General features: G+C 35.5%; 1 protein-coding gene across 2 annotated transcripts; it reads left to right on the plus strand.

Moving 5' to 3' along the window:
- The first annotated feature begins 24,721 nt into the window (after positions 1-24,721).
- LOC104886907 (ribosomal lysine N-methyltransferase 4) lies at positions 24,722-55,980 on the plus strand. Of its 2 annotated transcripts, XM_010671446.4 has the most exons (15): positions 24,722-24,959; positions 25,084-25,193; positions 28,286-28,349; positions 28,446-28,556; positions 28,788-28,847; positions 34,288-34,395; positions 42,578-42,647; positions 42,972-43,012; positions 43,122-43,202; positions 44,297-44,332; positions 45,713-45,796; positions 53,651-53,781; positions 54,215-54,303; positions 54,418-54,566; positions 55,526-55,980. In XM_010671446.4, the coding sequence occupies exons 1-15, from the start codon at positions 24,843-24,845 to the stop codon at positions 55,682-55,684; spliced, it is 1,410 nt and encodes a 469-aa protein (XP_010669748.1). In that variant the 5' UTR covers positions 24,722-24,842; the 3' UTR covers positions 55,685-55,980. The 2 variants fall into 2 exon arrangements, with proteins under 2 accessions (XP_010669748.1, XP_010669749.1); XM_010671447.4 differs by lacking the exon at positions 45,713-45,796.
- The last annotated feature ends 6,352 nt before the right edge of the window (positions 55,981-62,332 follow it).

The raw sequence follows: 62,332 nt of genomic DNA on the forward strand, positions 1-62,332 counted from the left end.
CCTAAACTTTCTCGCATCAAGCAAAGGAAAATTAAGCACTTTCATTTTTGAACCTCTTTGACTAGCTTAGTGCTTTTCTAACCGGTTTCACCACCTCATCAACCACCTTCTTCCCTTTCTTCTTAGTTCTTCTTTTTCTTTTTCATTTTTCTTTTCATTTTTCTTTTTTCTTTTTCTTTTTTTTCTCCTTCTAACTTCTTTTTCTTCTTCTTCCTCCATTCATCATCACATCATCATCCTCATCATCATCAAGTTAGCCTCCCTTAATACTTCTCCATTCACAACACAAACATTCAAGTTATTCAAGGCACGCACATTCAACATATTTCCCGTGATACACCAATGCTTTGAGTTCCCGAAATTTTCACATTAAACTTAAGAATGATTTCGGTTACTAAGAGCTCCATACCAACAACAAATCCATTTTCAATGCAATGACTCAATGTTGAATCATTAAGAGGGAAAGTTTATGTGTTTGTGAGGCTAAACAATGAATATAAATTAATCCAACATGCTAACTTGAGCACGTTTGGAAAGACGAGGCAATAAGTTCTTCTGAATGTGAAAAAAATTTTGTGATAAGGGAGAAAGAAGATTTGATCAAGAAATGTTTTTCCCTTTTGACCACCATATTAACAATCAATTGATAAAAGAAATTCCGAAAATGGATAGGAACCACGTTGTTTCTTGAAATAAACATCGTTCCTCTAACACCAAGCAATTTACCCAAATTTTAGCATTAAAATCAATTTGAGTTCCTTTACCAAGTGGAACAATTTCCTTCTTCATCCATGGAAAAGTTTTCACAAAATTCATCCATAATTTAGGAATAAACTATTTCCATAACATTTCACAAAAAGATTTCCCAACCTTGAAACTTAATCATATTGAAATTGACGAAATTTACTCTTTTCACCAAGAAACATCAATAAAAAGTCCATGCACATACCTAGATTGCCGTGGAATTTTTTCGAGCAACCGTTGTTCCTCTCTCGGGAACATCTGATTCCCCCTCACTTGTTGCATGATTCTTCAACCTCCATTTCAACCGTTCTCTCATTGTTCTTCCTTTTCCTTAGAATTCTTGATGAGAATTGGAGAAATATCCATGGGTGTGGTGATTCAATTTTAAGGAGGAAGGAGAGGGTTTTTCGGCTTTGTGGGAGGAGAGAGAGTGAGAAGTTTTTTGGATTCATGTTTTGTGGAGAGTTTTTCGGTTTTATGAAGAAGAAAAAAAATTATTTTTGTTTTGATAGGAAAAGAATAAATAAAAACCGTGTATTTACACGTTTTTAAAAAAAAATCTTACTAATTAAAAAAATATCTTCAACTAACTTGAGAGATATAAGGAAAAATCAGATTTTTAGGAAAAAAATCTGAACAGAATATTTTTGGTTTTTCGAATTTTGAAGAAAAAAAAATCTAACTAATACGCTGGGAACAAGCGTTTGGGAACAATGAATGGAAACAATGAAATTTTGCTACTTTGGAACCATTAATTCTTTTAATCCTTTGTTATCACTTAAGGCATAGAATTGTCTATGAACAATAAGGGGAATATTATTGGACATTGGAGAGCAGTTTTCAGACATTTTTACTCATATACATGAAATAATCATATAGGGATTGTGATGCATTTAAGCAAATAAAGCATCGAATATGCACATCCAAACTTAATGCCAAAGAATTAACACAAAGGGGAATATGTAGCAATCATTTCAATTGATTAAGCCAAGTTCAAGTCTCAATTTCTCAAACCTATCTCTATTTAAGGGTTTGTCAAATGTCTGCAATTTGACGTTCAGTCTCACAGAATTCCATTTTAATAAGACCCTTTTCAACATTATCTTTCAGAAAGTGATGCCTAATATGGATGTGTTTGACTCTTGAATGATGACGGGATCTTTAGAAATACTAATAGCACTAGTATTATCACAATAGATGGGAACACATTCAAAGTAGATTCCATAGTCACGTAGTTGTTGTTTTATCCATAGCATTTGGGAACAACATGCTGCTGCAACATATTCAGCCTCTGCTGTAGATAAAGCAACTGTGTTTTGCTTCTTGGTGCTCCAAGAAACTAAACTATGACTAAGGAACTGAACCATACCTGATGTACTCTTCTATTGACCAGATCTCCTGCATAGTCAGCATCCGCAAATCCTTTAATTCAAAGGTATCACTCTCTCGAATAGAATAGGCTTAAATCATCTGTTCCCTTGAGGTATCTTAGGATTCTCTTCACAGCTGTGAGATGAGATTCCTTTGGATTGGCTTGAAACCTTGCACATAATCCTACACTGAAAGCAATATCAGGACGACTTGCAGTTAGATATAGTAATGAGCCAATCATACCTCGATACTTGGTTTGATCCACACTTGTTCCTATAGAATCTTCATCCAATCTGGTTGAAGTTCCCATAGGTGTATGATTACTTTGGATGCTTCCAAACCATACTTTTTCAATAGTTCCTTTATGTACTTTTGTTGATGGATGTAGATTCCTTCTTCTGTTTGCTTGATTTGCAACCCCAAGAAGAAGTTGAGCTCACCCATCATACTCATTTCAAATTCTTTACTCATGAGATTAGCAAAGTCCTTGCACAAAGATTCATTAGTGGCACCAAATATAATATCATCAACATATATTTGAACAACTAATAAATGTTTTCCTTTTGATTTTAAAAACAAGGTTCGATCCAATTTTCCTCTTTTAAACTCATTTTCAAGAAGGAACTTAGAAAGTCTTTCATACCATGCTCTTGGAGCTTGCTTTAACCCATAAAGAGCTTTGTCAAGCTTAAAGACATGATTAGGAAATTCTTTATTTTCAAAACCTGGAGGTTGTTCTACAAATACCTCCTCATTAAGATAACCATTTAGAAAAGCACATTTTACATCCATTTGATACAATTTAAAACCCATGAAGGCAGCAAAAGCTATGAAGATTCTAATTGCTTCCAATCTTGCAACTGGAGCAAAAGTTTCTTCATAATCAATGCCTTCCTGTTGATTGTATCCTTTCACAACTAACCTGGCCTTGTTTCTTATATGTTCCGAACTCATCTAATTTGTTTCAAACACCCATTTTAAACCAATAACCTTGTTATTTTTAGGCTTAGGTTCAAGGTGCCAAACTTTGTTTCTTTCAAATTGATGAAGTTCATCCTGCATTGCTACGATCCAATCAGCATCAGTGAGAGCTTCTTCATGATTCCTAGGTTCCAACATAGAAAGAAAAGCATGAAAAGCACAAAATTTTTCAATTGAGATCTCGTTTGAGTTCCCTTTTTATGTCACTGATTATTAGTTCCACAGGATGGGAACGATGAGTTTTCCAAGGCTTTGGTTGGAAATCCTGGATGGAAACTTGGTTTCCTTGATCATCTTCATTTCCTGTACTTGGGAACCAGGTTCAACAATAGTGGATTCATTCACTAGTGATCATCACTTAGTTCTTCTTCTTCCTCATTGGGAACAGGAACAGGATGTTGTTCCCTTGGCTTTGTTCCCATGACTTCGTCTTCCAAAGTCTCATCAATAAGACTTGATCTTTTGCAATCCTATTTCGAAGTCATCTTCAACCTGTGTGCTTGCATCAAATTTATCTGTTTCATCAAAAATAACATGCACACTTTCTTCTACACACATAGACCTTTTATTATACACTCTATAAGCCTTGCTACTAGAAGAATATCCTAAGAATACAGCTTCTTCACTTCTAGCATCAAATTTTCCAAATTTTGTTTCCCATTATTATGAACAAAACATTTACATCCAAATGTTCTGAAATATGTAATATTGGGCTTTTTACCAAAATACAGCTCATAGGGTTTTATTTAATAAAGGTCTTACCATGGCTCGATTTATAATTGACAAGCAGTATTCACAGCTTCTGCCCAAAAGTTTTTAGGAAGACCACTAGCTATCAACATAGTCCTAGCCATTCTTCTAGTTTCTATTCTTCCTTTCAACAACACCATTTTGTTGAGGTGTTCTAGGGGCTGAGAAATTGTGATCTAATCCATTTCTCTCTGCAAAGTCATCGAACTTAAATTTTCAAATCTTTACCATGGTCGGATCTAAGGTGTAGTAATTTTGACCACTCAAATTTTGACTTTCTTTGCAAAGACAAGGAACTCATCATAAGTCTCGTCCTTGCTAGAAAGAAAAATAACCCAAGTAAATCTAGAGAAGTCATCTACAATTACAACACATATTTCTTTCCACTCCTACTTTGTATCCTCATAGGTCCACATAAATCCATATGTTAACTCTAAAGGTCTTGTGGTACTACCACATTTTGGACTTGAAAGAGGACCTAACATGCTTCCTTTTGCGCATGCATCACAACATGATCTAAATGAAACTTAGAGAGGGTAAACCTAAAACTAGTTCTTTAGAAGCAGTTTGTCAAGCAAGGAAAAGCTAGCATGACCTAGACGCTTGTGCCATAAAATGAATCATCATCAATAACACTAAGGCATGTGAATTTGTTTTTGGGAACAAGGTTGAGATCCACAACATATGTGTTCCCTTTCCTTGTTCCTTCCAAAATGATATCCTTTGTGCTATTGTTGACAATTAAACATTTTTCACTATTAAACTTCACACAGTTCCCTCTATCACAGAATTGGGAAATACTTAACAAGTTATGCTTTAATCCATCAACTAGAAACACATTTCTATGGAATGTGACGATGACTTACCAACTTTGCCCATGGCAACTATGTTACCTTTCTTGTTGTCACCAAAAGTCACACTTCCACCATTATAGGCTGAGAGTGAGAGAAATCTTGATTTATCTCCAGTCATATGCTTAGAACAACCACTGTCTAGGTACCATGTGTTGTTCCCCCTCACTCCAACCTGCAAGAAAACTAATTGTTAGAGTTAGGAACCCAATCTTTCTTGGGTTCCTTTCCTTCAGGAACAATAGATTTCTTTTTCCAAATTACTCTACTTGTTTCCAAGTTCTCATTATGCGACCAAGTCTTTTAGGACAAGAGTTCCTAAAATGACCAGTGTTCCCACAAAACATACAAACTTTATCACTTGGTAAATCAACTCTCTTTTTAGGTTTTTCAAATTTCTTTTTGTGATTAAAACCAAGACCTTCAGTTCGTTTTGTTTGAGGGTTCTTAATCCAGTTTGGAATAGGTAGCATTTTCTTTTCATTTCTCATTTGGTGCAGTTCCCCTACAAGTTCATTTTTTCAATTTCCAAGAATGAAACATGATTTTTCAATTCGTTTATTTCAGATTTGAAACTTTGCAAGGGAACTGACTTAATGTTAAATGAACTTACTTCAGGAACAAACTCTTTTATTGTGATAACTCAAGCTTAACAAGTAGTTCTCATTTTTAAGATTTTCGAAATCCTCTTTAATTTAAGATTTTTGTCAAACAATTCGAAAAATCTTTTCTCAATATCAATTCGAACACTTTTAAGCCAAGAGGTATGTTCCTTTGCACATTAAAGCATGTTGACATTGTTTTAGTTTAATGGTTTCATCTTTGCAATCATTTACAGCGTCAACAATAAACTCAAATAATTTTTCTTTACTTAAAGAATTAAGACGAGTTTTGATGGTGTCTAGACTTGCCTCAAGAGATTCAATCTCTTCATCAGATTCGGAATTGTCAAGAGCCATAAGACAGAAGTTTGCAGTCTCCTCATTTGGTTGAGGATCATCTTCTTCCTCGAGTCAGAGTCTCCCCATGCAGCAACCATAGCTTTCTTCATGTCAGATCGAGTATAGGATTTTTGTATTCTTGTTCCTATCTCTGCTTCGTTCCCTTCCTTTGCCTTTTTCTTGTTCCCATTGGGGACAATCCTTGATGAAGTGCTCAGAACTGCCACACTTATGACAAACAAGTTTGTTAGAATATTTCTTATTCTTACCTTTGTAATCTCCATTCTTCATGTTCCTAAACATTCTTTTGAATTTTCGGACCATGAGAGCGATTCTTCTTCATCTTTTCTGAGTCTTCACTTTCATCAGCTTTTAAGGCAATCGATTTTGCTTGGACATGTCTCCATTCTCATTGTCCAATTGCAACTCATGAGTCATAGGGAACCAGCAAGTTGTTCCAAATTGAACTTAGTAAAGTCCTTAGTTTCCTGTAAGGCAGTTACCTTAGCCATCCAACGATCCCTAGGAAGGCTCCTTAGGACCTTTCGTACCTGTTCCTCAGATGTAATCACTTTACCAAGAGATGTTAGCTCATTAATATATTAGTAAAGCGTGTAAACATGTCTTGGATAGACTCTTTTGATTTCATTTGAAAAAGTTCATATTGGTTCATCAAAAGATCTATTTTTGATCTCTTAACTTCACTCGTACCTTCATGAGTGACTTCAAGAAGATCCCAAATTTGTTTTGCGGTTTTACATCCCATGACACGATTGTGTTCATGAGGTCCAAGACCACAATGAAGCATTTTATAGCAAGAGCATTAATTTCCATCTTTTCGAAATCAGCTTTATCAAAATCAGATATAGATTTAGGAATTACCTCATTCTTGTCATTAGTGGTAGTGACTTCAAAATCACCTACCTCTATGACTCTCCATACCTGGTAATTGTCGGCTTTGATAAAGATCTCCATTCTGTTCTTCCAGTAAGTGTAAAACTTACCATTGAACATTGGTGGCCTCTGCGTAGAGTACCCTTCTTCCAGTTTCTCTCTAGTATTCATATTTTTCAAGATCTTGAACTCAACAGGGTTTCCTGAATATTAGAGTTCCCGCTCTGATACCAATTGTTGTATAATATGAGCACTATAAGAGGGGGGTGAATTATAGTGAGAGAATAAGCTATACTTTTTGCGGAATTAAAAGTAAACTTGGGAACAAACAATGGGAACACGAGAGATTTTACGAGGAAAAACTTCCTAGGCCTAGTAGGAAGAAACAACCTCGACCACAAGGGATTTTAAACAACTTTCCACTATAATAGGCCAAAACAACTCTGATTACAACCTATTACTTTTCTCTCGATTCTCAACTTAAGTCACTCAACTCAAGTTCCCAACGACAGTTCCCAACAACTGACGTTTTCTCTCAAACTTCACTCGAAGTTCCTTTCTCTTTCTCTTTCTTTTGCTTCACTCAAAGCTTTCTCACACTTACAAGAGTTCACTCAAACCCTTTTTCTCAAAAATACACTTTGTAAAACAATGGAAGAAGTAATAAACTCGATTAATGTAAGTATGAATTCTCTTAAGGAAAAGGCACTGACACTTTAGATAACTTAAGACAAATTAACTAAGTCAGACACTTTTGCTCAAATGAATTAGGCGCCTATTTATAGACAATTAAGACAAGACATGTTCTCCACTAATTAGACCATTATCACATGTCTCCATGATTTTAATTAATTAATTAAATTAAATTAATTATTCATGTCATGTAAACATCCACTAATCCACTACTTCACTTCATAGAAGCAGTAACATATTACGTGGTTTTAAAACTTGGAGAATAATTAAATCATTTTAATTTAATTAAATACTTGGAGGATAATTAACTAAGCCACTAAATCCACTAACTAAAAAGCTGTAGCAGTAACTTTAGGCTGTAATCAGTTTTAGGAAATAAATAAATAAATCTTTAGCTAGTTTTTAGGAAAAATATCTTTTTCAAAATCTTTTATAAAACCGGAAAAACAATTTTATATTTAAAAATCCGAAACATTTTAAAAACCGGAAATATTATTTTTCGAAAACAAAATCTTTTAAATAAAATATAAAAGATAAAAATATTAAAAAGATAAGATTTGAAAATCAGTTAATTAAAATCAGAAAATCTTTTAAAATCTTTTCCTAACAAACTTAAACTAATTCCTAAAATATGGATCTTAGTAAAATACCCTAAAAACTCTAACAACTATATTGGGCCAATATTATTAGGCGCACAATATTAGAGTCTTAGGTTCCTAAATTAGTTTTAAGTTCTTGTTCCTAACCTTGTTCCTATAGTGCCAGGTCTGTTCCTTTCATGGGAACAGAACCAAGTTCCTTTGAGAATTCACCACGAACTTAATTAAGCTTTACTCAACCTTAACAGAAGATTAATAAATACCCTAATGTATTCTAATCTTCATTCCATGCTTGATTCTTCACTCTCGAACATCTTTACTTCGATCTTGATTAATTCTCCGTTTAATCTTCAATCAAGTATTCTCTTAGCTCGAGCATGAATTACCTTGCAACAACATAAATAAAATATACTATGTCTTTTGTGGTTAGGTCATCTTCAAAACTCAAGGGTCAACAGTATGGGTACAAATGGGTTATGTGTGCATGTATGAAAGTACTCATGAAAGGTACTTATTAATTGTTTATGATATTTGATTAGATGGCCAAGACACGTTTGACCTCCAAGATATGCACCAAAACCCCTCGTCAAGGAGTTACCTTCTAAGAATGAGCATATGAGATCTATTTCAGCTTACATCTACAGGTTACGATTAACAATGAAGTGTTGTCAATTAAATGAAGGTCGCGGGTGTTCTGTAAGGCCCCGATAATTCTCTCTTTTCAAAAATACCTTTATAATATAAAACTTAGAGAATTACCCAAGTATTATCGCCCGTGTGATAACTTATCGGCTTATTCAAAATTTTGCAGCGGAAAACATATAACTAAACTTTAACTTTATTATCATAAATAAATAAGTACTTTAAAATCAAACACTCTAAATATGTCTATTCAAATAACTGATTAAAGTACATTCTTACTAATGTAGAAAATAAGATATACTAGGTTATACATTCTCTCCATTCCCAGATTCCCAATGATGCATCATCTGCGAACCTGTAAATGTCAATGCTATAAAGAATTTGCTCACCTCAATGGGTCATCACAGGATCAATAAGGCAAAACCATGATCACAAACACAAACAAAGCACGTAATCAGCAAAGTTGAGTACTACATACTAATACATAAGCATTTCTAACATGATATTAAATAAATGGCATGCAGGGATAAATAATAATATAATCATATAACATTCCGCAGACAACTTTTACTGAACTAAACTCTAAAAATCTTTTTAGTACTCAAATGGAATAGTTATTGGACATGAGTTGTCTTATCTACTAATGTTTTCACTAAAAAGACGAAATAAGGGAGCTACCACGCATTTCAGAATGACCTGCGATATCGACGAACCTTTGCTAACTGTAATAGGGATGGTGATCAACCTATCTCCCGTAAAAAGCCATACACTAGTACAGAAACGGCGATTTGCGTCGGATCTGAGGCGCCCATTTGCGTCGGACACGGGTGCGACGCCAAAGGCCTCGACGCAGATAGCCCAGACATGATCTGCGTCGTATGGTGAACGACGCAGATATATTAGTTATTTGCGTCGCACCGTATACACGGTGCGACGCAAATGCCATTATGTGAAAAATAAAAAAACGCAGTACCAAAGCATGAATGCTTTAGTACTGCGTAGGAGGAAAATGAAACAGATCTCATATCAAAAACCAGATCTAACATACAGCAAATGATGATAATTAAACAAGACAAATCTCATATCAAGAAACCAAATCTAACATACAACAAATGATAATAATCGCAAAAAATTAAACGACAAAATCTAAACGAAATTACGTTCTAATCGGCAAAAATTAAACGAAAAAATCTAAACAAATATAAAAAATTAAAAAATCAGATTTAACATACAACAAAACACGAAATTAAAAAACTAAACCTACAAAAAAAACAGATCTAACATAGAGAAATTTCACTAAATATATTTTATAAAAAATACAAATCGCCACCCCTCAAAAAAAAAAAATACAAATCGCCGATTCTCGTTCTTCTTCAAATTTCGTACTTCAAATCTCGTTCTTCAATCTCTTTCTTCAAATCTTGTTCTTCAATCTCTTTCTTCAAATCTCGTTCTTCAAATCGCAAAAATAAACATAAATATGGCAAAACAAAGAAATTCAGAATAAATGAGAACTAAAAATACCTGATAATTGAGAAATCTAAGCATGAACATCGTGTATATTTCGAGTAGCGATCGTCGAGTATCGAGAGAGAGAGAGGAAAGAGATCCCAAAGCCTGAGCATGAACGCAAGTTTGCCGCAAAACAGATGCGAAAGAGATGGATGACAGATGAAAGTGAGAAAATGATTCGAAGTAGAGATGCGCGAAGTAGAGATTCGAAGTAGAGATGCGCGAAGTAGAGATTCGAAGTAGAGATGCGAAGGAGAGATGGATGGAGGTTTGAATGATAGTGAGAGAGATGAAGGAGAGAGAAGGAAAGAGAAGGCGATAGAAGGAAAACGGCTGAAATGGTTGTAAGCTAAACCCTAACGTGCGCTTCTTTTAAATATGGGTAACCTGTGTCTGCGTCGTGTGATATGGCCCATACGACGCAAATCAAAGCCCAGACTTATTTAATTTTGATATGCGTCGCACACACACGATAGTCCGACGTACATTATACCCATGTTGTGCGTCGCACACACCTCTCATGCGACGCAAATTAGCAATGTGCGTCGCATGAGAGGAGGGTGCGACGCACATAACAGTGATTTGCGTCGCACAGCTTCCCAAATTCAACGCAAATTCGAACTGTGCGTCGTTTTCGTGTCTGTGCGTCGTTTTCGTGTCTGTGCGATGCAAATGGGGGGACGCAAATCGTCCTTTTTCTACTAGTGATAGCTCGCTCACCATGTACCCCAACTCCTAATGTCCAACTCTAGACGTGCACCAGTCTAAAGTCTATAACTATCCTCGTTATACTTTACGTTATTTATATTTTATTACTTGTTATGACACACATACAAGCAACACAGAAATACAAATCAAACATTCACTACTGAACTTCTTTTATCTTAGGATTCAATAAGCGATGACAACTTACAACCCAAGACTTATTTTCTTTTAATCTAAAACTTTCTTATTTGTTGAACCTAGCCAACAATCAAATTTACCTTTAAAAGGCATAACTTATCAACTTACCAAATAAGGCCCACAGTCCTCATAAAGTAGTGAAAATAAGACTTGTAAGGAAACACATGAATAACATGAATCAATCTTAATAACATATTACTTCCCCCATGTGAATTAATAGCTAAAGTTTTCATCCACATGCTTGCATCAATAAATCCATGAAAACATGACAATCTTTAACTCATAATTAACATGCTTGCACACAGGCATAAAACATGTAGAAATCAATCATACTAGAAATCACATATGAACTTATAAAGTTCCTATACATGATACCACAACTTTTTCTCCTTAAATCATGATACTAATCACATAGCACATATGTATGTACGCACCTTGTGTAAACTAGTTGACAGACCACTTTTAATTCCTTAAAAGTCCCCTACTGCGTATTCTCTGCCTAAAATAATCAATATAAACTAAATCAATATTCTTAAATAAAAATACAACAACTTTAAAATATTTAAATTCCCCTTTAAACATATTCAAAAGTTGATTTTTCTATCAAAACTTCAATTACTTTTAATTCCTAGCATAGTACTACCATACTAGTAATTAAAATTCTTAAAACTCCATTAGTAAATTCTTTTCTAAAATTCCAGCAACTTATAAAATCATAAAATCCTCTTTAAACATATGTAAACATGCTTAAATTCATAATCTAAAACAATCTCATAGTGTACAACATACTTCTATGGTTTTCTAATAATTAACACTCTAAAAATCCATGCTTTAATGATCAAAACTTCAATCTAACAATAATAAACAAATCTGAATTTTTATTCTTATGATATATAATATATATGAATCAAGATTATTTATCAACAGTAAAGTAAAATCAATAATCATGATTAGCATTAAAATAAAGCATAAAAACATAATCTTTAATGGAAACTTGAGGAAGAAGAAAAGAAACTAACCAACAAAGCAAAGAACCAAGAAGAAGGATGAAGCGTCGGAAATAACAGGCCACACAACAGCAGTACTCGACGCAGAAATTGAGGATTTGAAGATTTTGTGACGTTTCTTGTTGAAGAAGAAACGTTACTTGGAGAAGAAAGAACCAAAAGAAAAATGGTGAGGAGAGAGAAAATAGGGTTGGCCGTGTGGTTTGAGAGAAAAGAGAGAAAATAATCCTTGTGTGGGGTAAAATAATTGGGTATTAAGATATTTATAAGGAGACTTCCGTTTGGGCTTAGGAAATGGAGATTGGCTCAATTAAAATTGATGAGAATAGGATAAATAAATTAGAACTCCTAACATCAATATAACTCCTTTTTCCTAATATACTTAGAATTTGGGTTCCTCAAGTCCACTTAGACTTCTTTTCCAACTCAAATTAGTATTTCAAACATTTATCAAAGCATGCCTAATTAAAATATTTTTAACTTTCTTAAATTCTTAAAATAATTTCATTTGACTTTTAAAATAGTCAACCTTCTTTAAATAATCAAATCATTCAAAACTAAATTATGTTTATATATATATATATATATATATATACTAAATATAAATATATAAATACTAAAATATATTTATTAAATCCTTTAAAATTATGGGGGATTACATATTCGGATTACCTAACGCCACCAAAATAGTCTGATGTTTTGATTCAGACTCTCCCTAACGATAACACTTATGCCCGAATCAAGAAAAAATACCCTGATATTCTGAAAAATGGAAAGTCAAACTATGAACGATACGCATTAAAAGGGAAGTGGTATCTCACGTTGAGTTACCTGGAGAAAAGAATGCTCGATGCTAAAGCCAAGTGGCTTAATGACTACTTACCTATTGATGTTATGATTTTATATAGAGTTTTCTCCCCTACTTATATGCTAAAATTGATGTTTATGGTGCTCTTAGGAGCCATTTTGTACTAACTCTCTCCATCTAGTTGTAGTTTGCTGTTTTGTGTTGCATTGCAGGTTTTAGGGAACTATTACCTACTTTATATATGTTATATGACCGCTACACTGGATTAGAGAGGTTGGACGCTGAGTCCCGAGATCCCGAGGATGCTTTCCGGAACCTTGAGCAAAAGAAGAGCCAAGAAACGAGTGAATGTTGATCGGCCAGATAGGATCGGGCGGTACAGCCCGATCGGGCGCAGAAGCAAGACTAGTATTTCTGTTGTGGGCCCGATCGGGCATTGAAGCCCAGTCGTAGTTCATTGTTGACGCACGATCGCGCGACATGGCCCGACAACATCAGGCACCCCTAACAAATTTGATGCCCAGCTGCTGAACTTTTAGGCCGCCCGATGACATCGGGCGCCTATGATTTTGACCTGGTTTCTCTATGTTGGAGCCCGATTCTATCAGGCGACTTTGTCCCGATCGGGTGACGTTTCGCCACGCGTTTTTTAATGAATACGGGGCTGATTTTCGAGACTTTTTCCTATTGATTTTAGGACTTGTATAAATAGAAAAATTAGAAGACATCTTGGTTCTTATTATTAGTTTTCTCTAGAGAGTGTTTCAAGAACCCTAATTTAGTGCTTTTTTATTTCAATTCAAGATCAAACCTTTTTCTTATTCACAAGTTTAATATAATTCGGTAATCTTTCTTTATTACTTCTTCTATTGTTAATTAGATTCTTTTCTTAGTTATTTGCAATGTTTCAAAGTATGAGTTTTTATATGAATTTTGTTATTGTTTTCATAATTATGAGTGAGTAGTTTTATTTCTAGGATTGTGGGGATCTATGTATGCAATGAGGGATTGGTAGATTAGTTTGATTGCCTTGTATTTCAATTGTTTCCTATGATTGAATCTTCATGCTAGATTTATAAGTTAGGCCTGATTTATATTTCTATTGTTGCAATACTGAATCTGCTTCGAGAGGAGAGATGCCGTATAGGCTTTCAATTATTAGGGGTCGGCTGGGTGATCTTTGAGGGAGGTAATGTTCGGAGAAATTACATGTGCCCTAGACAGTTTGACTTATTAGGTGGTTATTATTCGTCCTTGATTTCCCAAATTGTATGCATAGTGATCCATGATTCTAGTGCTTTATTAATCGATTTATACCTTCTTATTTAGTTCTGTTATTTGCTTAGTTTAGCAACACAGCTCTTTTCATCTAATTTTGTTAGTGTAATATTAGAGTTCAGATATAATAATATAACTTTCTCCATGTGGATTCGATCCTGACTTCCCTGAATACTATTTAGTGGACCTTAAGTTATTTTTAATTAGGTGATACGACTTTAGCCTATCACCTATCGATGACGAGGAATCCAACTATAGAGACAATGAAAATATAGAAAGTAGCTCTGTCCTACTCATTGAAAACCATGGTGAAAATGTAAACAAAGATGAGGAAGAGGACCCGTCCGAGTATGAAGAGTAAAACCTTCAACCCTAACTAGTCTTAACACTAGGAAGCTAAGTAGGCCCGTAGTAGGCTTATTAACGCTAATATTAACTTAATTTGTTTTGTGATGCTACTATTTCTTAATTATGGAAGCTAAAACAACTCTTATGTAATGAATGAAATGTGCATGGTACTCTTTGATTAATGAAATGATAAACTTTTGGTATATGACCTGGGTATGCTATGTGGAAAAATGAATGAATCGGATGAACCTTGATTATATATTTATGTGAAATAGCCCTTATTTGAAAATCAATGTGATTGGTGGTAACACCAGTGTGAATAACGCAGGTAGCTTATACAATACGTTTATATGCGTCTAGAGTAAAGCGACAAGAAAACCAAATGGCCGAAACTCTTGAACAAGTTGCAGCACGACTTAGGACTCTCGAGCAACTAGCTCAGAGCTTTGGCCTAGTCCTTCAAAATCAGGTCAACAACAACCACCATGGAGACGATCCGCAAACTGCAATGGCGAAAAAAAATTTCGCTTTGAAACCACCAACCTTTGTTAGGAGAGAAGACCCATTACTTCTCGAGAATTGGATAAGAGACTTTGAAAATATTTTCACGGCCACAGGTACGCCTGAATCCCAAAAATTAGACCAAGCAACCTTTCACTTACACGAAGATGCCAAACTTGGTGGGAAAGTGTAGGGCCTACTGTTAAAGCTCAAGAGAATTTTAACTGGGAAGCATTTAAGGTAGCGATTAAGGCTTGATTCTTCCCCGAGCACATTCGTAGGCAGAAGTACAATGAGTTTAGTAGGTTCAACGAGAGCTATAACATGAGTGTGTAAGAGTACGCTCAGAAATTTAATGAGTATGGTCGCTTCTGCCTAACTATAGTGCTAGATAAGGGAACTAAGGCTAAGAATTTTGAAGACGGACTTAAGTTTGATCTTCATACTCGAATGGGAGGTAGCACCTTTACTACTTTCGCAGAAGTGTATGTTAAGGCCTCAAACCTAGAGAAAATTCTACAACGTGAGAGAGAGGTGCTAAGTAAACATAAAAGGAAGGAACATGCCGACAACAGCAACAGTCAAGGGTAAGACAAAGGTCCAACAATAACAATGGTGGAAATAATAACAATGGTGGACGCTACAACAACCGCAAACAATCAAAATTCTGGACAACATGCTCAACAAGGAAATAGGAACCAAAAGAACTTTGTTTGCAAGAAGTGTGCCAAGAGTCATCCAGAGTTCACCTGTCAGGGTGAAAGGATCAAGTGTTTCGAGTGCAAAGAAGTAGGTAAAAAATCGTTCAATTGTCCCAAGAAGCAAGCTCAAAATGGACTAAATGCGAACAATGGTAACAATAGAGGTGGAAATAGATTTCAAAACTTCAATAACAACCGCCCCAGTGGAGGAAATGCTACACAGAACGGGCGTTAGAACAACCACTCTTTTGGAGGTGGAAATGAAAACTATGGGAAGAATGGCAATGGAGGCTTTTCTCATGAGCCGAATCAATGTCATGAGCCGAATTAAAGCTGAAGCCGATGCCAATGCTGTGACAGGTACTTTTCTCGTGAACTCAAATCCTACTTATGTACTCTTTGATTCCGAAGCGTCTCATTCTTTTATTTCTAGCAATTTTGTTTATAAGTACCCCCCTCAAGTCTACTTAGTCTTGTCGAGCCAATATAGCCATGCCCATAGGTGAAACTGTTTCTTGTAAATCTATTTTCCAAAGTATCAGTGTAATCATATATAGCTGGTACTGAACTACCGGTCGATCTTATCCTTTTTGACCTAAAAGACTTTGACGCTATCTTAGGAATGAATTGGTTAGCTTAGCATGAAGACAAAATCGAGTGTCATAACTAGAAAATATCTCTTAGAGGATCAAAGGGAAATAGGATATCTGTAAAGGCATAATCTTCCAGCCTGACGTCAAAATAATCTCTGCATGAACCTTTAAACCTATCTTTGAAAAGGCTACCCAGTCTACATGTGCTGTGTAAGGGACGTAAGCGTGGAAAACGACGAGTTGACTCAAATTTCGATAGTAAAGAAGTTTCCGGATGTATTTCCCAAAGAGTTACATGGAATGCCGCCAGTCAGGGAAGTGACTTTAAGATCGACTTAGCCCCGGGAACAGGACCTATCTCTAAGGCTCCGTATCGAATGACACCTAGAGAAATGCAAGAATTGAAGGTGCAATTGGAGGAATTATTGGAAAAAGGGTACATCTAGTGTTACTCCTTGGGAAGCCCCGGTATTGTTTGTTTGGAAGAAAAACGGATCTTTGAGATTATGTATAGATTATAGGGAGTTGAATAATGCCATGGTAAAGAATAAATATCCGCTCCCGAGAATTGAGGATTTGTTCGATCAGCTTCAAGGTGCAACAGTGTTTTCTAGGATCGATTTCAGGTCGGGTTATCACCAATTACGAATTGCTAAAGAGGACATCCTCAAAACAACCTTTCGTACGAGATATGGCCATTATGAGTTCACAATTACGCGTTTTGGACTCACTAATGCGCCAGCAGCTTCCATGGACCTCATTAACAGAACTTTCCAACCATACCTGGACAAGTTCGTGATTGTGTTCATTGACGATATATTGGCTTACTCGAAGGATAAAGAAGATCACGAGGATCAATTGAGGAAAGTATTGAAGATTCTTCGAAAAAAAAAATATACGCCAAGTTCTGGAAATGTGAATTTTATTTGGAAAAAGTATCATTTTTGGGTCATGTGATATCAAAAGAAGGCGTTTCCGTAGATCCATCAAGATTAAGAGTGATCGGTTGGCCTCAGCCTAAGAACGTCAGCGAAGTAAGGAGTTTCTTGGGTTTAGCTGGATATTATAGGAGATTTGTGAAAGATTTTTCAAGGACGACCCAACCTCTCACCAACCTAATGAAGAAAACAACAAAGTTTCATAGGACGATAAGTGCAAGGAAGCATTTCAAGAGTTGAAGAAAAGACTTACAACAACCCCGGTATTGACATTTCCCTCTGGAGTAAAAGGATTTAAAGTTTATGGTGATGCCTCGAAGAAAGGTATTTCAAGCTTGATGCAACATGGTACAGTAGTGGCCTATGCGTCGAGACAACTCAAACACATGAGCAAAATCACCCTACTCATGACTTGGAGTTTGGAGCGATCGTGTTTGCGCTGAAAATCTAGAGACATTACTTGTATGGAGTGCAGTGTAAAATCTATATAGATCAAAAGAGTTTGAAGTATCTGTATACACAAAAATGAGTTGAATATGAGACAGAGACGCTGGCTCGAGCTTATAAACGATTATGCTTTGAAGATAGTGTATCAAGAGGGAAAAGCGAACAAAGTAGCTGACGCGTTGAGTTGGAAGAGTGCTCATTCGCTAAACTTGTTGATTTTGGCAAATGAACTGTGTGAAGAGATCAAGAGATTAAGTTTGGAAATAGTTTAGCCTAGTTATGTGAAAGCTCGGTTAAAATGCTCTTACTGTTGGACCAAACATATTTGAGGAGATTCGGGAGAAACAAACTGCAGATAAGTGGTTAAGCAAGTTAAGAGAGATGAAAGAAAATGGTCAAGCACCGGAGTTCGAGATCGACGAAAATGGCGTTGCAAAGTATAAATGGAGATTGTGTGTGCCGCATGATGAGGAACTCAAGACGAGAATTCTAAGGGAAGCCCATAGTTTGTCGTATTCCATACATCCAGGAGGAGAAAAGCTTTATAAGGATTTAAAGCAACACTTTTGGTGGCCTAGGATGAAGCAAGAAGTAGCCGACTTTGTGGCAAAATGTCTAACCTGCCAGAAGTTGAAAATACAGCATATGAAGCCTGGAGGAAAATTGCAACCGTTGGAAGTGCCAAGATGGAAATGGGAATCTATCTCTATGGATTTCATCATGGGGTTACCAAATACGAGGTCAGGAAAGAATGCAATATGGGTAATGATGGACCGTCTGACTAAGACGGCAAGATTCGTGGCAATGAAGGATAATTAGTCGTTGAAATGGTTGGCGGATGCTTACTTTAATGAGGTGGTTAGGCTACATGGTGTTCTAAAGGACATCGTTTCAGATAGAGACTCGAGATTCTTATCTAAGTTCTGGAAACAGATTCAGACAACCGTGGGTACACCATTGAAATTCAGCACATCCTTACCCAGCAACAGATGGTCAAACGGAGAGAACCATTCAGACTTTGGAGGATATGTTGAGAGCATGTGTGATGGATTTCAGAGGATATTGGGATGATCATTTGATATACATTGAGTTCTCGTACAACAACAATTATCACTCGAGCATAGGAATGACACCTTATTAGGCATTGTATGGACGGAAATGTAAAAGTCTTATATGTTGGAGTGATGTGAATGAGTCGTTGAATCTGGGACTGAAAATGATTGAAGAGACTACCAACAAGGCGAAGATGATTCAAGAGCGTATGAAAGCAGCTCAAGATCGACAAAAATCGTATGCCAATCGAAGGAGATGGGATTTGGAATTTGCAGTTGGAGAGAAAGTGTTGCTGAAAGTTTCACCAACCAAGGGAGTAATGAGGTTTGGTAGGAAAGGAAAGTTGAGTCCTCGTTATATTGGACCTTATGAGGTATTGGAAAGACTTGGACAAGTGGCTTATAGGTTAGCCTTACCTACAGAATTAGCCAATGTTCATAATGTTTTTCACGTGTTTCAACTCCGTAAATACGTTTCCGACCCCTCCCATGTTATCCAACTCGAAACCATTGATAGATGATACCCTCACCTTTAAATAACGTCCTGTTAGATACCTTGGTTCCAAAACGAGAAACACCCTAAACAAGACAATAAAGTTAGTCCAAGTTTTATGGTCTAATCATCAAAATCGAGGAAGCAACTTGGAAAACTCTTGTGACTCTAACTCAATGTTATTTTGATGATGATAAACAATATGTTCTATAATACGAATGTGTATGACAGATGGTTGAGAAAGGAATAAATAAATGAAGACTTTGAAGAAATGAAGAATCAAGATTGAAGTCCAAGTTTATATTCCTAAGTTTAGTTACTTTATGCAAAGTGTAATGTACTTGAACTAGATGATATATTATGTGCTAAATATAGATTTATAAAATTAGTATAATTATTATTTTCTTAGATTAAGGAAATAAATAATTATGTTAATTTTGTATATCTATATAAAAGGAAATTGAAATTCGAAAAGCAAGTTTATTAAAAATGATAAATTTTTAATAAAAAAACGTTTTATAAAAGAATTTTCATTAAAAAGTGTTTTTAGTAAAAAAAATACCGAGTTAAAAAAATGTTTTTATAAAATATAAGATTTTCCGAGTGAAAAAATGTTTTTATAAAATATAAGATTTTCGAAAATTGTTTTTAAGAAAAAAGAATTTGAGATAATAAAAGAGTATGAGATAAAAAGAAAATCTATTGGTTATTAAAGATATAGATAAACATGGATTTAAGGAAAACTTATCTTTTTAGAATTAAAGATAAAGATGAAAAAGGATAAAGTTTGTTTTCTAAAACGAAAAGGTTTATCCCTTAAATTAAGGAGTAAAATATAAATATATTTTGGAAATGATTTTCGACCAGGTCATGTACTATAAAAGGGTTTTAGAATTCACTTTCATAACTCACGTTTTTAGAGAGAAAAATCGGAGATATTGAGAGCTGAAAATAATTTCCTAAGGCACAGAGTATAGCACTGTTCGAGTCAGTTTGAGTTACTATTCTACGATTGTAATTGTCCTCTAAATTGCTTGAATAAGAAGCACACGTTTGAGGATCTTTCTTTCTGTAATTTCTACATTATAGAGAGCCGCAACACTTAGAGTTAAGTGTTGGGGAGCACTACTAGGGTTAGTAGTGGGGGAGTCTTATTATATCAAGAGGTTGGTATTTTAGGATTCAAATAAAGGACTTTGGTTCGTGTGGACGTAGATCTCAGAGGTGAGATTGAACCACATTATATTTGGTGTTTGAGTGATTTATTTCATATAGTTTTCGTTTTAATTTTCGCGAAAACTCAAATCAAAGATTTACGAGTATTTCGCACAGCCTGGCACAGTGCCATAGAAGAAGTTTTGCGAATATTGATTAGATTTTGTCACTCAATTCAACCCCCCATTCTTGAGTGTCACCTTGTGTTCCAACAAAAACAGAAGATGACATGAGAACGCGTTATCCTGAACTCTTTTATGAGGTACGATTATCGAGTTTCGGGAACGAAACTCCTTAAGGGGGACCGAATGTAATACTAACAAAGCGCAAAGCCACTGTTTCTTTAATATTAAACATCTAACTTTAAAGTTCGAGGACATACTTTGTTTTTAAGAAGGAGTAGATGTAATACCCCGAATTTTTAGAGCTTATTTTATTATTTATTAAGGTTCAATATTATTTCACTTAAATTTATGTTTATAATAATGCAGTTTTATTTGATAATTATGTTTATTAAAATAATGTTTTCTTAGTTTTGATTCATTTAACGAGTTTTTTTAATAATTTAATTGAAATGTTTTTTAGAAATTAATTATTTTCAATATTTTAAATAATTCAATTATTAATGGTGGTAATTGAAAGTTTTTGTTTAGTTTGTGGGCATTCTTATCCAAACAATTGTCCAACTATATTAGCAATCCATATAAAGCCCAATGTCAAGTCCATAGCCTATGTGTCATTTTAGCCCAAAAGAAAAAGGAAAAGCTAAAGTTTTTTTTTTTTTAAAAAAGAAAGAAACGTGATCTTCATCTTCCTCCCGTCCTCACGTACGGGATGAACAGAGCCAAAGGAACGATTTTTTCAACAAATTCAGCAACTCTTGTCAATGGAATTTGAAACCAAATCCACAAATCCGGATTTTGGAGCAAAATCAATCAAAAGTAAATCTCAAACACCATACCTCACAATTAATGGAGCTTGACCCCCAAAGCACAAAATTATGACCAAAAATCCTCTATAAATACTGAATTACATTCACCCAAATTTCTCAAGCAAACAAACTTCAAAGGTTTGCTTCAATTTTCTTCTTTCCTCTCTTAATTTCTGATTTTTGTTTTGAAAATTAAAAATGAAAAAAATAATTAAACTCACCATTAACACCTCCCTCTGTTCCTCTAAACCGCCAAAAACCACCACTCAAACCACCTGAACCACTCGAACCTAAATCGCTCGCGCCACCACCAAAACCACCCAACCGCAAGTCTAAAACCCCCCTTCGCAGCACCCTTGTTGTCGCCCCTCTACAACCGCACCAGCCGCCGACCACCTGACCCCCGTCCTTTGCTTGAGCCTCCATCGCCACGCGCCACAAACCACCAAGCACCAATCTCCCTCACTTTCTCCCTGATTCGTCCCTCCCCTGTTTTTCTTCCTTCCTCGTTTTTTTCTTCTCTTTCATTCTGTGAAACTGGTTCCTAGAAACCGTAAAACTTTTTATTTTTCCCTTTGTTTTTAGTTTTATTAATTTTATCGTTTTTTTTTTTAAAAAAAACCAATAACTTTCCTAAATTAACTTTCTTTATTAAGTTGGTATATTTTTAGAGTAATTAACTTAGTCTCTTATAACTTGAAAATACTTCTTAATGTTCTAAAACAAAGTAAGAAGTATAATAAAGTTAGTTTTCTATATTTAAAATAATTGTTTAAGTTAATGAAAATTAAGTTGAAGTAATTTTTGAGTACTTAAAAATGATTTCATAAATAATTTAAAAAACATAAACTTTGATTTATAACTCTCTTAAAATCATTACAAATTTCTTTAAGTTATTTGAATTATTTATATTGTTTCATATATAAAAAGGGGTTATTTAGGTCAGTAACTTAGATCTCATTAATGTCTATTGTAGACTCCGATTGCGTAGACGAGGAATATCAAGAGTGTTATCTGTCCGCAAACTTAACTTTTGGGAACGCGTCACGAGGTAATCTTCGATGACCATCTAAACGTCGATCCCGTTTGTGTAAAACGATTTGATTACATGATTATGTGCTTATAAAATTTATGAGTTTGGACTATAATTATGGATTATAACTATCGACTTAACGCATATTATGAGTACGAAGAATAAAATGAATAACGACTATGGATTACGATTATGAATCATGACTATGGAAGATGTACGATTTGATAAAGATGATCATTATTATAACGTTATTAACATCGTTATTAATTTTAACTTAATCACTAATCTTTTACTTGTGTTATTAATTAAAATCGTTTAATGTACTTCAATAATGTTGTTGTTATTATTATTATTATTATTATAATTATCATTATTATTATTATTATTATTATTATTATTATTATTATCATTATTATTATTATTTCACCAAATTATTCATCACATACCCCCACTTTTTTCAAAATTCACCAGATACACCTGGCCTTTAGAAAAAATTCACAGATACCCTTTTGTTGACGGACGTTAGTTTCGTTAGCGTTTATTTACAAGTTTGCCCTAAGCCAACCTAATTAGTCCTAAGTTAACCTTATTAACCATAAGTCAACCTAATTAACCCTAACTAATCATAACCCTCTCTCCCCTAACCCACCAGCCCCCACCCCCAACAACCCCATCCCCCAACCCACGTAGCCGCGCCTCCCCCTCCCCCACAGCTGCAGTCGCGCCTCCTCCCTTCGAACCCCGAGCCCACCACCCCCACCCCTTCGAATCGTAGCCCACCACCCCCATCCCGCATCAAATTCAGGGTAAACTAAAAAGTAGAAGAAACTCCCCAGCGAATTGGTGTTGAACTAACGAGATGGAGTGAGTGAGTGAGGGAGGGGGAGGAGCTGGCAAGATCGAGGGAGGGAGGGACTGGTGATGAACTAACGCGAAATGGTGTTGAATTGACGAGTATGAGGGAAAGGGAGGCGCGAGGGAGGTTGAGGGGAAGGGGCTGCTGGGGAGGAGGAGGGGGTGGGGCTGAGGTTGGGTGGTGGGACTGGTGGGTCTAGGGTTAGGGGTCGGTGGGGTTAAGGGGATGGGGTTGGGTTAGGGAGATAGAGAGTTAGGATTTACTTAGGGTTATTTAGGGTTTATTTAGGGCTAATTAGTTAACGGAGCACCAACGTCTGTTAGCCAAAAAAGTATTTTGGGTAAGTTTTTTTAAAAGTTAGTGATATTTGGTGAATTTTTTTTAAAGGTTAGGGGTATCTGGTGAATTTTGAAAAAAGTGAGGATATTTGGTGAAGTAATTTTTTTGGTAGTAGTATTTGGTGAAATGATCGTTATTATCATTATTACTGAAATTTATGAAAGTTGGACTTAGTTGTGATAACTAAGTAATTATGAATGATAATGCTAAATGAAACCAAGTAACTGCTGTGTTTATGAAATGAATTATTGAAACAACTATAAATGAATTGAGATCATATTAGATTAGATATGTTTGCACCTGATTAAATAAAATGTCATAAACAGTGGCGGATCCAGGAATTTCCTTATGGTGGTTCACCATCCATTACCGTTCACTAAATCAAAATAATTTTTAATAAAAAATACTCCAAACTAAATTTCAAACGAAAAGAAAATAAATATATAACCAATAATTATACAAAATACAACCAAATAGTACTAGAATCTGAAAGTTGGGGATTTTATTTGCATTTTGTGAAAAAACTACCAATGTTTTGCATTTTGTTTGGAGTACGTTTTCTCTTCATTATCAAATCTGAAAATCAAGTAACAATTGAACTAAATTTGATGTATCTCAAAAAATGAAACATATGTCAATTTGTCATAGACCATCAACTATCATCAACAAAATCAAGTTACCAAGAGATAACACCCAATTCAAATATAATGTAATTTCAATTATCAAACACCAATAACACACAAATCAAAATACAACAACAAAATCAACATTTATAACAATTCTACATTACATAATCTGATATATAAACACCCATAACAATCGAAATTGCAATTTATTTTTTAATTCTCATGATATTTATAAACCCTAATTTATAAAGTAAAACAAAAATCAAGCAAATTGAGTAGATTAAGATATACCTAGAGCAGATTCACGATTTGTCCGTCCACCGTCGTCCACCAAGGAATGAATTCCGACCACTTTTGCGGCTGCACGTCGGCGAATGGTCAAGGAACAGACGAACACTCAGTGACTGCACGAAGCCACGAATCGCCCACGAAGGACGAAGCCACCAGCAGTGACGAAGCCACAAATCGCCCAGGACTATTAGCCAACGAGGCGCCGCCGGTGAAGCCGCCGGACGAAGCGAGGCAGCGAGAAAGTTGGGGATTTTATGAGAGAGAAAGGTCGCGATTGTGGGGGTGAGGAAAAGAACATGCGTGATTTTCTGAATTATTTTTTTTTATTGCTGGTGCACGTGCACGTGCACCAGCATGTTATGTGCTAAATCCGCCCCTGGTCATAAATGCGTACATGTTTAATATAATGACATGAAGACGAATTATAACTCAAAGTGAAATTTCTCGAATTTTGTTTGGATGACTTGTATTTGAGTCGAAGAGTAACTCAGAGTTGAGCTTAGAATGGGTTCAACCACACGAGCTGTGAATTTCTCGAATTTTCCACGCTCGGTTCTCACTCTCTATCATCATCTTCTCGTCAGACTTCAACAACACAGTGCTTCTCCTAACAGGTTAAAGGTTCATCACTATTTCTCTCTCATTCTTCCTTCTCTAAGTTCAATTGAGTATGTTTCTTCCATTTTCCCAACTTAAACCTGCCTATCTTAACACAACATTTCACGAATTTCGAAATGAATAATAGGTTTCGAAGTGTCGAGATGAAAATTGCGATGATTTTTTGCCCTGGTTGGAGAAGAAGGCTGGAGCACAGGTTTCTTCCGTGCTTTCTATTGGAAAATCTGATTATGGAAGGTTCTTTTTTCTTACTCTTTTTTGTTGTTGTGGTTGTTGTTGTTGTTGTTGTTGTTGTTGTTGTTGTTGTTGTTGTTGTTGTTGTTGTTGTTGTTGTTATTGTTGTTGTTGTTGTGGTTGAGAGGGATTGTATGATTATGACTTTAGAATTGTATTGCTACATTGTTGTATGTACAATAATTTAGGCAATGTAACTTTTAAGCTTTTTGGATGGTATTTTTTGACTTATTGAAGGTAAAATAATGGAGAAAAGTACAATAGTGGTACTTTTGGATGGAAAAAGAGGAAAACAATATTATAGTATTACTGGTGGGCCAAAGTACCCAAGTAAGAAAAACGTATGCGATTAAAAGGAAACAACCATTTAAGGAAAATGTAGACGGAGGGAATAAATTTCATGTGCACTCGAATTCGAGGTAGATAGATAGATGTTTGAAATTTTCATCAGTGACAGTTTGGATTTAGGAGAAACAAAAGGATTATTCCCTCATGTATCCTGCAATACTTTAGCAGTTTGCCTTTTCAAAGTCAAAGTTCATTAACTTTGCCGTACTTTTATGAGAAATGCCTAGTTCCAACCTGGTTGGAAACAACCCATGGCATTGTTTTAAATAAAAGAAATATGTTACTTTTTTAAAATAAAAATAAAATAAAGTAGATATAGCTCAATGAAATAGTAATGTTGTATGATAAATAACAAATGTATGAGAAAGTACTAATGCTGTTCAAAAAATGACAAATGTCGTATAAAAACTTGCAAATGTTGCATAAAAAACTCAATGTGATTTGTTATGTGATTGAAATTAGGCAAAGCTCATACAACTTACTACCTCCGGTCTTTATTAGTTTACTTGTATTCCTTTTTGGGATGTCCCTTATTAGTTTACCCATTTTTTTTTTAACTTTTGGAATGGGATTACTAACTTTTCATCACACCTATATTCAACTTTAATATAAAATAATAGTTTCTGTTTCTTTTTATGTCCCACAACATTGTTCATCCTAAAACTTTGTGAAAAAAAGGGGTAAACTAATCAAGACAGGAGGGAGTGTTTCATAATATTTGCAATACTTTAATGTTTACGCTTGCTACATGATAACTTTGATCATTAATATCCTATACTACCTCTGTATTTTTATTAGATGCAACATTTGATTATTTTAATACAATTATAAAAAATGCAAGTGTCGCATCTAAAAAATAGCGGTAGTATAATTATTAATTAGTACTCCCCCATCCCATAAAAATCTGAACAATTGATGGTACACGTAGTTTAAGATGATAAAGTATAGTGTGGTTATCAAATGTTATCATATTAAAGTGTAGATGTGATAGGAGTTGGTGTATATGTTTATTGAAGGAGATAGGAAGTTGGGTACTTTTTTATTGATAAAGATAGAGTGTGGGCCAAAAGGTTGTAAAAATACTAATAAAATAACAGTGAGACCACGCCAAAAATGGATGTGTCAATCTTATATGGCACAAACAAAAAAGGACAACCTTCATATTATTATAGGGAGTAAGAATAATATTGTTAATGTTCAATATGCAATAATACTATTCCAATTAAATTTCAAAGTAATAACATTAGTTTTTTCATATAAATTAGCAAAACGTATAGTCCAAGTTAGTATATGGATAATGTAAAAGTTAAACTGTTGCAAGAATTATGAAACGGAAGAAGTATATAAGAAAGAAAATTTCAACAACTTTTTATAGTTTCTTTTAATAGGTATCCAAGAATATGAATGGCCAAAGATGCGTGTGCTAAAACCATGAACAACTAAAATGGTTAAGTTTTGCAAAAAAAGGGAGTTATTGTTAATTTCAACTTGTTCATGAGAAAATTTGGAATTCTGGTTGTTAATGCTTTTTGGATGACGAGGCGGTATTGTGGTTCTCCATTTCTTGCTGGAATTTTGTTCAGGCTGCAGGGTATTTTTTTTTTCTTTTTTAAGAAATAAACTTCAAGGGAGGGGAGGAGGGGAATTTTTCTATGTAAAATAGAGTCAAGACTCAAGATACCTAGAGCATGCATAAGCTCTAAGATATAGCAGCACTTGTTAAAAAAAAACCACATATTTTTCTCAAAAAAAAAAATCACGATAGACACGTGAATGGTGCCATCTGTCATGTATATTGAGTAAGAAGGGGGAAAAGAGATCATTTAAAGGGGGGATCAACTCCTGAGTCCTGACCTTTACGTTCCTAACAACATCACACAGACACAGATGAACTATTGAGCTACTTATGCTTCTTCAGTTATTCTTGCCACACATAGTCAGTAACACTCTTTTCTCTCCTCAAACTTTCCTTTTGTTTTTCTTTTTTTTCAGTTCAAATGCAGTGAACTGTAGTGGATCTGCCACTGACTCTCTGTGGGCTTTTTTGTTACTCATTTAAGAGGAAAAGAGCGTTAAAGGTTGCAACATCAGAACTTTTTATTCTACCAGTGAAGTTATAGGAGAAATGAATTGTATTGGCCAACATAAGAGATGGGGGCTGAGAGGGTTTTATTCTTTCTGTCTAGAAAAAATTGTCCCGTTCTCCCATTGACCCAATCCCTAATAGACAGCACCTGAAGGTTTACAAGCAGCCGAATTTTTATCCCATAAGGGTTTGTTCGGTCCAATTGTACCATGTCATCCTTAACAAGGCGTTTTGAGTGAGTTATTTTAGCTGCATGCTTTTTTTTTTCCTTTGAATCATAATAAAGTAAAGTAGAGGATTAAGGTCCATATTTTAATGTGTCAAAAAATATTTTAAGAAGATGCCATGAATCCATGATCTTACCAGAAAATCCTTGATTATGGTTGGATAGTTGGACTACGTATAAAGTCTCTTCATCATTTAGTCTAAGTAGAGACAGATTGGAATTTTCAGTTATATATTATTACTATTTTAGGGAAGGTGATAACTTTTCTTGGCACCTCAAAATAGTCTATGGGAATGTGACGGGTATTACAAATGGTGAAGTACATTATCGTTCAAGTTGTGGACTTCTGTATGTTGGGTCATTGGTGTGGGTAATGACCCTTATAAGCTATGACCTCCAGGCTCCACCTCACCATTTGTCCCTTTGTCTTTGTAGGTCCCTGTTTGCTTGTAAGACCATACAAGCTGGAGATTGCCTACTGAAAGTTCCTTTCACTGCGGTAATGGTTGTAGTCTTGTAGAGGAAGTTCTTTTACATCCAAGATAGTGCTACTAACTCAAAGTTTTACAAGAAACTGCCACTCTTTGGTTGACAGCAAATATCTCCGGACAATGTCCTTCCTGAAATCAAGCCCTTGCTCGCTGATGCTGTAGGAACTGTAGCAAAACTTGCAGTTGTAATTCTAGTTGAGCAGAAAAAAGGTCAGGTATGGCCATATGGTTGATGGTTTGAATAATGAACTCAGGGATGAGGAGTTAACCTCTAACCTGCTCTGGATGGGAGCCTCTGGCTCTCTAGGGAGCATCGAAATAAATGAGATGTTGATATTAATTTCACCTCGCTACGAGCCTACAATAATTGTTTTTTTCCTTCTAATTTTTATGTAATCCAAATTGAGCTGGTCTTTGATAATTTTTTTTCCTGTTTTTCCTGATAGAGTTCTGAATGGGCTCCTTACATCTCTCGTCTTCCTCGGCATGGAGAGTTGCATAGCACGGTAGTTACTAATTCCACCCTAGATTTTGTTTTTCTGGTCTTTGCCTCTGTTGTCATGTTTCTTAAATTTTGTTTTGTTGTATACTTGTATCATATGTAGTAATCTCATGTATGAAATTACGCACATGTATAACTTATGTAAATGTGTAGTTGTGATTATATACTTCATTATATGTTAACAGAGGGGTAGCTTTGTTGTTGGTTCTTAGTCCTTCGTGTTTCTCATATAGATATAAAAAACCATTGAGGTAGTTGTATTAATATCTAGAAAAAACTTGGCATTAGCAGCTTACCTTCTGTTTCTGTCATATTGAAATTCTTTGCTATGTGTGAGTGTGTGACTGTTTGAGGTGTCCTTCATGAGTTGAGCTCACCTTCTTCCTATGCAAGTTGAGCAACCGCAAAGTTAAAGTTTTGTGCTATATGCAAAACGTAGTCTCATCAGCTGCATTTGTGAATCATGGAACACGTTCATAGAGTTAAATCTTCGACTGAAATTGAAGACTTGCTTGATGTGCTAGAAAGACAATGCTTGCAGTCTTTTGGGTATGCTAAAGATGGCATTTGGTTAGTCATTACTTTTGGGCTTCATACTTTTTGCTTTGCCCCTTTCTAAACACGCAAGTCCCGTAGGTATGGTTTATTTCAAATTGTTTACGAGATAGTACTCTTGCCAAGTCAGAAACTATGCCTCCTAAAGAACAAATAATTATGTAAATGGCTATATGCACGAGTCCGAACACCGACATCTGCCAAAACCACTACTTTAATGCTCACTAGGTTTCTTCCTGCCAGAACAATGTTGAGGTCCTTTCATTAAAACTTGAAGCACAACTCCTGCGCAATTTAGTGGCAGTGCACTAGAGAGATTTTATGCCTTACCAAGTAGATTGGATTGTTACTGTTTCCCCTTTGCTAGAGTTAACCATAAACAAATGCTATTCTGCCATCTGACTAACAGGTCTGTATCTTGGCAGGGCAATTGATCTGTCTAATCCAACCTCTTTGAAGCATTGTTAATGGACATTTTGAATTGATGATAATAGTAGTGTTGATACTTGATTATACAAGACAAAGATCAAATAAAGCTCTATGATGTTGTAGCCTTTTAGGTAATAAAGTTATAATAGACCTTGTTTTTTGATGCTATAGGTAATGAAGTATAGTACACCTACAACATCCACTTTATTCTCACACCTTTAATACTCAAACTCCCTTTTTACACCCTCCATCCCTCAATGTGCTTTACACTTCCTCAATATGATGTCCCAACATACTTTTTTAAATGGGTTGGGGGCATGGTATTAAATATCAGCTATATATCCACATTCTAAAGGTTTTTTGAGCTTATCATGATTGAGATCTAAGGCCATAACTAGGGATGACAGCGAGTAGGACTTGAACCGAATTATGCATACAGACTCCGACCCTACAAGAAGTAGGATTTCAAATCCGATTACGACTCCAACATTCGACTCTGAAAATCCGAATTTGACCCGACTAAAAATCCTAAAACCCGATCCGAATGATCTAATCGTTACTCATTTTTTTAACAATCATATAAAAATCTTTAATACAAATAATTTATCATTACTAATTTGTTAACAATCATATGGAGTTTCACAATAAGTGAAACACTTTCTGTATTTGGAATAATCACAATAAGTGAAACCAAGCTCCAAATGGTAAAAAAAAGTTCACTCTTATTACAAATATACCATCAAAAAATAAGAAGGGACCACAACTTCAATACTTCTTCACTCTACTTTATTGTGGTCCCAACTTTCTCTCTCTAAATTCCTTGGTAACTCCCCACTTTCTCTATGTTTCACTTATTGTGAAACGGAGGAAGTATAATACAAATAATCTCATCGTTACTATTTTTTTTAACAATCATTTCTTCAATGTGAAAATCTTATATACTTTCTCCGTATCATAATATTTGCCACACTTTCTATTTCGGGATGTTTCAAAATATTTGCAACACTATGTTTTCGTTCCTTTTTTAGTAAGTTTAGAAAGGTGAAATTACTTAGATACCCTTACTTTATTAATAAGTATTGATTACATACTCTAATCTAAAACAATTAACCTACCTAATCTTTCCCCTAACTACTCCATGATCTTCACTCTCTCACCCTACCACCCCCACCCTCTCTCTTTCTTCACACCCTCTTTCTCTCCCCTCCTACCCTCGACACCATTGTCGGACAACCGCTGCGAAGTCGAGCTCCTCCCTCACGCACTCTCTCTCCTTCCCCAAACTGCAAATCGACCACCGCTGTGAAGCGACCACCGCTGAGAAATCGAGCGAAGACGAACGCCCGAAGAACTGACGAAGAAGAAGACGAACGAACGAAGAAGACTAACCAAGACGAACGCAACCCTTCTCCTTTCTCTATCCTTTGTTCTCCTTCGATCTCCTTCTTCCTTCGTCTCTGATTTGTTTTTGGTTAGATATATAATTTGGTTAGATTAGATCTGTTTGGTTTTTTTAAATTTGCTCACACAGAAGATGAAGATGGAGAAGATGAAGATCTTGGTGAATTTTTGTGAATTTTCTTGAAATGGAAGATGGTGGTGACGGGGTGGTTGTGGTGGTGGCGAGATGGTTGTGGTGGTGGTGCTGGCAGTGGTGTTTGCGGGGTGGTGTTGGCGGGGTGGTTGTAGTGGTGGTGTTGGCGGGGTGGTGGCGGCTAGCGGTGGTAGGGTGGTAATGGTGGGTGCTAGTTGTTGATATAGTGGATTTATTGTACTTCCTCCGTTTTTCACTTGGAACACTTTCTTAAAAGGGAAATAATTAATTACTTGAAACACTTTCTACTTTTGCTTTTCCTTTCTCTCTATCTCTCTCCAATCATATGGGACCCTGTCTTTTTTCATCTCCACCTCTCTCCTATCCAAATTTTGCATTGGAGTTGATGAAAAAAAAGTGTTGCTAAGTAAAAAAAAACCGGAGGAAGTATCATTAGTTAGTCTAATTATATACCCCTTCCCATCTAATTATACACAATTGAAAAATTGTCTCAGAGTCTTCCAAAAGTATTGCAAATATTGTGAAACGGAGGAAGTAATACAATTGCCTCAAAGTCGGAGTTGGATTATACATACATAAGACATTAATATATAAATATAAAGCCTTAAAGCTGGAGTCGGATCCGGATTTGGATGTCGTTTTTTTTATGGGATCTGATCCTCCATCGACTCGGAGTCAGACTTTCTAAACGGAGTCGGATTCGGATTATTATTTTGTCAGAGTAGGCTCAGATTTTCTTTCAGATCGAAGCGGACCAAAGTCGGATAAGAACGGGATTGCCATCCCTAGCTACAACAGCTGCACACCGACCGCATTGCCAGCATAAATGGTTCCATGATGGTTAACACTTATCAGTATAGCGACTTCGTCCAATATTTAGACTATGACACGGTGTTTGCAAAAGAAGCCACCAAAACCTGGGTATCCTCGGGTCCCTCTCTTTTGGTTGGACGATACAAATACACTACCAATCATTGCTTACTTTATACTATCTTACTTTATGTAGCAAATTTCAAGGTAAGAAATGAAGTCGAAGAGCCTACTCAAAATCAATACACCAGTCATATCTGTCATTTGAGGTTTTGGAGATAGTGGGTGGAGAGCTCAAAGAATTTCCTACCTTACTACTCTGTCCATGCAAATATTAACAGTGTATTGCTTATGCACTCTCACAAGTCAGATGATAAAGCTAAGGTTGTAGTTCTACTGAGGTAGAGTTGGCAGAGGAGTGATCCATGTTCCAGCACCATGACTGATTTTTGGGATCTGACTATGTGACAAGGGACTGTCCTTTAGTTGATATGTTGGTGGGTATGTGGCCAGCTCCTTATATTCATTCTCTTAACTCTTTAATAGAAACAACCATAGTAAAGGAAAAAGGATTTATATCCACATTGTCTACACTGGTTTACTTGGAATATAAAGGATTAAAAAGAAAAGATTAAAGCTGTTATGCTAACAAAACATTTGACAAGGTTCGTCACTTGTGATAAATTGCATGTTTAGGTGCCTATAAAGGTACCGTAAGAAGAAAATCTAAGTGACTGGAAGAGCTTTTGCTAAAGTAAAGCTTATTGTGTAGGTGCCTTGAGTAGAAGCATAGCTACAAGTAGGCTCTAACAGAGCTAAGTCAGCTCGGCTAAAGCTTGTTTTTTAAAATTGCGTCCGTACTTGATCGAGTCTTAGGACGTAGGCTTAAATCAATTTTTTTTAAGTTATTAATTTTATATTTGTGCTTGTATTTTTTGTGCGTTAGTAAATATACTGTTGTTTTTTCTACTTTAGCTTTCAACAAGAATTTTTTTTACCTAAGGAACCTTATTAGAGCTTTGGGCTTAGCTTTACTTGATTGTGCTTGAACTCTTTAGGCATAGGTTGTGCTCTCTTCAACTTATATAAGGTTATATGGTTTGCATTTATTAAGGTTTATCTGGTGTAAGATTTTTTCATCTGGTCTCTTTTGAAATTTTGCTGTTAAATCTCGTCTGCGTGATTTTTCTTGAAGTCTTGGTCCAATCGCATATGACCATGTTTCATGTTAATATATTAGGGAAAAGTTACCATGTTTCTTGTTAGATTCTTCTAAATGTATATTGTCACAATATTAAATGTTCATAATGTTTACTGTTACGCATACAAATATATCTGGTAGTAAAGTATAAAACAAGATTTCTTCTACTCTAATCCAACTATATCAAGAATAAGTAACAAATCCCGAGAAAAAGGTGAAGAAGACGTAGCAGAGTCAGGTTTGAGCCTAGCCTGCCTACAAGCTTGGCTTAGTTTGTTTGCACTCTAGGTACAAAACCATATCTCTAATGCACATGAAGGCTCTGTCATGAAAACAACTGATTTGGATGTCTTGATAGCTAACCAGAGAATGGACAAGTAGCTATGCGTTGCTTGAAAAGTGGAGACTACATGTAGCAATCAACTTGCCGTTGTATTATTGTAAATTTTTGTTTTCTTTTAAGATATCTGGGTAATAATCTTTGTGCTTCGAATTTTTGTTAGCGACATACTTCCTTTGTTTCAAAATACTTGACACACTTCTCTCTATACGCTTGCCAATGCATATTTTTTTAATAAAATTGATATTCTGAAAGTATGTGTCGAGATAAATCTAACAATATCATATGACTATGTTTTTCCTTATGTAGAAATCACAAAACACGGTCAAGGGAGAGTGTGTGAATAGTTTAAAAGTCAAACCGTGTCAAGTATTTTGAAACGGAGGATATATATATATGTTTAACATAGCATATCGAGTCTCTGATTCGTTATTGCAGATCTCTGGTTTGTCATTTGGTCATGTCGTGTAACACGCGTGCTATTTTGTTTTTCCTTGTGAAATATGAATGCTCTAAGTTTATATTGATTCCGCTATGTGGAACTCTTGTTGTAGATATTTTGGTGCGAAAACGAGTTGGAAATGATACGACAAAGTTCACTATACCAGGAGACAATTAACCAAGAAGCTAAAATTAGAAAAGATTATTTGGCCATTAAACCAGTAAGTCTTTTCACTTTGATGAGGTTATTCTTTATATTTCTTTTATGTTCTCTCTATTAGGAGGCAGCAATTGGTGAACAAGTCAGGATTTAAGTAAAGGTTTAACTATTTGTGTGTGTGTGTGTGTGTGTGTGTGTAAGAATATGAGTATGTTTTATTATCTTTATTTCGATATTAGCCTTTGATTGTTATGTAATTAAGCTATAATTAAAAGCGAAATTAAAGTATATTTAATATTTTTCAATATCAAATTAAACTTATGTTTAAATGGCTTTAAACGTATTATAGTTTACATACTCCATCCGTTTTTAAAGATCTTCCTATATACTGTAGCGACTGAATCCAAGGCAAGGAGGAGAGAGTGTGTGAAAGTGGGTCCTTATTATTTAAATAATATAGTGATATGGTTATGTGGGTCCTACAAGTAGGGGTAAGGTAGTGCTTAAAGGGAACAAACCCTTACCAAATAGGAAATAAAGTAAAAGTAGGAAGATCTTTTCGAAAGGACTTAGAACGTAGGAAGATCTTTAAAAAATAGAGGGAGCATTATTGATATATACTACCTCTGTTCCTTTTTAATCTACGCGCTTTTATTTTCGCGCCGTTCCTTATTAATAGTTACACTGTTGCTTTATCTATATAAAGTAAAATGTTCAATTAGTATTCCACACTATTATCCCCCATGTGGTCCCTCACCAAATATAATAACCCACTTAAAACCCCCCACATACCCCTTCCTTTTATCTCTCATCTATATTTTTATTTACTTTTTGTACTTCTTACTCCCCACTTTTCAAAATTCCTCTTCTCTCTCCCTTACTTTTTCACTTTCACTTTTTCCTTGGTTATACCCCAAAGCAAACTGTGTAGATTAAATAGGAAAGGAAGTAGTATAAACTAGTTCATTGTAATACTTCTTTGAAATTTTAATTTTTGGTAAATAAGTAATGTCTGAATTTAAGTTCATTTGTTTGACTTATTCATAATACAAGGGTGGCTGTTTACCGATTTCAACTATCCTTCCCCGAATGTGAGGAATGTGTGATGAGAAAAAGTAGTTGCTATTCATCATTACGTTGTAGGAGCCAGCATCATTAAATCACCACTTTCTAGTGCTCTATTTTTGACTCTGACTTCCTTTCCTTTGATCACTTGGTTGAGGGTTAAATATGTTAGATTATTAATAACCTCCAGTTATTTTAAGAAAACTAAAATAGTAAATCAATGAAATCCTTTGAAAATTTAGAAAGCTTAAAATATTCAAAGGAAGATATCAATTTGCTAAAGTTAGATAACCACTTTTAGCAAGTATGAAAACTATATATATGAAGTTTGAAATCATATATTATATTATCTTAAGAACAAAACAAATAAGCTTAGAGAGAAAGAGAAGCTTTGATAAGAATTTCTGCGAAAATTCTTGAGTGTATTTGAGGTGTGTGATATTTGTTTTATAAGTGTTGTAAACACTTGTTATATTTTTCTTTACCATTCTAATAAAAGTTTTGCAGCAGAGTTAGATATACAAATATTCTTGTAATATTTGGTTGTGCCATTTCTACTAAAGTGTTGTTCCCAATAATCTGATTCTAAAGGAAATTTGCATATTATTTCCTTACAACTGGTATCTGAGCCGAGTTGGTAAATTTTGTTCGTATCCATAGACGAATCGTAAAATACGATCCAAAGAAGTTAGATTTGAGTGGGAGCAATGGCTGCAGATGAAGGAAAGATAAAACTCGAGAAATTCGATGGTGCAGATTTCGGGTTTTGGAAGATGCAGATCGAAGATTACCTATACCAGAAAAAGCTTTATGAACCTCTCTCGGAAACTAAGCCAGAGGGAATGAAAGATGAAGATTGGAATCTTCTCGATAGACAAGCCCTCGGAGTTATCCGATTAACGTTATCGCGCAATGTTGCTTTTGATATAGCAAAGGAAAAGACCACAGCAGGTCTTATGAAAGCTCTCTCGAATATGTATGAGAAGCCATCAGCCTCTAATAAAGTTCATTTAATGAGGCGGTTATTCAATTTGCGGATGACGGAAGGTGCATCGGTAGCTCAACATCTCAACGAACTTAATTCAGTCACAACTCAATTTAGTTCAGTCGAAATAGATTTTGAAGATGAAGTTCGAGCATTGATACTTTTGTCTTCATTACCAGATAGCTGGAATGCTACAGTCACAGCTGTGAGTAGCTCGTCAGGCAACAATAAGTTGAAATTTGACGATGTTCGTGATCTGGTTCTCAGTGAAGAGATCCGACGGAGAGAGTCGGGTGAATCATCAACCTCTTCAGTATTGCGTACAGAGTCAAGAGGAAGAAATTCAATCAGAAGGAATGAATGTGGAAGATCAAGCTATCGAGGTAAATCTAGAAATTGGAGATCGAAATCAAGGACTCCCAATAATTCAACGAGCTCGAAGACTATCGAGTGTTGGAATTGTGGGAAGACCGGGCACTACAAAAATCAGTGCAAGAGTGCACCGAAAAATCAAGAAGCGAAGGCAGAAGCAAATATCACTTCTACCTTGGAAGGAGATGATGCATTGATATGCTCTCTGGAGAGTAAGGAAGAGTCTTGGGTGTTAGACTCTGGAGCATCATTCCACGCTACTTCGAAGAAAGAATTCTTCGAGAAGTTTGTCCCTGGAAACCTTGGAAAGGTATACCTTGGTGATGACCAACCTTGTAACATTGTTGGTAAAGGTGTAGTTAAGATTAAGTTAAATGGGTCAGTTTGGGAGCTGAAGGATGTCATGCATATTTCCGACCTAAGAAAGAACTTGATCTCAGTTGGGCAATTGGCTAGTGAAGGCTACACTACAAAATTCCAAGGTGATAATTGGAAGATTTTTAAAGGGAGCCATGTCAGTTGCTCACGATAAAAAGAGTGGTACTCTTTACATGACAACAGGGGCATGTTGTACGATTGCAGTTGCAGCAGGAAATGAAAATTCCAAATTGTGGTACCAAAGACTTGGCCACATGAGTGAGAAAGGGATGAAGCTTATGCATTCAAAAGGAAAAATTCCAGAGTTACAGTGTGTTAGAGATAGATATGTGTGAGGAATGCATACTTAAAGTAGAAAAGGGTAAGCTTTCAAACTAGTGGTGGAACCCCAAAGAAGGAAAAGTTGGAGCTTGTTCACTCCGACGTTTGGGGACCAACAACTACTTCATCCATCGGTGGAAAACACTACTTTGTGACTTTCATCGATGATTACTCCCGGAAGGTATGGGTTTACTTTCTAAAACACAAGTCTGAAGTGTTTGAAGCTTTCAAGCGATGGAAAGCTATGGTGGAAAATGAGACAGGTCTGAAAATTAAGAAGTTAAGAACCGACAATGGTGGTGAATATGAAGACACCACATTCAAGAAGTTTTGCTATGAGCATGGAATCAAGATGGAGAGAACTGTGCCGGGTACGCCTCAACACAATGGTGTAGTTGAGCGTATGAACCGAACATTGACAGAAAGAGCCAGAAGCATTCGTATACAGTCAGGTTTACCGAAGCATTTCTGGGCAAAAGCAGTCAACACAACAGCTTACTTGATCAATCAAGGACCATCGACTCCACTAGAATATAAAATACCAGAAGAGGTGTGGACTGGAAAAGAGATAAATTTGTCTCATCTAAAGGTTTTTGGTTGTTTAGCATATGTGCATATTAGTGATCAAGGTAGGAATAAGCTTGATCCTAAATCAAAGAAATGTACTTTCATTGGCTATGGCGGAGATGAGTTTGGATACCGTATTTGGGATGATGAAAATAAAAGGGTGATCCGTACTAGAGATGTGATCTTAATGAAAGAGTCATGTATAAGGATAAACATAAAGTTGATGCCAGCGACTTAGATCAGAGTGGGCCAATATTTGTAGATCCAAATTCTATCCCAGATAGTCCTGTTATAGAAGAAATTGTAACAAGTCCTGAAGAAGGAGAACATGGTGGACACAACAGTACGCAGCAATCCGAAACAACACAACCTTCTATTCCAGCTCCTCCTGTACTAAGAAGATCCTCTCGACCTCATGTGCCTAACAGAAAATATATGAATTATCTGTTATTAACTGATGAAGGGGAGCCTGAATGTTATGATGAAGCATGTAAAACCAGTGATGCTAGCAAGTGGGAGCTTGCAATGAAAGATGAGATGCAATCTTTGATCTCAAACCAGACATGGGAATTAGCTGAATTACCCATGGGTAAAAAGCATTTCACAACAAATGGGTATATCGAGTGAAAAAGGAGCATGATGGTTCCAAGAGATAAAAAGCTCGATTAGTAGTCAAAGGATTCCAACAGAAAGAAGGGATTGACTACAATGAGATTTTTGCACCTGTTGTGAAACTCAATACCATCAGAACTGTATTGATTATTGTTGCCATTGAAGATCTTCATCTTGAGCAATTGGATGTGAAAACTGCATTTCTTCGTGGAGATCTGGATGAAGAAATATACATGCATCAACCAGAAGGTTTCTTAGAAAGTGGGAAAGAAAATATGGTGTGCAAACTTAAGAAAAGTTTGTATGGCCTAAAACAAGCCCCAGACAATGGTACAAAAAGTTTGATAACTTTATGCATAGGAAGATTTCCAGAAGTGCAACGCTGACTACTGTTGCTATGTCAAGAGATATAAATCCAGTTATATCATCTTACTACTTTATGTTGATGATATGTTAGTAGCAGGTTCGAATATGGATGATATAAGAAGATTGAAGCAGAATTTGTCAAAGGAGTTTGACATGAAGGACTTAGGCCCAGCAAAGAAGATTCTTGGAATGCAAATTACAAGAGATAAGCATAAAGGTACTTTGCAGCTATCTCAAGTAGATTACATCAATCGCGTTTTGCAAAAATTTAATATGACCGACGCTAAACCAGTGAACACACCCTTAGCAAGTCACTTTCGATTATCCAAGGATCAGTCTCCTCAGACGGAGGAAGATAAAGATTATATGGCTAAGGTTCCTTATGCCTCAGCTATTGGAAGTTTAATGTATGCAATGGTTTGTACAAGACCAGATATTGGACATGCAGTGGGAGTTGTTAGCAGGTTCATGTGAAATCCAGGAAAAATTCATTGGGAAGCAGTTAAGTGGATTTTGAGGTATCTACGAGGTACCACAGAGAAGTGTATGCACTTCGGCAAAGGTGAGTTAAAACTAAAAGGCTATGTCGATGCTGATTACGGAGGTGAAGTCGACCAAAGAAAAAGTACCACCGGTTATATATTCACAGTTGGAAATAGTTGGATGTCGCGGTTGCAGAAGATTGTTGCTCTATCCACTACAGAACTTGAATATGTGGCAGTAACTGAAGCTAGTAAAGGGATGATATGGCTTCAAGGTTTGTTAACTGAGTTAGGATTCAAGCAAGAGAATAATGTGTTGTACAGTGATAGTCAAAGTGCAATACATTTGGCAAAGAATTCAGCATTCCATTTTAGAACAAAACATATCGGGCTTCGGTATCATTTCATAAGATCTCTATTAGAAGATGGAGTGTCAAAGCTCGAGAAAATTCATGGAATTGAGAATCCGGCAGATATGTTAACAAAGACGGTAACTATTGACAAACTGAAGTTGTGTTCAACTTTAGTTGGCCTACATGAGTGACATATGAGAAATGATTGTGCTACATGGAATAAGGTGTGAAGATAGATTTAAAATCAGTCTTCAAGTGGGAGATTGTTAGATTATTAATAACCTCCAGTTATTTTAAGAAAACTAAAATAGTAAATGAAATCCTTTGAAAATTTAGAAAGCTTAAAATATTCAAAGGAAGATATCAATTTGCTAAATTTTATAACCACTTTTAGCAAGTATGAAAACTATATATATGAAATTTGAAATCATATATTATACTTCCTCCGTTTCTTAATAAGTGCAACATAGAGATGGCAGTACTTGGATGGCAATGTGTCGGACTCGACTCCGACGCCACAAAAAGTCGAATTCCGACCCCAACACCCGAGTCCGAAAATCCGAGTTTGATCCGACTTAAAATCCTAACATTTGACTCTAACCCGATCCGAGTTTAAAAAAATCTAAACACTTGTTTGGACACGTACTTTAAGGTGATAAGTTGTAGTGTGGTAATCAAATGTTATTTTATTAAAAAAATAGATGTCATAGTAGTTGGTGGTGTATTTTTTTTTTATTGGATGAGAGAGAAAGTTGGGTAACTTTTCATCGATAAAGGTGGAGTGTGAGCCAAAGGAGTATAAAAGAAATAATTAGTATTATTGGAACCATGTCAAAATTGAAAGTGTTTAAACTAATTTGGGACAAACATATAAGGAAAGTGTTCAGACTATTAAAGGATGGATGTTCTAGGATGGATGGAGTGCTATAATACAAATAATCTAATCATTACTATTTTTTTAATAATCATATGAAAATCTTATATATAGTCAAATAATCTAGACATTATTATTAATTTAACAATCATTTCTTCATTGGAAAACTCATATATAATACTATGCCTCAAAGTCGGAGTCAGATTATACATACATAATACATTGATATAAATAAAGAATAAGGATTAATTGCCTTAAAGCCGGAGTCAGATTGGAATGTCAGTTTTTAATGGGATTCGCAAAGTTGGATTCAGATTATTTTTTTGTCGGAGTCGGCTCGGATTTTTTCCTTCGGATCAGAGCAGACTAGGGTCGGATCCGAACTAGATTGTCATCCCTAGTCAACAGTTCAACACCCTCCACCGTGTCGTTTCCCCCTCATGAACGCCTGAGTGCTTGCAAGTGCACAACATCACTAGTCTTTCTCAAGGAGCTTTTTTGGATTTGCTTTTTTGTTGAACTCACTTTGATTCGTTTGCATGGTAGAAATTAGAGGCGTTCATTTTCTCGTTAATTACATAGTCAAATTGTCACCCAAATCGAAATATCTTTTTTAAACCCTTTAATCTTAACCTATGCGTTTTCTTACCCTACTTTGTTGGCTCCTTATATCATTTTCTTCCATTTTTCTAGACCAAGACAACCGTCTCTTGTGCCAGATAATCAATTGAAGATTAAGTTTATTATCTCACATCTTATAAACACCTTGAAGAGATTAGCTATACCTTCCTATTAACTGGAATCATCCAGGAAAACTTCTGTCTTTTTTTTGTGTATTCAGAGAGAATGGCCTTCTCACACTGCTGAAAAGTGGCTGGAGCTTTGCAAAAACCAAACTGTTTTTTGTTGGCAAAGATGCCCAAGGGTTAGTGATCGTGTTTATTCTATTTGTCCTCCAGGTGTTTTGGTTTTTTATAATTTCTCAAAACATCCAACAACTAGAGAGTTGTTCTTTGTTGAATTTAGCATTGACTATCACACTGTATTCTCTTGAGGATCATGCTTTAAAGAAAGCGGAAGGGGTTTAAGGTTATTCTTTTTCACCTGATTGCCAAGTGTCGAATCTTTGGCCTCATCATCCCAAGTCTCAACCTTCCTTTTCATTCTCATTTACAGCAGTCTCTTCGCTTTCTGTTGCACCAATAATTGCACAATAATTTTCCAGCATCTCTCTTTGCTCCAAAGTATGGAAAACTTCCGTATAATCCTTTTTTAGGGAGCTCCACAAGAACTTTTAAACGTAGGCTTTACAAAACATTAACAAAATTAAAAGAACTTTTAACGTATATTTTATGATATGTAAAGGTACTATTCCTTATTGGACAATATGAAGTTGATATGGCCAACGCAGGCCGATATGGGAGATATGATGTCAACATCAGCCCAATGACATCAAAGGAGCTGGATCACTCGATGTCAGTCTTACCCTGCAACTACAAAGAGTCCATTTCTAGATAAACTTTGATTTTATATGCCATATTTAATGACTACTTAACAATATGTGAGAATTGTGTTTAAGTCTTTACTAGTCAATCATAATTATGCGAGTTAGCAAACATTTACTATTGTACGGTTCTATTTTGAGACAATTCTTGGCATTAAGTACTCTGGATTATCTTGCAAATGATTAGTAGCCTTCCTGCCATCGACACTGATGGCAATGCGATCCCTTAATGAGTAAAAAGTCTGTTAAACACTTTACGGAAGATCATGTATTCTGTATTCTTGGCATATATCTGGTTTTATTAGAATCTTTTTGCGTTATATCTGGTCACTCTTTAAGGGATGGATTCAATAATTTGATTCAGGCTTTTGATCACTTTTCTGAAGTATTTAAGGCTGTCAAATTTGAGGACTTCAAACATGCCTATGCTTTAGGTATGTGGATAGTGTTGAATAGATTATTGCTTGCCTTTTTGCTTTGATATTCTCCCTTTTGCTTGGGTAAGCTGTAATATTGCTGCTACACTTCGTTGTGCTTAATATATATCACTTATTTATACCATGATTTGTATCAGCTGGTTCAGAATGACCTTCTGTGATATCTAATAAACCTAAAACCATATTGAGAGGAAAAGAATTGATAATCATGTTTGCTATATGTTGTGAAGCAAGAAGGTACCTTTAGGCACTGCATGTAAGAACCAGGCATAGAGATCTGGATGTACCTATTATGCATAATATAATTTACAATATTTGCAGTTGCTTCTCGAGCATGGGAAAGCATGCAAGGACAATCGCTGGTACATTTACTATTCATTCAGACTTTTAGTATGTATGCAGTATGTATGTATCTTTGTCATCTATCCTAGTCTTGATATCATCTATGCAAATGACTAAGGTTCTCTGCAGATTCCATTTGCGGACTTTTCAAATCATGATGGACTCTCTGAGTCTGTTGTTCTATGTGATGAAAAAGAACAAGTGTCGGAGGTATGACTGCTACCTGTTTCTTGATTACATATATTAATTTTAATTTTACTGTGCCAACATTTGTGCCTTGAAGGTCGCTTTTTTTTTGCTTGCTGACCTAGAAAAACTTCAAGGATTATTGGGATGACGTTGATTTTGATGTCGTATCTGACAAAGATTTGAATTAGAACTTAGAATGCACTTGTACTTCCTGCACATTTTTGAACTTTCAGAAAAAGTTAATGATTGGCAACAAAGAAGATAATGGAATTGTTTTTGCAAAATTGTTTTCCAGAATTGACTTGCGTAGTACTTTCAGCTCTCAAGTTTGAAGGAAAATCTCTAAATACATATGGCTATTAGCACAATCATTATGCTATAGGTGGTTCTGCCTTGTCATTGCTGCTTGAGCTTTGTTTCCAAACATGAATTGATACTATTCTTAGATCTCTAATATCTACCGTCACTCTGACTACCTTCATTAGCTGACCCCTTCTCACCTTATAGATGATAATTATTATGTTGGTAGTTCCTATTCATTTACTTATTATTTATTTCTTTTGAAGAGTTCTGCGATATTTTCAGTGACACAGTTTTGCATGTTGTGTTAGGACTTTAGGAGTCTGAGTGGTGATTGAGATCTTGTCAAAGTAAGTATAATAAGTCTGAGTATAATATTTTTTCATGTTGTGCTCTCTCCTGGAAAGTACTCCTGTCAATTTTTTCTGCTTTTGTTGGGTTTTTGTTTGGTGTCCTAAAAAAGTTCAGTGAACTTATGCTTTTCTAATGGGCCAAATGAGGTTCGAAAGAGGTTTTGCTTGATGTATAAATGATGTTCATCTTTTGTTTACTTTCATCTCATAGTGTCGGTATTATAGATATTAGATGGCTGACCAAGCATGTGTTAAATTTGTTGATTCTCACGGTATTATGGATATTATTTACGGATGAAGTATTGAATGGATAGTAGAGGAGAAATAGCAAGTTCACACCTTTTTTTTCAAGTACAATTAAATTTCAAAATCGAACAACTTTTCATTTTCTGAATGGTCTATTGTGTTGGAACTCAAAAATTAATTTTTGCTCATAGTTTTAAATTGATGCTGACCTTTCAGGTTATCGCTGATCGGGATTATGTTCCAGGTGAAGAGGTGATTAAATTTCTTTATTAGTTCTTATTATTCCTATCTGAAAGCGGCTATTTGGGGTCTTTATTACATATTAGTATCATAAACTCCTGCAGAAGATTACAATTTAATTTGCTGAATGCAACTTTTCTGGTAGGATATATGTGGTTCCTAGTTCATGCTCAAAAGATTTCCTGTTCCAATACTTTATATCTTCGCTTTCTTTTTAGAAAATAAAGATCCATTCTCCAGCCAATCTTTCACTATTTAATGCCAAACATCACAATCAAATCTTGGCTGATCTGCTTGTACATTATTAGTGCTTGGCGTTGAAATTTCTTTTAGATGGTTTATCATATTGCATTTATATATAAGCTGTTGTATTATTGTATACTTTTATTGATGCATATATGGCCTCAAAAGTACGAGATATGTCCAGTTCCTTGGCAATAGCACCACCATGAAGGTGCTTCCGCGAAGTCTCATTATTCTATGGTTGCCTTCCAAAATGAGGTGGCAATAACCCTCTGGGTAGCCTGGCTTCTTGGAGGTCGAGAAGTAGTTAATTCATATAAATTGAATATTGATCAGCTAGGTTACTTCTCTGCTTTACTGGTCAATATCTCTCCTCTCCTTTCTTTGTTTCTTACTAAATCAATATATCGGTATATTCTTGCTTCTGTCCTGCTTCCCCCCCCCCCCCCCCCCCAAAAAAAAATAACGATAATCCTATTATATTTTTAATTTGACAAATTTACCCTCAACAATTGTTCAACTCATCCTATATTTATTGGTTCCAACTTCCTACTTACCTGTCCCTCAAATTTCTCTCTCCACCAAGACTTGAAAGTGACTTTTTCCATCTGGATCAAAGAGTTTCTTCTGGATTTCTTAAAAAAAAAAGAGCTCTTTTGGAAGTCAGTACTTGGTAGTGACTTTAAGGGTCATAATGCACAGTTTAAGTTTCTTGCCAGAGTTGTATTCTAAATTTCTACGGTATGATGATCTGTCTCACTCCATCACGAAGAGATACCTAAAATAATTTGACTGATATATATTTTAAGGGTAATGTTATATGTAGCCCTTAGGGCTACATATAAGTATTAAATACATTTCTTTAAATGGAAACAGTTTAAAAATTCAAGACACATTTTCACGTCAATTGAGGTAATAAATGCTTGATTCAATATTTTATTTCCATTTTAAGCACCTTATACATAGCCCCAAGGGCTACATATATCATTTTCCATATTTTAAAAGTTGTGGTTTCCCTATATGGTGACTCATTATTTTAAACTGTTAATATAGACTTTGTGTTCTTTGCTCCCCTTTCTTAATACTCCTGACTTATAGAACTGTCCTCTATATATACTGAGCTGAAAAACTACAATACTCTTTCTTCAGGTTTTAATACGTTATGGAAAGTTTCCAAACTCAATGCTTTTGTTGCACTTTGGATTTACAGCTCCATGTAACATTTATGACCAGGTTTATCTCTGTGCTATTACAAGGAACTAACATATATCTGTTGATGCTTATTCTTCTTTATCCTGTAATTTTTCTATGTCACAACTTGCTTATTGTTCTCTTTTCATTTTGATGGATTCCCTTTAGAAATTCGCCCCTTCTATCATGTGTCTTAAATGTAGTGCTGGTACATTAACATATGGCTAAGTCCCCCCCCCCCTCCCCACCCTCACAACACCCCATATAACAAGGCAAACATATCAGCTGATTCGCTAGGATACATTCTGTGGTTGTTCCACGTGTTCTCTGTGTTCAGTGTCAAATCTGTAGAATTTTTTTTGCTTGAGACCATTTATCTGGAGTGGTTCTCCTTAAGTAGATTTTGATGTATTGCATCTACAAAGTTATATTGACATATATTTTTTTTAATTGAGTGATTAAATATGTGCCAATATGCCGACTTATCATGAATGATAATGTGAGGGCCCATCGTTGTTTTTGGGGGAAAGAGAATATTAGCCTGGGAATGACTTATTTCTTTAGTGAATTTCCAGCTTATTGTTCACTGAAAAGAATTCTCAGAGCAAGTTGATCTTTTGACTATTTCCCACTGCAGTCTGCAGAGTGCAGAGTAAAGTCGTTGGATATTGTGGATTGTAGTGAATCCCACGCTCTTTTTTGTACGCCTGCTGTAAGAAAAGTTTTCAAAAAGATACAATATGCATTAATTAAGGCTTTCACCTTGTTAAACACCATTCATATCTCATTTTTCATCACTCTTGGTGCTCGTTAAGCCATAGAATGGATAGGGAACGGGATCAAATTAGAGGAGGGGAATTGTTACAGAAAGTGCTACCTTTATTAGGTATTTGGTTCAAGCCATATAATGGACAGGGAATGGTTACAGTTACCATAAAAAAATGGTTTTCGTTACTTGAGAGGGAAGAGAAGGTAAAAAAGTGGGGGAGTTCAATACCAAAAAGTAATGATAATGGATTGAGGAAGAGTTAAACCAAATAAGAAGAAAGGGAGTAGGTAATTGATTCTGTTTGGAGCCCAAAAATGTTGAACCAAGCATGCTCTTAACCTAATAGATCTCCCTATAAGAAGAATGTGCTTAGATTACATCCTAACATAGCAAGTCCCATCCCTAGAAAGTAAGTTTCCATGAGTTTATTTTTAATGAAATATTATATGGATCTGCACAATTATGGACACTAAAATACGAGATATAAGGATTTCACCGTCAATTTGTTTTAAGCAAGAGTGAAAGATTGATTAATAAATAATAACTATTAGCCAATTTGAGTTGAGCCATAGCACATCTTTATAGAAACTTGGGGTTTTCTCAATTAGAATCAGGTTACTCTGGCCCTAGATGTTAATGTAACTTATGAACTTTCTATCTTGACTCTTGTTGAATGTTGATAATCAAGCCACCCCTAGATGTTAATGTAACTTGCGAACTAAAGCTGATGCTCTAGAAATTGTCATGTGTACAAAGTGTTAGAAATAGAGATTGAAAAAGGGCTGGATATACCACTCCAAGGCACGAAAACTACGCTTTCCTATTAGTTTAAATTCTCCCTTTTCTAGGATCACCGGGTCAAACATGAAATAACTAATGAGATACAATGGAGAGAACAATTTACTTTGATGATCTTCAGAGTAAATATGAAAATAAGTGACTTTGTAGGGAGTTAATGTGTAACACTTAAAGGAAATATTGCAAAATTTTCTTGTAATCAAGCAAGATTTTATTTTATGAATGAAAAACTGTTTTTCCCGAAACACCATCAAATGGAAATGTCTTCATCCTAAGTGATTGAAAAGTAACCTATTCATTGACTAAAAACCAGATAATAACCAACCATTACAAAACAACAGTCATAAACTGTCAAAATCAAAACCCACAACTAACAGAAACAGTAGCAAATCGCATGGTGCGATATGCAGGAACGTAAACTGGTAATGAATAGATAAACTTATGTGACAACCGTGGCCTGAATTAAACACTGTCCCAAAGTTGAATTTGCCTCGCTACAACACAGACTCACATCAATCAACCTCCAAGGCTTCTACCCTTTGCGGTGTCAACTGAAAGCAAATTGAGAACGTCTAAGAATATTGCCCAGAATAGAGAGAAATTGAAAGAGAAGAGGAATATGATGAAACGGTCAGTAAATGGAGGTTAATGGCAGAAGACGTAGAGAGAAATTAGGTAAAACGGTCACTTAAAAACGGTAACTTAATGGTGTTACAAAAAATGGTCATTAAATGCTGATAAATAATTGTCCCAAAAAGAAAGTTAAGTTCAGTTTATTCCTCAAGGCCCATGACCCATGGCCCTAGCCTTGGCCCGGACCGAATGGGCAGAGCGCGTGCCCGTGCGATAACCATCCATCACCACATACCCAGTAAAAGGCTGGGTAGAGGAAGAGTAATAGTTAAACCTTACTTTTCCCTTTTATTCTTTCAATGTGGAACAAAAGGCAAAAGATTTTTCATATTCTTTTGAAGCAAAAGTTAAAGAGTTTCTACTATAAACTTTAACAATCCCCCACATGATTCAAAAAAAGAAAACAGAAAAATACGGCTGAAAGAAGATGATATGGGCAATACATACTAGGTTTTGAAGTATAAATGTCTTATGGACTTGAATTGACACTTAGTGCATATCAATGTCTTGATTTTACTCTAAACCTTTCACGAACTTAGCAAAGCATAATTTCGCACTCAACGTTTTTCAAATCAAGAAATGTTCTTGCAATTGTAATATCGGTGCCCCACAATTAGCCAGGATTAGGATTTTCATGAATGTTGTAGAGAGCCTAAGTCTTCTGACTCTCATAGGGGATAGGGCGTAACCCTCACATTCACATAGGTAAGTTCATCAAGTTTATATTGTCACAAACTACTTTAAGGCTATGAACTTATTAAGAGCTCTAAGCCCAACCTTACACATATAACCGTATAACAAAAATAATAATACATGCTTTTATTAATAGGAATGGTAGGGGTGTTAACAGGGAAAAAAAATGCGCTCGCGGTCGCGTTCGCGGGAACGGCTTGTAACGGCGAAATAGAACGTTTCGCGGCCGACGCGGCGTGAATTTTTTTAAAAAAATACATTAATATGTTTTAACTTATTTCCATTTTTTTAGTTTATGAAGCATTATTACAACAAATATAATCAAATCTAATAGAATATCATGTTTCCTTAATATATAATTAAATGTAAAAAAAATTTGCCAATGTTTGAAAAGAACGAATGTAACGGGGATAAAATCATTCTAACGCGGCGAGTTTGCGTTACGGAACGGACAACGCGGCGAGAAGTACGTGAATTTTATTATGGCGTTCCGTAACGGGATTTCGCGGAACGGCAAATCCAAAATCCGTTACAGAACGGCCGTTCTGTAACGAAACGGGAGAGTTTTAATTCCCTGGGTGTTAATGAGCCTGGGTGGCTCGCAAACTATTTGAGTTCGGCTCGGTCAAAGCTCGGCTCGAGAGGGGTCGACTCGAGTTCGGGTATGGGTTCGGGTTTGGCTCGAGACCTTAACGAGCCGAGCCTGAGCCTAGTGCAGTTCGACTCGAAAGCTCGCAAACATGTTCGAAAATATTTAATGTAAATTAGTGTTTATTCAAACCCTAGAACTTGAAATCTCTACCCACCATTTGGATCGCCAATTTTGACGATCTAACTCACATTCCCCACCGATTTGGTGCTCGAAAGAATTGCGTTTTGGAACGGACGAATCGAGACATGATTCGTGGGGGGTAGGGGCGAATTAGGTAACCCTGAGGGTAACTAGTAAATCTGTTTAGATTGCTAATAACAAAAGTTATATACGGCGGAGTACTAGTCATAGCATACATCAAGCTTCCAACCAAACTCGCATAACTTGCAAACTTTTGTTTCTTGTCCTTTGACTTTGGAACCTTCAGGTTTATTTATGTATACTTCCTCTTCTAATTCACCATTAAGGAAGGCAGTTTTCACTTCCATTTCGGTGAATTTCAAGTCTGTGAATTGCAAACAATGCAATTAATAGTGTAATGGTAGCTATCCTTGCCACCGCAGCATAAGTGTCAAAGTAATCGATACCGTGTTTTTGCCTAAAACCTTGAACCACCAAGCAGGCCTTGTACTTTAGTATGGTTGTATCAATCCTTTTCCTTACGAAGATCCAATTATAACCTAGTGGTTTGCAACCGGGTAGGTAAATCTGACAATACCCAAGTATTGTTGTTCATTATTGATTCAATTTTATCATTCACCCCCTCTTTCCAAAAAGCGGGATCATGTAATAATATGAAGTTAGAGTCTCAATGGACTTCCTTAACCCTTCAACTAAATATAGTTGAAAATCAGGTCCAAAATATTTTTTTTAAAAAATTTGTTTACTTATCCTGGTTTCTGGCATTGTATTATCATGATCCTTATTAATACTTCCTCCTTTTAGAAATAGTTGCACCATTTGTATAGTGTTTACGATTCACATCTTACACTTTGATTATCTTTGGTGATTTATATTTTAGTAAAAACATAGTCATATGGGATCTTGTTAGATTTGTCTCAATCTATATTTTTTTTAATTTTTATAACTTTTACTCATTAATAATTGAAGATATTAACGTCTGAAACCATGCATCGACAAGCGTGAAAACATAAAACGGTGCAACTAATTCTAAACGGGGGAAGTTTATCTACAACATCATCAGAAGTAGTACTAGGTATCATGTCCTTTGGTCTCAGAATTGATGAAAAGTGAGTCTCATCGAAAAACATCACGTAGACTCTAACACTGAATGGATAGAGGCAAAGTTATTAGGTTCAATAACATAAAACCTATAGGCTTTGCTATGCTTAGCATAACCTATAAAAATGCAACCAATTCCTCTTTCACCCAACCTTTTTTGGTTTAGGTTCAATCAATTTGACAATTGTCCTACATCCCCATACCTTGAGGTAATTGAGATTAAGCTTTCTTTTGTACCAAAGTTCATCTGATGTAGTCTTGTTCCTTTTATTTGGAACGCGATTTAAAATGTCACATGTTGTGAGCATTGCTTCACCCTAAATACCATCACTAATACCCGAATTAGAAATCATGAGTTAATCCTTTCTTTAATAACCCTAATTTTCCTTTCCGCCACACCATTACTTTGAGGTGAGTAAGGTGCTGTCATTTCATGGATTACACCAATGGAGTTAAAATAATTAGGATTGTAATATTCACCACCCATATCCGTCCGAAGTCTTTTAACTTTTTCATTAAGTTGCAATTCTACTTTTGTTTTATAGATCTTAAACATATCAAGAGCTTCATCTTTAGAAAATAAAAGATATACGTAACAAAACCTTGAAAAATCATCAATAATATACTATATACTTTTTATTTCCTAAAGAGAGTGAGCTATAAAAAAATACACAAATCACTATGCACCAATTCAAGCAATTTGTCAAATCACATTAGGAAAAGGATTCTTTGTAATTCCATTTAACATGCATGTCTTACGCTTCTCTATATTCAAGTCAAAAGGAGGTATTAAACCATTTTAGACATGTCACACAAATGACGATAATTCACATGACGTAAACGATTGTGCCAGAGAGAATAAACATCAAACATGTAAATACAATTAACAACTTTGTTATCCATGTTTAATTTAAACATACCATTATAATAGTATCCTTGTCCCTACATAAACACCACACGTAAGAGACCGCTGAACACTAAATTCTTCTGAAACTTCTGGAACAAACACTATATTTCTACGAGTTAGAGTTTTTCCCCAAAGTTAGTAATAATTCTAATTGGCCTACTTCTTTTGCCTTACCGCTAAATCATTTCCCATGTATAAGATTGACCCATCTTCCAATTCTTAAAAGACTTAAAATAATGCCTATCTTTGCACACATATCTCGAGACTCTCGAATTTATCCACCAAAAATCATCAACTTGCACATATCATAGCCACAAAATTCATTTCTTCATTTGCAACTACATGTGCAACCATACCTTGATTTAACCAACATTTTGTTGATCTTTCTCTTCTTTTCTTCTCCTCTGAAGGGCAATCTCTCTTAAAGTCAGGACTGTTGCAAACCCAACAAGTTATAGACCTCCTCTTATTGTTTGCAACCTTGGTTTTAGGATTTTTGTTGGATTTCTTAGTCCCACTTGACTCACCAATCTCTACAATATTAGTGGTAGATTTTTAGACATTTGCACCATTAGCATTTGTGTCCTTAGTCCTATCTTGAACCCGAATACCCTCTTTAATACGAAGATGAGTACCCAATTGTTCCATGGATATATCTTCCTATGTTTCAAGGAATTCTTGGTTTCTTTTCAAGATGGTGGTAATTTATCAATGATGGATGTAACCGCAATGGCCTCATCCATCACCATACCATGTGATCAAATTTTGCTCAAAGTATGATGAATTTCATTAAATTGCTCCATAACATGTCTATCATTGATAATTTTAAATGAATTAAGATTATTAACAAGAAATTTCTTACTTGAAACATCTTCAGAAATCTACTTTGCTTCAATAGAATCCCAAAGTTTTTTTTGCACTCTTCACGTTTCGGTAAAGATCGAACAAAGTGTCGGAAGTGAGTTGAGGATTGACATCGGCAAACGTAGTCATCATTCTCCCACTTTATCCTTCTCCTTGTTGTCTCCAAAGTTTCTTCCTCTCCATCTTGTGGGACCGCCGGCTTCGGTGTTGTGAGAACATACACCACATTGTCAACAAGAAATGCATCTTCTTTTGCCAAACGGTATCTCACCGCTTTAAACTTGTCCAACTTTTGAAAATTCAAAGTCATGTCTTTGAGTAAATGAAGCCATAGCCAAACAGAAAATTAAACTAATAGATTGTTAAAATTAGAGATTGAAAGAGGGTCGGATATACCACTCTAAGACACGAAAAGTACGTTTTCTTATTAATTTAATTTTTGCCCCTCTAAGATCAGCGGGTTAAGCACGAAATAACTAATGAGATACAATGAAGAGAACAATTTACTTTGATGATCTTCAAAGTAAATCTGAAAATAAGTGACTTTGTAGGGAGTTTATATGAAACACTTTAAGGAAATACTGCAGAATTTTCTTGTAAGCGAGCAAAAATTTATTGTATGAACGAAAGTTTCCCAAATCACTATCAAATGGAAACAGGTTATCTTTTTATAGATAAACTTAGAGAGGTTATCAATGATGTGTCTTCATCCTAAGTGATTGAAAAGAAACCTATTCATTCACTTAAAACCAGATAATAACCAACCATCACAAAACAACGGCCATAAACCATCGAAATTAGAACCCGTAACGAACAGAAACAGTAGCAAATCGCGCGGTGTGATACAGATTGCACCTCGCGACCTCGGCAAAAAATACTGTACTTCTGATCGTGGCTCGTGCTTTCCTTTACTAATCCAACCTTCGTAAAACCATTCCATATGATCTAAAGCCCATTTAACTATAAATATTGCAACATAAAGTAGGTCAATCAAGCTTTGGTAGAGCCATACAACTTCGATATGAATGATTCACACCAAAATTATTGTCATGGACGAATAAATTGCTTTTTCTGCTTTAGAGCATTGAAATAAGTGATAAAAAAAAAGTTGTTGTGTTGATAAAGTGTCCCCTTTTGGTTAGCATAGATCTAGTTGCATCTTGTCTTTGTCTAGAAAGTTTTTGTTACTTGTCGTGGCACGAATTGTATAGATATTCATATTATCACGGTGTTACATATATTGGGAAGTGAGACTGAATATTGTGAAGTTTGCTTCGGTGTTGTCAACTGTTTCTCCCTTCAGTTTCTCTCTACTCTAACAACATCCTCTATTTTCAGGTTTGCGTGCATGTTGATATACCTTACAATGATAATTTACGAGAAATGAAGTTGGATCTTCTGCAAAAGTGTTGTTTGCCAAAGGTCAAGGATGCAAACATCAGTTCTTCGGGTGGCTCTTTTGTGATAAAGTATGCACATTCTCATAATCCCTTCCTATACGGGTGGCATTACCTTCTAATTTGTGATCAATTATCTGTGTTTGTAATAACGATGTGTTCTAGAACAGTACTAGTTCTCTAATTGAAAAGCTGAAAAATTGGAATGAGACAAAAGGTACAAATGGATCATAATTCATAAGCATTTCACTGCTCTCCTTTTTGACATCATGTGGAGATCGTCCTGTTATCTTTATTTAAGATGGTTGGTAACAAGTTGATCAGTAATGGCTTTGACTGAGGTTTTTCCTATTGTTTTAAAACAGTGATCAAGCTTGATGCAACCTTTGTTGAGCTTTCATTTATTCCTATTTGATCTGGGTCTTCTGTCATTAGGTCTATATCACCTGCTTCCTGACTATACTGTATCCATCTACATTTCTTTAAGAACTTGTTAATGTTACAGGGAAGTGAGGTCATCTAGAGGAAAAGGAAAAGGAATTCCACAGTCACTCCGTGCATTTTCTCGTGTCCTGTGTTGTACCTCTGCTCAAGGTTTTTTTTTTCTTTTCATGTCTACACTTTTTAGGTGCTTCACGTCTAATAGAATTGTAAATCATGCCATTCTGTCCTCCAAATATATATTTTTATTTAGTGGCTGAAATGCAGAGCTGACTGACCTTGCTGTGGAAGCTGTTCAAGGTGATGGCCGGCTGGCACGACGTCCTTTGGTTAAGAGGAGCTTGGAGATACGGGCACATGAGATCTTGCTCTCGCTAATAGATGAGTTGATTCAGAAATATAATATGTCAATTTCTGTAAGAAAATGATTACCCGTTGAATTCTGGCTTAACAGTTATTTTAAATTAGGATTTTAACTTGGTATGGTATTATTTTTCTGGTTGGCATTTTAGCTTCTCTTGTTCTTCTCTTTACTCGATCACTATCATGGAACTTCTACAGTTCTTCCAAAAATATCCTTTCGAATAGTTTGTAACTGTTTGTGGCTACATATTTTGGACCCCGTTTTGGTAGTGATTCGGCTGTTATATAACAGAGAGAGCAACAGCTTCTAATGTGAGATCATCCAATGTGATAGGCAGTTGGTCCATCAGTAACATAGTAGCCTCATCACACATGTCAACTTTTTTTTGTTTGATAGATATAATGACTCGAATGCATGTCCTTGCTTGAATGCAGTACCTTCTTGAAATCCATGAAATCATTGATGATGCATGTCTACTTTTCTGCACAATATTTATCATTGACAATTGGAAGTGTTCAATCAATATTACATGTTCTTGTTCTTTGCACCGTTGTAAATGACATTGATAAAAGTCATTAGCTGTTCATCAAGATTTTGATTTCATTCAACTTTGTAGATAGGTAGTGGACTACTTTGCAAATGAGTAAAAACCAATGTTTTTGAAGCCAATGCTTATGTCATTTCTTCGCTATAAGTAGTTTCTGAATTCCATATGGTTAGTCGTACAGTCTTCTTCTCAATTATTTGTTCTGCTCAAAGTTGCCATGGATTCTTAAGATAGATCTTGCGCTGTGGAGTAGATCTAGCCATCTTTTCCCCCTATTATGGATCTCATGGCAGCCTGAACTCGCATGGCCAATCTAGGATTGATTTGGTCGAAGCTGAAAGAAATTGGTTTTTGTTATGATACCTTGAAGAGTTGAAGTTAGCATATGCTTCCTGATAGATTCTTTTCTAAATCTTTTATGCTTTGATTGTTCTAGTCTGATTGAGAACGTCTATACCATGTAGGCTCTACACGTTCTAGAATCCACCAACTGCAGGAAGTTTGCTATCAGACGGCAAATGGCTCTAGATCTTCTCACTGGGGAGGTTCGTGTCCTGAGATCTGCTTCTGCATGGCTGAAGAATTATTGTGAGTCTTATCCAGAGCAAGCAAAACCATTGTAAACCCTTCACATATACAGCCACAATGATGAATGACAATTCAAATCATAGATATCAAAGCTGCATGTGCGATGTTGAATGATGAGATTTGTTGTAGGAATTGTGGTGACCATGGTCATTTTTTTGATCTAAATCATCCAACGGAGTCCAAGAATATCTAACATGTGGTAAATATGAAAACATTGTACATGACTTCAGAAGTTTGCGATGTATCTAACATTTTGTCATATGTAGATGTATCTCATATTTGATCATATGTAAATGGTACGAAGGATTGCTGAAGGAGAATTCCTAATGTATCTTAGTGTAAAATTGTCTAGAAAATAAAGTCAAGGACACCATCATAATTAGATACCTAAATAATTAGACAGCCTTAATCTTCATTTCAGTAGACAAGTTAATATTGCTTGTCCTAGCTCCTAGAGATGATGGAGATGGTAATTACTAGTTAGCAAGCTGAAGAAGGCATCTGAAATGAGTAATTAGCGTAGCAATTTCACAAGGAATTGAAAATTTGGTCGCATTGGTGACAATAAAATTATCTATCTACAATTTTTAGATGATTCAAACTCAAGGTGATAGTCGTTGCAAATTCATAACTAATGGTTGTAGGTTTAGTTATAGAAAAATGTACTGTCAAGAACTTGACAGTGGCTTGGACAAGGTGGCTTGTGGAGATGCAAGTTAGTGTCCGGCTCCTCTAGAGTTATTAGAGAACTCTAGAGGTAGAGTTAGTGTAATCTCATTCCTCCATCTAACTTTATTCATCTCAGCCATCCATTTGAAAAAAAAATCAATAATGATACGCAAAATTCAAATCCCTCTTTCCGTTTTTTGCTCTCTCCTCCTCCCTTTTCCTGTTAGAGATACTCCTCTATTATTTCTCTCTCTTCCACCCTTCTCCCTTCGAATCTGTCCCCTAAACTATCTCTCCCTTGCAATTGTCAAGATCTTGTTTGCACGAGTGTAGTTGGGGAGAATTATTACTCTTAATTTGTTCCAATTTATTTTATTGAAAACTTTAACAAAAATCCCTAAATTCAACCTAAAATTCTCAATTTTTACATAGCAACTTCAAACTCTTAAATTTGTCATCGATTGAGTCGATTCTTTCACAAAAACAAACATCTCCAATTGAAAGTCACCATAAATCTGCATTCACGCAACTTAGAAGATCGAAATTTCTAAATGACGTGTTTTTTCAGGTTATGAATTTCATTTATTGTTTTTTTTGAAAATTGTGGTTATTTTAGTATCATAATCATTTAGGTAGATTTATTTTTATCTAATTCTCAAATTATGGTTGTGTTTTAATTTTTATCTAATTCTCAAATTATTTTTTAGGTCGGCAACTTATAGCAGTAACATGTGTTGTTGGGTTTTGAATGATTGTGGAAGTTACGCACTTGATTGTTTGAAGAAGGTTTGCACCCAAAAACTAGCAATTCCATAGACTTCATTTGCATTCAAGGAAATTGCATCCGGATTCCATCTGGAGTTAACTGAAATTTCTAGAGAAAGATATCAAGTTTAATGAATGAAAATGCAACAATTGTTAATGATGTAGTACGTAATTTGTGCAGTTTTCTCATTGTTCTTGCAGTATGGAGTTGCTTACAAGGTTTCACAGAAGGAGGATTTCGTGAGTAATTTTTCTTCTTTTTTTTATTTTATATTTTGAGGTATGTGTTTTTAACAAATTGGATGCTTCGAGGGGATTTTGGTGTGAGGATGATTCTATTTGAGTGATTGAAAGATAATATGCCTTGAATTAAAGAAATGATGGCTTCATTTGAGAAGAGAATGTGCATAAAGGATGTTTTGGAAAGGTAATAATGAGATTAATGGGTTTTACACTGATTTATATAATGCTTACGAATGTTAGTTTGCTTGGTATAGCTTGTGGTTGTTTGCAATGAGTTAATTGGCTGTTGTTTTGCATAAAACATGTCGGTCTGTGTCAATGGAATTGAACCAAATTGCTCTTGTTTACTTAATTTTCATAGGATTTATGCCTATTAGCTCAATATAGGAGAGCATTGTGTGGCAATATGCAAAGATGTAGGTTCAACTTCTACATAGGTAAGTTTACTTCAAAGCAACAATTAAGAGAAAACTTTTAGCTCTCAGTCTAAACACAATTAATTTTGTACAGATTACTTGGAAAATATAATTATCAAGCTCAAATCATCTCAAAAATGCTATTGAATTCAAGGCTTCTTTTGTCAAATGACAATGTTCTAATATCTAAATGAAGCAGATAAGTACCAAGCAACTCTAACACAAAATCACAATTGGGCAAAGTAACAATTCTAACTCAAAAGTACTCTAAATACACAATTACTTTGAATACTAGCTGTCGAGACCAAGACCAACCAACTTTATGAGTTGCATACATGTCGCTTCCTTTAGAACCAAGTAGGAAAGAACCTACAGACCTATATCCACACAGAAACAGACAAGTTTAGCATGCTTACATTACAAAAAAGAACAAGGATAGAAAGCAACAAAAAAACATGTACTTGCTAATTACCATCACCACAAAGAAAAGGGACATGAAGCAACAAAAAAACATGTAGAGGCAGCACAAATAGCAAGGAACAAACTAGTCTACAACTCTTAGTAGGTGCCATTTCTTCCAAATCATCTATATAAGTAATAACACTTACCTAGCCAATTCACATTTGATGCATCGCTCAAGGTGGTTTGGGAATTATTATGTGGATTGAACATATCTTTATTTCCCACCTACAAAAAATGACACAACCAGTATAATTATCCACTCATCCTTATTAAGATACTATCATATGACTATGAAATCGCATACCTGACTTTGACTTTGACTTTGGCTTTCCTTCCACATGTAAGAACTAGCACTACAAAAAAAAGCTCATATAGCAACGGATTTTTGGCGACGGATATATATCCGTTTCTAATTTAGAGACGGAATACTGATAATCCGTCTCTAAATTTATTTAGAGACGGATTTTAAAAATCCGTCTCTAATTTAGAGACGGATTTTAAAATCCGTCTCTAACTTTAGGGACGGATTTTAAATATCCGTCCCTAAATTAGAGACGGATTTTTAAAATCCGTCTCTAAATAAATTTAGAGATGGATTTTTAAAATCCGTCCCTAAATTAGAGACGGATTTTATAAATCCGTCTCTAAATTAGAGACGGATTTCTAAAATCCGTCTCTAACTTAGAGACGGATTTCAAAAATCCGTCTCTAACTTAGAGACGGATTCTAAAAATCCGTCTCTAAATTTCATTATGAATATTTTATTGCGCTTCTTTAATTTAGGGACGGATTTTTAAAATCCGTCCCTAAATTAGAGACGGATTTTTAAATCCGTCTCTAAATTAGAGACGGATTTCTAAAATCCGTCTCTAACTTAGAGACGGATTTCTAAAATCCGTCTCTAACTTAGAGACGGATTCTAAAAATCCGTCTCTAAATTTCATTATGAATATTTTATTGCGCTTCTTTAATTTAGGGACGGATTTTTAAAATCCGTCCCTAAATTAGAGACGGATTTTTAAATCCGTCTCTAAATTAGAGACGGATTTCTAAAATCCGTCTCTAACTTAGAGACGGATTTCTAAAATCCGTCTCTAAATTTCATTATGAATATTTTATTGCGCTTCTTTAATTTAGGGACGGATTTTAAAAATCCGTCTCTAAATTAGAGACGGATTTTACAAATCCGTCTCTAAATTAGGGACGGATTTTTAAAACCCGTCTCTAAATTTAGATATGATTATTTTATTGCACATCATTAATTTAGGGACGGATTTTGAAAATCCGTCTCTACATTAGGGACGGATTCAAAATCCGTCTCTAAATTAGGGACGGATTTTTGAATCCGTCTCTAAATTAGGGACGGATTTTTGAATCCGTCTCTAAATTAGGGACGGATTGTTGAATCCGTCTCTAATATTTTTTCGACATATTACCAATATTGCGTAGAGAAGTATACAAGTTGTATTTGGTGTAGTTGGTTGGAGCTTCTTCTCGTTTCTTTGAGGTCACAAGTTCGATTCCTACCAACAGCGATTCTTGCGACTGTGCTTTCCCTTGTAGAGCTGAACCGGGTTTACTTAAGGGATATTCCAAAATGATAATGAGATCAACTTGAACTAGGTAGGGAATTAGGTGATTAAATATAATCATGATAATATTAGGAACTATCGTGTTATTAATTTCGTTTATATATTTTTCATCTTTTCAGCAAATTTAGAGACGGATTTTGGAAATCCGTCTCTAAACTTAGAGATGGATTTTCAAAATCCGTCTCTAAACTTAGAGACGGATTTCCAAAATCCGTCTCTAAGATTAGAGACGGATTTCCAAAATCCGTCTCTAAGATTAGAGACGGATTTCCAAAATCCGTCTCTAAGCTTAGAGACGGATTTCCAAAATCCGTCGCTAAACTTTAGAGACGGATTTCCAAAATCCGTCTCTAACTCGAATTAGCGACAAGGGTTTTAGAGAGGGACAATATCCGTCTCTAAATCCGTCTCTAAGCCCATATAGCGACGGATTTGACCTATTTAGGGACGGATTTTGTCCGTCTCTAAATGGACTTTTTTTTGTAGTGTAGGTTGCTCTTGACTTGCAGCTGGAGTATATCCCCCCCTATATAAAGAAAACATAATTGAGTAATGACAAAAATAATTGAAGAGATCTATATTATTTATTGAAACATAGTTGGTAATATACAATATCATATAACATGTTTTGTCTGTGGTAGTTGATTTTCTTTACTTTGTTGACCTGATGGTGCATCCTTCTTGCTACGCTTGGTCTCACTTGTTTTAGACGGTTGAGTTTTGACATTCTTATCATGAAATTTCTCGGTCCAACTTTTTCTCCTTTTTTTGGCCGTTTTGGATTCTTTTTTCTTCAATGTAGCTGTGCTAGAAATGTAGTCTTCTACACCACTTGGCTGAACTTGTGCATTCAGATCAGGAACAATAGAAGCAACTTCATTACTTTATTCAGCTTTCATGCACGACTCCAATCCTAGCTTCTCTTGTCCAGCGTTTCAAAATATATTTCTCAGGAATCAATTTAATGTTCATGATATCAACGACCTTCACAGCATGAGCACATAGTACCCCAACCTCTCAAACATTCTAGAACTACATGAAACTTTTTTAGTCAAAGCATCACCAAATACTTGGTATTCCTTATCAATAAAGCTATCATTATCTATATTGAAGATGGCAACTCTATATTCATTGTGAAGTTGACCTACTACAACATCCTTAACATAAGCTGCAGTAGACAATTCATACTCATCTTGAAAGCTTGCACAATTTTGAGGAGTGTATAGTTTACCAACTTGATTAAATAAAGGAATTTTCCTCATCTTAATCCTTGGCAGATTTTCTTTTGAATCAAACTCATGATTTATCTCGTTTTGACGCTTTAGGTCAAGTACTCTCTCAAATTGTTTGAAAAAGCGCATAACATCCATGTTGCATTTTAGATAATCTTTTAAATCATATTTGAAGCTTTCGCTCAATTGAGTGCTCCGCATCCCTAAGGAAAATACATTTATCATATAACACTCCGCCCAGTGTTTCTTAAAGGGATAAATGAAGACTAACCAAGTAATCTTTTTTCACTTTCCCACACAATGCATTGAAATCTCTTTCAAACTCTACTTCATCTTCAATGCTATACATACATGCTTTGAATTCTCGAAAAACATTAGCTCCATTACTTAACAAGTGCTTTGTTGCATTTTCCTTTATGTGCCAAGTACATATTCCATGCCACACACCCGACATCATCTCTGAAATAGCAATTCCCATAACAATGTCTTGATCTGTAAATAGAGTCTTTGGATGCTTATTGTCATGGGTTGCTAGAAAGGTTTCAAAAAGCCATTTAAAAGATTCAATTGTTTCATCGTATAATAGACCAGCGCCAAAAACAACTGTCTCCCTGAAATGGTTAAAACCAACATTAACACCAAGTGGTCTATATTCTTTATTTGTGCGGAATGTAGTATCAAAGGCAACTACATCGCCAAATGAAGCATAGTAGATTATCATTTTTGCATCTGCCTAAAATATGTTTGTTATTTTTTCTTCACAATCCAGCTGAACTGAATACTGGAAAGAAGGGTTCTCCTTTGTTTGCGAGTGAAAGTACCTTAACAAACTTCCAGCCTCCCCATACATCATATTTCTTTGGTGCTTACTCCTTAAATAATTTTTGTGATCTCGACGAGTGTAGCCAAGATTGGGTGTTCCACTCACATGTGCACCAATGAACTCATGTGCTACTCTAGGCTGATTAACAAAATCATCAGCATGTTCAATTTCAATAGCGTGTACTTCAGTTATTTTTCTTTGTGATGAAAGTAAGTGACTAGTTTCTTGCAAGTGGAGTACATGATTATGTTCGGATACAAAATCATAAACTCGATATTTTCCAGTGGCCTTATCTAAAGAGATACCATGACGAACCTTGCAACCTGTTCTTCTTTCGGCTCTGGGATTTTTTGACAAGTTATCTCGCTTGTCAAGACGACGGTAACCCTCTTTTGCACATAAAAATGTTCTAGATGTCACAAGTCAGTCCTTCTTACTCTTGTTTTCCCAATGTTTGAACATTAAAACCTATCTTTCCCTC

Source organism: Beta vulgaris, chromosome 2 (assembly GCF_026745355.1).
Source record: "Beta vulgaris subsp. vulgaris cultivar EL10 chromosome 2, EL10.2, whole genome shotgun sequence".
NCBI lineage: Eukaryota > Viridiplantae > Streptophyta > Magnoliopsida > Caryophyllales > Amaranthaceae > Beta > Beta vulgaris.

What these genes read in the sequence shown, in the direction of transcription:
- LOC104886907 (XM_010671446.4), top strand. Translation starts at nt 24,843, where the DNA reads ATGGGTTCAACCACACGAGCTGTGAATTTCTCGAATTTTCCACGCTCG. An exon ending in GGAAAATCTGATTATGGAAG is followed by an intron (nt 25,194 to 28,285) that starts GTTCTTTTTTCT and finishes TTGTCTTTGTAG; the next exon opens with GTCCCTGTTTGCTTGTAAGA. An exon ending in TGAAAGTTCCTTTCACTGCG is followed by an intron (nt 28,350 to 28,445) that starts GTAATGGTTGTA and finishes TTTGGTTGACAG; the next exon opens with CAAATATCTCCGGACAATGT.